Consider the following 72,089-nt stretch of genomic DNA (forward strand, 5'->3'; position numbering starts at 1 on the left):
GACAATGATCAAAAATATTCCCGAATGCAAACTGGGTTATGGAGTCCCGTACAGTTCTCCATCACATCATCAGCATGTTACCCTGCTGCTGCTCTATTTTTACTACCACAAAAACATGACCCTAATTTTAACTAGCTTATATCACTGGTGCAGTGCCGGTTGTAAGCCTGCCTGTGTGAAATCGGTTTTCTTGTTCTGCTTCAACGCACCAGAGCTACTTTCCTTCTTTAAACTGTTCTACAATACACTGTCACTTTTTGTTTTGAAGTTTGTTCGCTGGACGTTCTGTGCAGAGCTTTTTTATAAACAATCAATGGTGCAGAGTGAAGTTAGAAAACGTGTTCATCCTACCTGGTTTATCTAAAGTGAAGATTCTATAGTCTAATTGTCGTAACTGATCAATGAAACAGATTTGTTCTTTGTCATCGTCCACTGTAATAACTGCTGTTATATTTTAGACATTGCATGTTGGCGATTTCACATGTCTGTTATGCAATTGACACAATCTTCTGACCCAAGTCAATGACTTTTCAAAATAAAAGTCCTGTAATTCAGCTCTGTATTAAGCATTCCAGCAACAAAATGGATGTGGTGCTTTTTCTGCTCAGGAGACAGACAGACAAACCATGGCATTAGTAGGAAGATAACAACCTGAATGTGCCTTTACAGTTTTATATAGAATATAAATATTTTTAGGGTGTAAAGCACATATAAGTAAAAAAATATACATTAAAAGACTAAAAAACATTCACAGTTATCTACATTTCTTATTTGAAATGGTCCACTCTCTGTATTACTAATGACAACCTGTCTTTTGAAGTAAACTTAATCACACTGCAGAGAAAATGTTCTTCACGTCATATTAGAAATAATCGTGCCCTTTGCTGAGGAGGCACTTTGTCAAACGCTAAGCTCAGGGGCTGCGAAAGGAAATGAGAACCAAAAGCTTCCCTCAACAAGATTTGGGCCAAGCTTTCATATTTTAGACTCTACGTATGTGACAAGCAGACAGCGTAAGACTCACAATTAACTTCCTGCCTGCGAAATAATCACACTCCTCCTTCCAAACCCCCTGTGTGAGGATTAAGGAAACTAAGCGGCAATAGGTTTTTGGGGTGAAGTGAATGTGTAGTTCTGGCTGATCAACCAGAGAAATGACTGTCTTCCCCTGTGATTTTTATTTTCTGAATAATGTCTGACTTTTATCTAAAGCAATTGGTCAGTCGTGTACAGCTACATCTTGAATCTTGAATCTTGAATCTCTTGATCTTGAATCTTGACAAGTGACAATAAATAAACTAAAACTATAAAACGTCAAAACCTGATTTTCTCTTGTGGCCCAGCATCTATGGACAGATACAAGTTGAGCCGGTCCCTGGTGGAGACAGCACCGGGACCTTGACACTGCACTCACACCTTGACACCCTAGTGAACAAACCCACACTATCACACCTTGTCTCCCATCTCTCCACTCTCTGTGATTGCGAGCTACAGTATAAAAGCATGATCAATACGAGTTGAGTCTGATGGATGAGGCGCTCCTGCTATCAACTTGTCATGACCAAGAACAGGTCGCTGAAGACAAAAAAAATCCACAGGTCCCTGGACTTGGTGAGGAGTGACAACATTCACACCGCCCCCCCCCCAGCCATAGTGTTGCACGCTGTTGGGTGGCTGATTTGAGGCAGCTGCACCGCCAGTGGTGCTGCAGCAATAGCCACGACACGCACTATACACAGATCTACCATTTGCAGCTGCTGCGAAGCTGAAAGTTCACTTTAGACAACTTCCCCACGCTGTCCACTGGAGAATCAGGGGGAACATCACACATCAGGACATGGGTCTCATTGGAATGACGTGTGGCAGCCGGTTCCTCGTGTGGTTTGTGGTGTGAAGACATTAGCACAGCCTCAAAGTGTGCACTGACTACAGAGAAAGAAGTGAAGTCACGTTATCTCCAAGTGTATCTAACCACACACACGTCTCCAGGCGGAGAAAATTCATGCCTGTGACGATGCAGTGTGGGTAGTATTCAGCCGTGTGTGCACTGCTGTTGAGTTGTGGATGACTTTGGGGTCCTGGGAGTCTTGTGACTCGTCTTCACCAACGCCTGACATTATTTTCACCTCCATGACTCAGCGCAGGCTGCTGGTGCCCTGCTTGACATTCTGATGTGGAACAAACAGCCAGCGGCCTACTGGTTCACCCTCATCAGCAGGAGCTGTTTCTGTCCATCTATCTTTCCCTCCCTCCCACTTGCATCCATCCTGTCTTTGTTGTTATTAATTTGATTGCTTTAGTCTGCCACCCTGCCGCTCCACAAGGGAAGGTTGTGCAGCTTAGTGCAAGTATAACATGCACAGTGCAGGGGTAGATGCCACTAGATACACATGAGAGGTGGTGGACTAGTGGCAGAAACTTGGACTATGGGCAGAAAAGGTCTCTGGTTCGTCTCTGGTTCGACTCCACGGAGAAACAACAAAAAGACGAACCTGGATTGATCTGTCCAAAAATCCAAGAGGATTCTCCCTACCCTGTCTAGTGCCCCTGAGCAAGGCACCTTACTCCCCCAACATCTGCTCCCCGGGCGCCGTACATGGCTGCTCACTGCTCTGTGTGTCCTGTACCAGATGGGTTAAAAGCAGAGGTTAAATTTCCCGCCTTGCATGAGTGTGCTTGTGCATGTCTGTGCATGTGTTTCGGACAAATAAATGTATCTTAATATTAAATGTAATGTTTAAAACATTGTTGTGAGTTGTACTTCAGTTTTTTTCACAGTGAAATTGATTGATAAATGTCAGGTCAGATGCTGCCTGTCTGCAACCAATGATGTGAAGATAAGAGAACAGTGATGCTTTAGACATCACTCTGTAACTTTGACTCATAGAGACACAAAACATCTCCATAAAATGACTCCCAACCTCTCATGCTTAAAAGTCCCGTCACTGTCGGCTCTGATATGTGTGTGTACACACATAAAAGTCTTAACATCCGCATGTTCACACACATGTTCACTGTGTGTGAACATGACCCACATATCAGCGTCATTTTATGGTGTTGATTTGCACTTTACTTTACAACATAAAAACCAGGACTCTCTATTAGTCAAAGTTACAGAGTGAGGTCTGAAGCATCACTGTTGTCTTTGTTATGTGTGTACACATATAAAAGTCTTTACATCCGCATGTTCACACACATGTTTACTGTGTGTCACATAAAACAGAAAGGTTTTGTTCAAGTTATACATCAAACAGGTTTATGAGCCATTCTGCATAACTGGTTCAAAGACAGACTTGGCAATATTGTGAAATAAGTATTTTTGTCTAAACTCTTTATGTATTTAATTATATAATATCCTTTATAGTAGAACTATATAATGATTTCAATGTACACCATCCCCCACGAACAAATTCTTCCATTGAACAATAAAATATGCTAATTCCTTAAAAGCATCAATGTTCTGTTCTATAGTTGAATGAGCTTAGATTCATTTGTTTCCCTCAGCTATTCTTTGTGGCTGACGGGAGGTTCACGCTTTGACTTGTCTCTGAGCTCAGTAAGCATCACTCTCTATTTACCACAGTGCACCACATTTACCCTGGGCCATTTTAATTCAGTGTCTGACTTCTGACTGTCGAATTCGCACACTATATAACACCCTTTACAAACAAGGTACTGCCTATCCTCAGTGGCATAAAAACTTCTGCTGACAAACCCACCACGCCATGTCCCACACTTTGCAGATTCAGAACTTAATGGTGCGACACCACAGCAGTGATGTGTCAGACGTTTCAGTTTGCTGCTCGCTTCAGGGTGATGCACCGTGTGTCTAATTTAAAGGGAAATGAGTCGGAGTAAACAAGGGAATGATTTCAGACACAGCCCTTGTTTCTCATTCTGTGTGGGACAGCGAGCTTCCACTCTCCATGAGAAGTTGTGAGTCAAGTAGCTTTCAGTGTACGGGCTGGTTTTATGTCTTTTGGCTCATGTTCAACTGAATAATTCCGTCACTCTTTGACCGTGTCTATTTATAAAAGCTGTGCACCTTGTGAAATGACCTCCGCTGATCCCTTGAGTAATAGGACATTAAAATGTTTGCGATCTTGTCGTGCACTCACATTAAAATATCTCAGGGTTTAAAAATGTTCTTGTAGGTGTCATGTGAACATCTAATTCTAAGAGAGAGAGGAGGAAACACCGTGCTTGCGTAACAAATACTAAATTAAACAGGACACAGAATTGCTGAAGATTTTTATGTTGTTTTATTTTGTATGCAACTGGTAATGTACTGCAACAAAATGACCCCTCACTGAGGGTAACACACACATCTCTGTTAGTTCAAACAGAAACAGACATGAGTCCACCCTGAGGTTAAAAGGGAGCTGTTAGAATACAGTGTTCCTGATGACTGACCTATAGTCTGTAATGGACCAACATAGTCCAGTTTGTCTCTCCAATTTCTTTATTAAATAAAAACATTTTTTTTAATAATTTTGCATAATTACATATAAGGTTCCCTCACTAAGTGTTTTATGCCATTTCTTCCTCCGCGAATTGTGTGGAATGTCCTTTGCCTCACTCTTACTCTCTTTCACTTATTTCCACTGCCGCTAACCCTAACCCTCTCTGGGAGCACTGGGAGAAATACCGCCTCGACAAAATACACATATGTTTTTGCCGTTCACCCAGGCAAGCAGAGCACAACATATTTGAGCTGGAGCTGTGTGTATTCTTGCAACATGCATGCAGTCCACATGTTTAACGCCTGCACTCTCTGTGTACCTTTCACCCCGGCTCTGTTGCAACCGAGATGAGAGCGAACTGCATGTTGGATGAAGTCCCCCACAGATGGCAAACCAGCCCAGATTAGTTCATTTCCTTTGTGGAGAGACAAACATCTTCAAGCCAGAGGCCACTAGTCATGCAAGAGTTTAAATAAAGAACAACCTGAACCTTTTCATGCAGACACAGGGTTGAACTGAGTGACATCGAGGAGATGCAAGAAATTGGTCCTCTGCAAAAATTGGGTTGAGGCCACAAACGGATCAGGTCGCTCACTTGTGTAGAGCAAGGACACTCCTGACACGTGCATGTTCAGTTTCTGCAATGAGGAACAGCATTCCACTTTGTCTCTTGTTCACCACAGTGAACTTCAGGGACCATTTCATGATGGATGATTCCATCATTTTCAGGATAGTCACAAAGGGGTAGAGTGGAACTGGAGGGACATCAGTAGAAGGGACTTGGAACTTTGCTGTGTCCTCTTTTCTCTGCACAGTCTGGCTTCACAGTAATTACGGCTCTGAGTGAGAGGGTTGTGCATGCACTCATGATTGTTTGTACAGTAAGTTTGCAGAGAGAGGGCTGGCAGCCTGAGGCGAGGCCCCTTGGAGAGAGATGTGGGTGGAGGGTCGAGCCCCTACAGAGGGAACCTTTGGAATAAAAGCCACTTCACTGAGAGGGTCCAGGTGAGCACATTACATTTTCATGAAGAGAAACAAATACATATTCCACATCCTAACTATATTTACATTTCACTTTCCTCATTTTAAAGTCAGATTGAATTTGTTCATCCTTGCTTTTAAAGCGCCATTACAGACAATAAGCAGAAAATAGCACGTAGGAATTGATACTGTGTCTACATGTTGGTGTTCAGACCACACAATTATGTAACCAGTTGCCATAATGTATTGTCTGGAGAAGCTCACCTTCTCCAATGTATATTCTGCAGAAATCATTCAGAAATACATTTGAAAATACTTTTTATTCCATGCTCCTCACAGTTCTGCAGACTGCTGTCCTGCTCTTTCAGTTGTAAACGTCTCGTTCCTGTTCGCTCAGAGCTGCTGGGCGGGCACTTCATGCTTGTCCAATCATGTGCTTTTATGCAAACTATGATAAGTGCTTACCCAATTGATTTCCTCAGTAGTGGCGCTGCCCTGACCAATCGCATGAATGTATGCATATTAAGTTCAACTGAAGTTCAGCTAACCTCTTGGTTCAACAGTCAGTGAATATACAGAGGAATACACAACTGGTAGCCGACCATATGTTCAACTTGATAACAGATGCACAGCCTATGTATACGGCCTTGCATAATCAACGCATTTCTGTGGTTTCATATCCAGTCAGGCTTTATGTTGCCTGTAAATAGCACAGTGTGGATCAAGGTCTAAATTCACCAAAAATAAAAGAGGAAAAAAACCTCTTTACGCTCTATTTGTCATTCATCATAATGCAATTTATTGAAAAAACTACTCATATAACAGAGTACATGTAATGCGTCACTACCCACCTCTGCAAAGCATCATTCACTGTCTTTCTCACTAACATATCCTTTAGACTTTAAATAAACAATATACATACGTCACCTGGTAATGGTCTATATTTAGTACTCCTTTGCAATCCTTTTTTATTGTACCACTTGTGCAGTGTAAACATACGGAGCAGCTGATTTTCCTTAAATAGAGTCCTGTTGTACTGATTTCCCATTCAGCATTCTTTGTGTGCATTGTCTTTTGTTTCTTGTTTGCACTATCCATCATCCATTCAACATAATGTTTGCTGTATGTTCGTTTACAATGTAAGGTCCTTGAGAGCATGATTCTGATATAGAGAATTACAAACCTGTTTTTTTCTTTTATTTATTATATACAACAACATTTTACCACAATATGTATATTGTAGCAGTAAGGCTTCACCAGTGCAGAGAAACGAAATTATATCTCTTTTTATTTGAGAGCTAACTACAGTGCCTCGTAAAACCAAGGAGCAAAGATGTCGTACTCCCAAGTTCCCAAGTGACTTCATGAATTAACCATTGATGACTACAGGATGTATTGTGGTTCATATCCACTCAGGCTTTATGTTGCCATGTTAATAGTGGTATGTTGTTGAAGCTCTCAATTCAGGAAAAACCTCCTTACTCTCTTCAGTAGACCCGAAACAATTTGTCAACTAACAGATTAATTTGCAAACATGATGACAACAGACAAATGACTATTTCCCTGCTTCTCTTTGGTTTTATTAAGTTTTGATGGTTGGTTGAACAAATGAACAACACAGCATCATTCCAAGACAAAGTGTGGTTGGAGAATCTGTCACCATCTGTCATTTTTAAAATATACTTTTGCTGAAGTCATTTGTATGTTGTGCATAGAGAAAAGGAACTAAATCTGCCATTTATTGAGAAGGAATAGTTTGAACATTTATTTATCTGCTTGCAGAGACGTATATGAGAATATACGTCTCAATACCAATCTTTCAACTGTGTCTTTGATATGAGGGGTATAGTCAAAAGGCAGTTTAGTATCTTTTGTATGAGACAGCAAAAAGAAGAAAGAGGGAGAACTCATCTCACACAGCTCTTACAATTTCTCCAGTTTGGGCTTTTTGTTACCAAAACAATCGATCTTTGCCCAAACTGTCCCCTGGCTGTCGCTCTGTATTTAATGGACAGACTCAGGCCGATGAGAGATATTGTAACATGCTCATCTGCACCTGAAAGCCAGCTACACAGAAAGGGCAGGTGTTATGTCAACTTCTGTCGACCTGTTGGAAAAAGCACGGCTGTCGCGGGAACACACACAGCTTCTGCCCCCCCTGCTGAGAACGGCATTAAAATGATCGATCTCTTCACTTTACAACAGCCCTCCGACACGGTGAGATTTCTCCCGGTGATGCCGGTGGACAGTCGGGTCAATGTGTTTGTGTGTTCGAGAGCGACAGGGGCTTAGAAAGTGCTCCGTACAGCTCTACAATGATGCATTGGGATAAAACACTTGATATCTTTTATGTTATTATGAGTGTGAAAACATTTTCAGATTAACATGAAACTATGACAGGACGTGGAGATTTTAGAGTGACAGCTATCTTCTCATCTGACTGCAAAAAAGGGAATTGGCTCATTTCATATAATGTTAAATTATTCCTTGAGGCAAACATTATTTAAAAATCCTCACACATCACTTGTATTTACTGTATCGTTCTTGTACAGCTCTGAGAACATCTCTGTTGGTTTTTAATGAAGCTGGCAAAGTCCACATTTCAATTTTCAGAGTAGTTGTGAAAATCTGTGTGGGAACAGGACACGAACACGCTGCCTTCCTTCAGCAACTCCTCACACTGAGCAGGTCGCCGCCAGCCTCAACAGTGCAACTGTCGAGTGGCCGCAAAGAAGAGATGATAGAACAGATGGGAAACGTAATCTATAGACAAAGAAGACCTCCAACACAAGCAGCAGCTGGCATACAACATATTGCATGATTAACAGATACAACTCTATGGTAGTTAAGCTGAATTAAAACTTGGATTGTTGATTTCTGCAGATCTGTCAACATTCCAGAACCTCTACAGCTGTAACCTAAGAGCTTGGATTTGTATTCCCAGTGCTGTTTTTTGTTTTCCTGCATTTGATTTATTTTTTCCTTGTGGTCAGACAAAGGCGGGTGATTTGCACGCAGCAATAAATCCGTCCCCTCCACCCTCCACCTGACTGTCTCTGCTCTCAGGCTGCACTCCACTCGATTCTCCTCGAGGATAGCGAGGAGGTCGGGGAGGGGGGGGAGCAGCGGCATACAAATCAAACATTCACACCTCCGAGATATTTCTTCACGCAGGGTCTCCAGGGTGGGACTATACTCTGGCAGAGAGGATTTTTTAATCTGGTCTCACAGCTCTGCTTACTGTTGCAATTTGCAGCTATATACAGTGGATCCTCTGTGCCGCCTGCAACTCTGTTGACTCATACACGTTAGGTCATTGATGTGCAGTTGGTGCTGTGTGATTTCAGTCACTTTATGGAGAGTTTTGAAGATTCACCTTTGGGAAATACGCAGATGATAAGTGCATTTATATTCTTTGCACTGAGCAGAGCTTAGGCCTACAGTGACATAAATGAAAAAAAGTCTGCTCGTCTCTGCCTTTTTATTTATTTCTGATGAAATACAATTTCCAAATGCTAGAAATTAAATGTCATCATCTGCGGTTCTTTGACAGCACACACATAACAGTATCCACCAGGATAAAATGGTGGATTACCCCAGCTAGGTTAGGAATGAGTTTCTGCCCCAATGGAGGAATTGATTAAATTTAAGAATCATAGAGAAAGGCTTAAATGTGGAGCCGAGATGGAGCGGTGGATTGATGTGGGATTGACATGCTTCACAATGAGCCATTAGAGATGATTCCACATCGGATCAGGATTTCTGCCAGACGCTTTCCTGTGCACTGAAGGAAGACCTGGGTCATTTTCAGTGCAGGGATAATAACACTGCCTATATGCCCTTGGGGATCCCAGAAGAAAAGCTGAATATGCATCATGGGAGAAGGAGACTGGTCTATTGTATGCAACAAAAAATAGAGGGAGGGATAGAATAACAAAATAATAACATTTCACACAAGGGTCGCAGCTGCCTGCACAGTTTTTAGTCTGAATCCCCAACAAAGGTTAGGGAAAGACTGTTGTCTGACCCTATTCTGATCAGACTGTTTATACTCGGGCAGCTGTGCGTAGTCCAACACCATCTGAAGCCAAACTTCAAGGGGAATTTCAGCTTTAGAGCACATCTGGCCTTTTTTCTACTAATAGTGATAACAGCTGTATTTACATAGCACAGCTGTTACAACAGATACAACAATCAGATAAAAACACAGAGCAGATACAAACAATGATACAAAACATCAAAACCTTAAATCAAAACAATACAGTAGCATTTAAAATCAAAAACAAAAAAATGAAATAAATGTAAAAAAAAATGTATATCAAAGACAACAGATAAAATTATATCATTCTGTTATTATATCATTTAAAAGTAACAAAAAGAAAAACAAATTGATAAAGAAACCTAAGTAATATTGTGAAAACAATGTAGTAAAAGCCAATGCACTACCCCAATCTTAAAAATAACCCCATGCAGGGAACGTGAACCTCAATATATATATGAAAAAATTCAGTAAGCATGATCCATACTCATGGATCATGCGGGTGGTGTTGTTGGTTCTGGTGTCTCACAGTGAGAAGGTTCTGGGTTTGAACCTTACGGCTGACTGGTGCCTTTCTGTGCGCTTGTCACTGTGTGTGGGAACTCCAGCGTCCTCCCACAGCACAAGCACAAGTCGGTGAAGATAATTTGAGGGTCCAAAGATTAGATGGGAGTATGAATAGTTGTCTGTATGTCGGCCCTGTGATTGACTGCGGACCTTTTCAGGGAGTACCTTATCTCTCGCTCCAGCCCTTTTGTGACCCTCAAAGGATAAGCAGCAGGCCACATGTGTTCCCTCAAAATCTATCAATATGATGGAATGGGTAAAGGCAACACTCACACTCAAACTCACGTTCAACTTTGAAAATCAGATTTTTACTGATTTAACCTATAATTTCAATTTGTATGGAATTAAAAAAAAAAAAGGTATCTTTATATGGTTTAGTTGACTAATGACACAACTGCTGGGTTTCCAAAACAAAGAGAGAAATAGTGCATAAAATGTGTCTGTGATTAAAAGCTAATCTGTCACCAGATTGGATGTACACTCTTGGACGCTCCTGTCTGTGGCTGCTGATCCTGGACATGTGGGAAGGCAGCATTGAGCTGTGAGAAGAAGATGGATTTGGTGTCAAAAACTCTACTCCTCCAGTTACTGCCTGCGCACCCCAATCATGTTTTCCTATTAGGCCTTGAGACCTCAGCAGAATATTCATGTGTGAGTTTGAATATAATCATTCTTATAAAATGAACAGGACAATTGGCAGCAGGATTTTAAACATCTTTGCGCTCCAGTGTTAACCCTTATCAAGTCATGAAATAACACATAATAAGTTTTTTCAACAGAGACGTTTAGACCCAAAAGGGAGGTATCTTTTGAATACATGATCACTTTGCATTTAAACATGTACGCTCTGTCAGCTGTTGCTCCTACTGGAGGGTGATAAACGCTCACCTTGCTGTTGTTTTCAATCTTTGGCCCCATCTTTTAAAGAAGGCTGAAGTGATTACAGCAGCTCATTGAGTAGCACAGATTATACGCCGCTTTGAATAAGAGCCTTGCTCTATCACTAAGATGTAAATGTGAATTAGCGTCAGTGCTGAGGATCCCAACAAGAGGGACAGAGCTACTTAGAGGGCTTTTCTCTGGAAACCGAACTGACACATTCATGCCTGAAATATTTTACTGCATATTAATCAGTGTTTCTCTAAGAAGCAGGAAATACCCTGTAGAAAGTTTTTGTGATCTCACAGTCAGAAAACTGTGAGAGTAGGTGTCACTTTTTTCATCCGCAGCAGAGGATCGTCTCGTTTTAGAACAAAGCTCTTCGCCTTGCCAGCGCTGTGTACAGAAATACAAGTTTCATAATGTTAAGTGGATGAAGTGGATGGAGTTGACCGCTCACACTCGCACTCATCAGCCCACAAGTGTCCAAACCCTTCTTGTCAACACAGTGGCAACAATACAAATGAGGGCTTTTTTTTTTAAGCTCCATATACCAGGAGAGGTTTGGCTCACAAACATATCTGAATGGCTGTAGCTACATAACCATTACATTGTTATGTGAATGGTCTCCTGTACACAATGATGTTTTCTTTACTGACCCGATGACTTTTATCAATAGCACCAACATCAGAAAAATATCCACTTGTTGTAGAAAACAAACTGTAGCTCATGGCACTGATTTGATATAGCCTGTGTTACTCAACTTCATCACATAACCCTGTTTCCTATTTATTCAATGTATTAACTTTTAATGTATCAACTTTTTTATTGTACCCTCGGCACCATTGTAAATGAGGGTCTTATCCCTCAATGTGTCTTCCGAGGCTTAAATAAATATTCAATCAATCAATCTCCTACAGCTACGTTTATATGCTACTTAGGTAGCTTTTAGGTGCTCATATCCCCAAATGTCCACTGACAGCATGGTATATTTGTTTCCATGAGAATATTGCCTCCTGCAATACAACATCCACTCATTGAAAGTAAACCACAATAACACTTTTTAATGGTTTAGGCACTCAGCGCTCATTTCCAAGGGTTACGGGAAGCTTGTGGTCCTGGTATATCTGTAAATACCCAAAGATTCCCAGCATCTCTCTCTCTGTTTTTCATCATTAACTTGAATTTCCTTTCAAATCTATTTTTAAACCTTCATGCTGTGAGGCAAGAGCACTTTTGAGTAACTGCTAGTTAGTACGTAATCGTAATGTGCTGCATTACAGGCAATACTTTAAACTTTCCTTTTTGAAAAGAAAAGCCTGTGAATGAAAACAGCTTTGTTAGGACTCTGTATTAAAATAATATATGTGAGCACAGAGAGTTATAGAGAAGCACACAGATAAGGAAGCTGCTGACACTATGGCACTTTATAACCACCATGAGATGATGCCATAGCCTAACCTATTGTGTTTTGTAGCAATAATTATCATCTTTTTGAGACTTTATTCTTTCTATTGAAAGTAGGTTCCAAAACATTTTTTGTCTTAAATTTCACACACTGATCACTTCAGTGCATATTTGAAAGCATTATTTTATTTTTATATCCAGTATTTTGTCATTTGGAGGACTTCTCACTAGTCTAGCTGCATAATCTACTTGTCCAAAAACACAATGTCTAACACAGCTTTGAAGAGCAAATAGTACAACACAAACAATGTTTAGAAAGTAGTGGCTGAGTGGAGGCCTTAAAAGTGATGTCAGTGGCTGACATTTATTATATCACTTTGTTATGCAGGAGAGCTTTCTGTTATGAATCAAGCCTGAACCCAAAAGAATACACTTATTCAGCATCAGTATAACCATTGGCCTTAATAGCCGACCTTTCATTCCTTTCTTCCTTTCTGGGCGTACAACAGACACAAAATAATGTTTGTAGAAAATCCAAAACAAGATATCCACTCAGGCCTAATTTCTCATACGACCTGAAAATATTTGTGAAGATCAAACCTTCTACAGATATGAATTGTTTTATTATGTAGGTTTCATGGGAGTCACATAGTACAAACTTCATCAACATTCACACTCGCTTGCTGGGAATTCACCAGGCAATGGCCTGCTCTGTACACACACGGGCTCAGTCAGACATTACACAGACGTTCTACGTGAGGTGACCGGAGTGAAGTCTGTTTATTGTCCGGTTCATCTTATTCGGACATTTACCTTGTTTTACAGCTCTCCTGGGTAAAGAATAGATACATTTGGGGCGGTAATGCATTAATAAAAGCAAGATTTCAAACCCTGTATTAACTTCTTGCAACTTGTTTTCATGAGATTAGAGTTTTCGTGGTGCTATTGAATTCATATCAAGGGATCGCTTTGTGTCATGAGTCATGTCCAGTGTTAACAGCTTTGTTTTCAATATTCTCCTCCCCTCATTTACTTGACCATTTCTGTTTTTTAATATTCTGCTTCTTATATGCTCTGCTGTGGGTGCATTTTCGTTCCCTGCCGATGGCTTTAACTTCTGCCTGGAGATGCTTTGTCTAATTTCACTCTTCAGATACGGAGGACCTGAAAGGGAGCAGCAGTCGCATGCACACACCAAAAAGCACACTGTGAGGACTCTGTGATACTTTCAAATCATGCAACAGCAAAGTGTGAAAACTGGGGGTGTCAAACAGCGTGGTGTTATCTTTTTTCATGCAATTGTGTGAGTCATCCTCTTGAGCATTTTTACACCACTCCTTATCAGCGGCAGCAGAATCAGTGCGTTGTCGTAGTAGTGAGAGATCAAGGTTTATCGCAGCTTTCTTCAGACTGATACATTTTCCAAGTTTTGTATGTTTCTTATAAATAAATGTCATAATCCCCCGTCTATATGATTCAGTAGTGAGTCAGCCTGTGACTTATCAAAGTGAGCTACTTATTCAAGTGAAAAACTTCTAATGTATTCACAAAGTCAGCAACAGCAAATAAGTAGAAGGAATTGATATAAACTGATCAGGCACAACCTTCGGAACTGGTTTTAATGGTGTGACTGATTGTGTATGGTGTGCATCATACACAACATATTGACAAGGTTTGGTAGAGAAATGGTTGTCATGGAAAATAACCTTTTGCAAAAACAACACATTTTTTATCACTTTCTTGAATTGAATTTCACACATTTTATAATAATTTCAGAAATCTCTGTCTATCTGTCCTTCACTATGTGAAATGCATATTACAGAACTGATGGTTTAATCAGCTTTACAATTGCGATGTGTATCGTTGAGGGCCGAAGGAAGTGGAGTGTCGAATTATGTGTGATTTGGACGTGCGATACTTAGATGACCAGCCCTCTGTAGCAACAACATTGTTGATCAGGACAACAAGTGTCACAACAACGAGAGTTAAAGCTGATTCTCCGGTTCAGGGTTCTGAGTAGAGTTTCAATGAACTTTGAATCAACAGCTCTTTGTGCAGCAGCGGTGGCTTCAGGGTTCTGTAGACTGAGTTACAGAAAGGAAAGCTGCAACCAGTATTACCACAGCCCATTACAGACTGGTTTAGGACAGCCACTGCACTCCTTTGCTTCTGATTTTATGTTTGTACAAAGCTGAAGTTCTTTTCTGTCAGATATATCAGTTTTAATGGTGACAAGTCTGCAGGGGATCGTGTCATTGTTGCTGATGATCTATCTGACTTCTACTTGGGCAGAATAGAAGGGTTAAACTCTCAAACTGAATATCTTCACTGACACCTCAATGTGTATTTAAATAACACAAATCAATGCTCTTTAATGCCAAGAGTGACACAGTGATTGTGATACATAGCAGAGAGATGTGTGACGCACAGTTATGCGCTGATTAAACAGTGTGAATGCACTGCATATGATATATCTATATCACATTATTATCTAGACTTCCAAAAACTCATGTCAGGTTTTTGAGTTCACTTTTGACATGTTGTGTCTGTTACAAACTGGCAGAGATATTTCCGACAATGAAGCACAGTCAAGCGAAGGGTGGTCCATCACGCTGCTCGGCACAGGGATGCCATTCAATAATTGAAATGTTAAGCCTTAAAAAGTAATATGTCTCGTTATCACAATGCAGCAAAGGGGTTCTTTTCTCTGCAGAATACAAAATGCATTCGTCTTTCTAAACATAGTTATACTTGATCCCATCCAGCTCGTCATGATGCAACTCAAACTTGTCCAAACATTTCAGCTGCTCTCTGTCATTCCATCAAGAGATGAGGATCTCTTCACCAAGCTGCTGTTGGTGTTTTGTTGCTGCTCTGTAGTTGAGTGTCTCTGTGGAGAGTTGAAAGCAAAGAGAAAGACCATCAATATAATAATGTGTCTCATTTTTATTCATATAAGCTGTGTCCTGATTCACGGTCTGCATCTTTCAGAGCACTCATGGCGTTGGTTGACTGAATTGAAATGAGACGTTCTGGTCTGCAAATGATTTCACATTTGCGTCATCCATTTGTCCTGCCCATTAGGGCTTTCAGCTTTTTTTATAATTTGAACATTTATTCAAATGTGGGGTAATTCAAAGTGACCCTTTTGAAATTTAAAATATAGAGTCTAGAAGACAACGATAATGGAGGACACTGGCAACAAAGATGTCCTGAGCTAACAATTACGACACCGGACGGACAGAAGAACAATGGATGCCATGTGTAATAGGTATATTATCAGGCAGTCTTGTATATCTTTAGTCCGGGATCAGCTGTCACCATGATCGGGTGCCGCCGTAATCCACAATCCATTGTCATGATCAAATGATACTATTCGGATCCATCGTCATGGTCCATGAACGCTGCCAACACGATGTGGGATTATACATACGATCAGTTGAGGTCGAGATCCGGAGGAAGTGATGAATATTCTGCTGAAGACCGGAGGAGAAGGGTTATGTGTGTCACATTATGACGGCTGACTGCAAAAGAGAAGAGAAGGGATTTGTAAAGTATGACAGCTGCTGAATGATTGGCTGAAAGAGCCCGTGGCAGACCTGATTGGACATTTAGGAACGCCAACAAACAGCTGATCAATATCCAGGTTAATTCTTCCTGACAGAACTTATGCTAAGCTTCATTAAGACTCATCTGTTATGGTTGCACCCAAGTGAGGCAGCAGATGAGTCAACATGCCAGGCTATGTGCAGGTTTAAGGGTTAGCCCAGTGTGGCATACAATCTGTTGTTACTGCACTCAACGTAGGTAGGTCGCTAACTCAACTAACCCTAGCCCTGGGATAGTTTGGCGCGAGAAGGATCCAACTGCTGGATCCTTCATTGCTCAGGAAAGGGAAGGATGCATTTGTCAGCCGCATTTGAAGGAGCCTTTGGAATGGGACAGCCTAGTCACTCCACTGTGACATAATCAGTCCTCAGATGTAGCTCTCTGAAGGATCAGCCTGTAAATTGGGACGCAGCTATAGTCAACAATCCTTATCAGTCAGTCAGTGGGAGTCCTCAGATATTCTTTCAGGGGCTTTTCAGCCTGTGAAACACATTGAGTTGCACTGAGATCATGTGCCTGACTTCTATTGTTTGTCTTTTTTTCAAATCAATATCCTGTTTCATTTTGAAACATGAACAAAGGACAATGAAATATCAGGGCAGAATATTTGCAATGTCACAAATTTCAATAAATCTTATCTGGCAGAGAACAGAGCACTGTGGACTGGCTTGTACAGAGTCAGAGTATCCGTGTTCTTGCTCTCTTCAAGATAACAAGCAGATAAAAAGTGACATGAATTTGTGTCACACTTCATACTGTATCTTTCAGTGCCTGACCTTTGGCCTCAAGCAATCAGTACCCTACTTCCCTGGCTTGTGTGTGCTGTGACAACAAACAAAGACTGAGTGACTTCCACACTGAGCAGGAACTCCCTGGTCTCTTATCGGTTTCTACTTCGCCAACTGAAAATATTTGCTTTATCATTCCAAGAGGAATTTTACAGCCAAGTGTGTTGGCTTAGTGAAACTTGAGATCATAAAAAAATTAAATGTAGCCCTGTTTCCATCTACTATACTATTTGTTCTGAAAAAAATATGTAGGACTGTCTTATTGCACAAACATCCTCTTACTTTGAATCCCTCTAGAGTCCCGTGACCACACAGCTGGATTTGTAGCATCAGCTGTCACTGTAACTGAAGATATGGCAGTCACGATATGGGGCTTATTTTTTAATCAGAGCCTACAGTACTCTCTTAATTCTTGATTTCACATGGATGAGCTAATAGAGTAAACTCACCCAAATTAAAGCAATTAAATCAAAGTCAAACTCAAAAAGAGACATTTTTGTATCCATCATAGTCCCATGAGACCCTTGTGATGTTATGTGGTACTTGGAGACAGAAGTGGGAGAGGAGAGTCAGGAGCAGCCATCCATCCTGTTTTCACTTTATTACTTGACCACCCTTTTTACTGCACTGTGACCTGACAAGCAGAAGCCACAACACTTTCTCCAACCCTGAGAATCTGATCTCTGGTCTGTGCAGTCAGCTGACATCTGTGCAAGTTGAAAGGAGCGATTAAAAAAGACCTCAGACCACAGCTCTAATAGTAAGTGTTAGGTGACCGGGTTCATGTCTTCAGACAGTATATACATTGGCTACCGGTTGTCATAGTAACAGTGCAGACAGGTGCTGAGTAACTGGGAGCATGAACCCTGTCCAACACCTTTGGATGAGGCTTCAAGTCAATAAAAGTTTGGTTGTTGCTGTAAAAGAAGTCGAACCAAAATGAGTAAAGCAGCTTTCAAGTGAATCTGTGTTAGAAAAAGAGAGAAAGACTTTAAAGATGTCACTGTTTGGTTTAGATATTTCAAGATTTCAAATTTTTCAGATGGATGAAATTAAAAGCTCATTGGATTATCTTGTAAAAATCAATGTCACGAAGCTAATACAGGGCTCATCAGCTTCAGCTTATGTCACGAGAGTGACACCATGCAGGTTGTCCCTCTGCAAACATCACATTTCTTTTCAGATGATGTCAAATAAGATATAAACTTTTGAATAAATCAGCATCACAGTAAGGTAGGTGTCTAAAGGTTTAAATTGCCTGCCCACCACTGGAATAATTTTTGATAGGATTGTTAAGTGTTTGAATGTACCATTATCTATTAGAGACCTTAATTAATATTTTGGGACAGGTTTATTTCAGTCAAGAGCAGATAAGGTTACAATCCAGTAAAAAGCATGAATGTGGTTACTTCAATTGTTTACCCCCACTAAGGAAGTTATATTTTCAGTGCTGCCTGTCTGGCACTCTGTCCGTCCGACGGTCTGTCAGTAGGATTACTTAAAAACCTCTTAGTCAATTTCCATGACATTTTCTCAAGGGCTGGGGCACAACCTAAGGAAAAAGCCATTAAAGTTTGGAGCGGATCTGGATAAACAGACGGATGCAGAAATTCATTTTCACATAGGGTCTTAGCCTTGGCAGAAGTATGCACTCATCCATCTAAGTTAGCATTTAAATTGATACCTTTTATTGTTTTTCAGATTTATGCATTAAAGCTCTTTTGTGTTTCCCACGTCTTTCCATTTTATATGTTGTGTACGTGAGTGTACAACTTATTATGTATCAAGTATATTTTGCAATTATGTTATTTACAAAACCACGGATTTGGGACTTAAATCGAAAAAGTTTTGTTGGAGGAAGAAAAGACCATGATATAAAATAAGAGTGATGGATAGTGGTATCCATGGTATCTGTGTTTTATTCCTCCCACTTAACAGCATGACCATTGGTTGATTTTAGAGCACTGATGTCTATTAAATATGCACATGTCAGCTGGTCTATTCAAGCAGTGCCGTGCTGTCCTTTGGAGGGTGAGTAATGCAAGCTGAGCGATCAGCAGAGAGAATCTCAACGAAATCTGCTCTCCCACTCTCGCCTCTTGCATGCAGACAAGGTCACAAGTGGAGACGACTCCATCCAAAATAAATGCTGATTGCAAAATGCTCGTCAAGGACTCCGGACTTCTTAGTATGTGCAGTAACCTTGACCAAAATAAGAGTCGTCTCCATTGTCCGAGCCAGGTGGCGCTCACTTCTGATGTTATCATGGGTAATGGATGTGGACAATTCCACCGCACCCTCACCAGGTTCGGGAAAGTGGGAAGTGAAACAGTTTTTAATGAACAGACGGCAGCCCTGATGGAGAACATGATTCATTTGCAAAGAGGATTTGTTTATGTTGGTGCTTCTGAAAAACGTAATTAAGTGTTGAACTGGAGAGATGTGTGGGTTAAAAATAATACTAGTACTATAACTAATTCTGTGAAATTAGTAAGTAATAATAAGCTGACAAGGAACTTTTATCCTCAAAAAGTGAAAGTGTTGTTTTCAGGAAAATGTATTAATTTGCTTTTAGTAAATCTGGTACAATTTGTACATGTGCAGTGTGACGACCCTCTCACTCTACCTGCCTGTGTGCCTTACATAAGTTCACCACATCTGTTAAGGCTAAAAATACTATTGGATTATACATTCATGGTCCCCAGAGGATGAATCCTATTGACTCTGGTAATCCCCTGACATTTTTCCCTTTTATCACCAGCAGCTCAAGGTTTGCACTTTTCCAGTGAAATATCAATCTGCTGCATCGATTGAGTGTCTGCTTTCGTTCTTGTTCATGTTCATGTTCATGTTCAGAGCATATGGCCGAACCAGTATTAATAAATATTTTGATGGGCACCTGTAGTGCTTTATTATTATGATAAGTATTATTACAATTATCATAATAATATTTAGTATGATAATTGTTATAATTCATTGCTTCTGACCCAGAGTACAGATTTTTTATTGATATAACAGAGAAAAAGGCTTCACAATTAAAAAATATTAATTATACAGTATTACTCTGTCTTACCCTGTATTGTTGATAATATACAGTATAGGCTTCAGATCTCTGGATTCAGAGACTACGTCTGGGTGTAAATTGCCGTCACCTTGCAGGTTATGTCGATGCACTAAACTGAAGAGGCGGTCACACTGTGTGCACGCAGCCTTATGTGTCTCTAATTCTCTATCGAGCAAAACAGTCTATGGTAAACTCTGAATCCCGTTCATCACGATGATTGTATCTGTTCCTCCATGCTTTCAGATCAATAATAAAAGACCAGTTTACTCATGAGGGTCTGAAACCAGAGGGACCAGTAGCTTGTGTGAGTGAGCATTGAGATCTCAAGATGAAAGCAGTAAACAACCGACGCTGTCCTTTAAGGCTTGTGTTTTGAAGGTCATTCAGGCTGCATGAGATGTGCTCAGCCTTTGTAAAGCAGCGCTGCCCACACAAAGGTCATACATGCTATACAAATGACACAAAACCAATGTGTCATCACTGGTATCATGCAGGGAATATACCATATAGTGCCCTGGAAATCAGTATAAATGTATAGAATGACACATCTGATCAGGGAGACACAATTAGAAATTCCACACATTTTTTAAAGTTAATTTCAGTTTTAGGAGCAACACATCCTTTGGAATGAACTTTACACCATCACTTATTGCCACTTATTGAGTCAACTTTACATGGATGGCCCTTCTTCCTCTTTAGCTGTGGTGGCAGTACATTGTTCCCAAGTCATGTAAGCGAAGCAGCTCTAGAGCTGGCAATGTCGGTCACTCCCTCGGTCAATCTGCTACTGTGGTCCAGTCTGAAATATCTCAACAAGGTAAGGATTGGTTATGACATTTCAATTAAGATATGTGAGATCCCCAGACACATAATATCTTTAATGATCCCCTGAGTTCATATATGGCCTTTTCATTGCCCATTAACAATTGGTGACATACATGGTGCTAAATATTAGCATGCTTCTCTTCTCTTCTCATGTTCCAGCTTCTAAAATGGTGGGGGACAGATATGCTTCTATTTTAATTCACAGTGTGTAACCACAACCTGATGAGAATTATATTTTTTTCTTCGGTTTTTACTATTGTGTTTGTATTTGGGATCTGAGCGCTGTAAACCACAGGTGACCTGAACTCAATTATTAGCCTAAACTCATCCTGTGTGGCATCTTATACAGGACTGATCTCCTGCTGCTCTACTAACGTGCTGCTTTGGCTGTGAGAGCCATGTAGATACTGCACTGGTAAGCCTCACTGCTTCAATCTACTTATTGTGTTACAATGTTGTCATAAATTAAAGAAGCAAATAGGTTTGTAATTCTCTAATCAGAATCATGCTCTCAATTAACTTATATTATAAAGGAACATACAGCAAACATTATGTTAAGACTACTGGAAACAAATTTACAATATGTATATATATGTATACAAAGAATGTTAACAAACGACAATACAAACAAGAATGCTGAATGGGAAATCAGTACAACACAACTCTAGTGAGGGAAAATCAGCTGCTTCGTATTTTAACACTGTACAAGTATTACAATAAAAAAAGGTATCGTAAAGAAATAATAAATCTAAGTAGTTACCAGGTGACATATGTATATTTTTTATTAGTACAGGATACGTATGTGAGAACGAATAGGAATGATGGTTTTTGGTTTCTATGCTTTAAAGACAGCAGCTCTGTTGAATAGCATCTTGTTGACACTAAAAACCCTGACACAACATGCTATGTGCATGTCGATACTATTTCCCTAATGGTGCTGAAGACAATGTAAAAATATATGACATTGATTTTAAAGTTGGCATTTTGAGGAGACTGTCAAGAAAAGAAAAGTATATGCAGTATGTTCAAACACAAACAGAGCAGGGCTGATTGTGCGGGGGTGGAGGGGCTATTCATAATAATAATAACTTTATTTGTATAGCACTTATCTAAACAATGTTGCAAAGTGTTTCCCACCAAAGTCCATTGCAAATATTAAGAATCTATTGAAATATATTCTTTTCAGTCTAATTTGAGAGCTAAATCACAACATAATAATGTAGAGACCTTAAGTTTGTTTAGAGAAAAACAAACAGTTAGAACTCTAAACCCTTTCAAATTGCTGCTCCGCTCCTGCATGATTGTGATTCACTGGGTAACAATCAAAAGAAATACTTAAGTTGAAAATGTGACAGATACCTCCATCTTGTCTTATTCCTGCTCCTCATTACAAATTTGATTGACTCACTGTCGGAGTGCCGCACATGTGAGAGCAGTCAGAGAAGGTGAGAAACCCGGCTGAACCCACAGATCAGCAACGATGTGCAGTGACAACAGGCTGGTGCAGACTGACTGCTGCTGTAACTGCCCCAGACAGCACCGGAACACCTGAGTGTAGCAGAGTCAATGCTCTGTACTCACAGACCAACTGCTGTCAGTCCTCACTCAGCACCCTGCTGCACCACCAGAGACTTCACAAAGTGACTCGGGCAAGCTGAGCAATTTAGTTGCCACTTCACCCACACTTCACCACTAACGTCTCAGGCCACAAACACACTCACAAACACACACAAACACACAGATCAACTCTTTTTCCTGCTCACTTTTTAGATATTTCAACCTTGGTACAAATCCAGTATAAGATTTTGAGTGAATGGCAGTCAGGTTGCTCAAAGCAGAAGTTGCAATCAAACTAAGGTATATAATATAATGTTTAGATATAAAACTGTTCATATGGAACTGTTTACACAAATGGAACTTATGGAGCCTGTAGAGCATGAATGAGGAACCTTTAACTCTTGTATTATAAAAAAATATTTCAGACCGTATTTTTCCAAAGTTTATGCCTCAGAATTTACATAGTTTAAATAATTGGGAACGATTAACTGTTTACAACACATGTTGTATTCTGCTCCTGACCTCTGCCAACGAGGATATTTTTTCACCCTTGTCCATTTGTTTGTTGGTTTGTATGTTTGTAAGCAAGATTACATAAAAACAACAGATTGCCACAAAACTTGGTGCCGTGTTTTAGGAAAGAATATATACATTTTGGTGTCGATCTTGGTCAGGGGGTGGATCCAGGATTTATTTCCCACTTACTTTAACATTGCGAGATAAGGTATTTCTTGATGTATTCAGCAATTTCCCAGAAAATAAATGAAATGATATAAATCTTACTGATGAGTGTGTACAATTTGGTTAATGATGCCATTACTGAATTTAAGAGGAATGTCTGGCCTTGGTGAAGGTTTAAGCTTGAATAGGTACCGTTCCAGTTTAGATCCTGAGCACACTTTACTTCAAAGCTTTTTGAGTGATGTAAGATGCAAACTCTGCCTGACACTATCAAGGGTCATTTCAATTTTCACATCTTTTCATATTTGAAGTTTTAAGGCCCGACCTAAATTATGAAATGTATCACATATATATGTATGTATATAAACAGGCAATGACTGAACCTGATTCTCTCTGGAGAGCCATCTGATGGCAGTGATGATGATGATACACTCAAATGGTGGTCTGGGGTCAGTCAGTTCTTAGACATAAACAAAGATGGTGACATTCAAGACAAGGTCAAGACAGAAAAAGCAACAATCACTCATTTCTGGGTGGTATGTCAGACCCATAAATCAGAATTGTTGTGAAAACGGCGAGTTTACTTCCTTCGCTTTGTCAAAGTGGTTTTGCCATTTCTGATGTGAGGACGTGTCCACTGAGCCTGTTGAGGACTACTACCCGACCTTTATGTGAGTATTGGCTCTTGTGTCCGTGTCACGTTAATTTTAAGGATGCAGTAAACGCAAGGCAGTCATGATGCGTAAGCATGGTTGAAAGCAAGTATTCCTCCAGCCCTTTAGGGGAACTGAGTCTTTGTGAGAGTCAGTTTTTTAAGGAACTGCTCAGAGTTGCAGTTTGTCCCAAACATAGAAGCAAACTTCAGTGCGTGTCTCCTCAACATGGTGAAACCCTCAGGACAGAGCAGAGGGATGTTGTCTTACCTTCTGTAGCTCTGAGCTTTTTGTTACTTTGCAGCTCAATGATTTTGGGTTGTATGTTGTCAGGCACATCAGCTGGTTCCACATAAACGGCCTAACAAATATGTTCCTTTTGTTTCGTTTTCATGTTGCAAAACCTCTCGCCAAATGCTTGGAGGAGCGTAGCAAACCCAACAGCGTATTCAGATGTCACATCAGGTGTTTGTTCTTGCAGAGTAGGAAAACGCACATTGTTTGCACACAATGCTGAGTTTTACTCTGGTTTTGTGAAAGCTGCTTGTTGAGCACCCAAACCTAAAGGTATAACATGTAGGTTCAATGCATTGTGATGTGGGCAGGATGACTCTTCATCACTGCAGAGGCCGAACATAATCGATTCATGTTTTCCACTAGGTTTTTTTCTTTAATGATGTCCCCCCCGCTGCTTATTTATAACAACCGGTGCTTCAACATCAGGACAAACACACATTAAAGGTCCACTAGTAATTTTGTCTGAGTGTCCTCCTTACACTCTCCCTCTGCCCTGCGCTAACAATAAACACAAATAAGATGTTATTAGGCCCTGAATAGTACTGACGTTTACTTTGTGTTGTTGATTAACTTTAGAGTTTACAGGCACCATGCGCACGGTCATGTGCTACACACAACCTGAGACTGTCCAGCCAAGGACATCAGGGTTAAGGTGATCGAAACAACTATCACACAACCCAGACTTAATTTAAACTTCTTTGTTGCAGAATAAGCAACGCCATGCTTATCTGGCAACATGAATGAATTCAACAGTTTTTTATAAAGATCAGCTCTATGTGCCATGTGATTAGGATTAGTCTCGAGGGAAATCTGTGAGAATTTGTAGTACAATCATTTCAGTAAAAGAATCAAGAGAAGATGAGGGTGTTTGGCCATTCAATAATCATAATTTAAATATGGATCAAGCTGCACAAAGGCAGATCATATACAAATCTTTTCCAGTATGAAATAAAAAACCAAACTGGAAATATTAGTACTTTTGACTCTCTCTTCAGCTGCAGTGAGCACAAATAATTGCCATTGTTCACAAACCATCAAGTGAAATGAATGTCAAAGCCACTGTGTGCCATTTTGAATTTCAAATTCGTCTGAAATATCCAGCAGTCACACATAATAACACATGATGGCTTTAACTGTTGGTGAATGTTTTGTACATTATTATCTCCAGACTAAAAAGGCTTCTTTGTCCCTCAGCATGACAAATGCTGTTCCATTTTCAATATGTGCCTGGCAGACAAATACGGACAAAGAATTAGGTAACCTGTTTTTTACACTGTTGTTTCAAAAGACGGCTGCTGGGAGCAAAAGGCAGCCCATTATCCTCAATCTCAGCAAACTGCTATTTTCTTTCACGGTTCTCAAAGGACACAAAAGACACAAAAGACACAATCAAGGTGGAAGAGTAGATAGCAAGCATCTGGCCTGCCCTGGTGACAGTGTGTCGGGTGAACGGACAAAATGATGGCCCTCCTCTGTCCACTGCACACAAGGCTAGAGTCAGCCTGACTAGAGCAAACACAAAATCCAGCAAATAAGATCTGTCATTTTGAATCAGGAACGTTATTGATGTTTGTTTCAGGCAGAGGTATTTCTGTAGTAATATGCTCCAGATAATATTTAAAGCAACCTCCCCAATTTTTTGGAGCCGTGCGGTTCCATCAAGTGGGCGTTTTAATGTCCGGAAAATCTAACAGCAGGAGCTTATTATAGATCAGTCGGAAAAATCAGCTTCGCAAGATGTTCTACGCTCCACATTTATTGACTGCAGCATATTTTTTATGAAAAGGGAAGGGGTTTTTTCAAGATTCCAGTTACTGTAAATGTTAAATTAAGGAAAATGACGCAAACTAAAAAAAAAGTGCATGTGGACGTGTGTTTTAACAGCAGTGCTTGGGAACTATTGACAGAGTTCATGAGATACCTGACAAAGGATGATTTAGAAAAATGCATCTTAAACATATTAAGGCAATATGGAGCCGTATTAAAGCATATGGGCGGCTTTCAAGCCCACACACACACACGCACACGCACACACATAGATCTGTATCACGGATGAATTAGGCACAATAGACAGACTGATTCCGTGCTCATCGTGTAGGAGGGCTCTAATTCTTGGCAGTCTACAGTGTGAATGTGTGAGAATACAAGGTAATGAGACAACGCTCAAATACTCCACAGCTCGAGTGAAACGCAACATACATGGCGGCACAACCAATAAAGCACACGCAGAGATACATCTGGGGTGTGTTCACTTTGAAGTGAACAGGGGCGGGTTCCCTCACATACAGTCGCTTTGATGCTGGCACCCTTAAAAAGCATGCATTTACCTCCTAGCACCATGACAGAACCTAATTACAGGAAGCTGCCTGCAGAAAATAGAGGAACGGAACTTTTTTGGGCTGTCACTTTGACACTTTGCAGATAACTTCCCCGCATGTTAATTTCCTGGAGGCCCATCTCCGCAGGAAGTGGCAAAGGCTAATATCAACCTCCCTCGCCGTGATTGGCCGCTGGAGGTGACCGTGGGAGGAAGTTGATATTTCGGGACACACCACGTAAACCGGATTAACACATAATTGACATGTTTACTTGGATATTTATAGCTTCAATTTGATTGCAATGTGGGGAACAAGGCTACATTCATGGTCCAATTACATTTGAGGATGTAACTGCTGGGTACACATGGGCCCACACTACCTTACAAATCTGATTTACATCGCTCTGCGCTTGCAATTAATTGAAAGTGACCTTGCTAAAGGAGTAGGTAATTGAAATCTTCTTGCAGTTATGGTTAGATGAAAGACCACTTTCATGCTTAATGTAAAAAAAAAAGTGACATTGAAAAATAATAGAATAGAATCATGCAAAAAAGACTTGAGACATATTGATTGATTTACGTAGAACTTTTCCAATCTTATTGATCTGAGTGCTTTACAGTACAAGTCGTACCAATTCACTTAATTATGGACAAATTCATACAGCGCTCCCATAGCCAGTGCCTTTTCTATTTCACACCAGTCACACATGGATCTTGGCTCAGGATCTTGCCCAAGATCACTTTCTAGGGATCAAACCTTCGTCCTTCTAGTTAGTGGACGACCCGCTGTATGTCCTGAGCCACAACTGCCCCAGCCACAGCAGTGTTGTGTTAGCAGTGTTGTGTCTCTTTATTTGCCAGTCACAGTTTTGACTGAGGCTACCAATGACAGAAAGAGAAAGAGAGTGGAAGGAAGGAAGGAAGGAAGGAAGGAAGGAAAAAAAAACGTTATGGGTTGGCCAATGGCTAGCTAGCCTGTCAGTTACATATCCAAAGGGGCTGCCAAGCAAAGACGACAGCTCGTCCTGTGAAAAGCCGAGCTCGCCGAGTGTGTATCTCACTACTGAGTGTGATAAGGAAAAGGCCTGCCAACCTCTCATCTACCACAGAACAGCCTATCAGTGAGTGAATCCGTTCCCAGGCTGGACACAGACACGTGCACCTCCGATTTCTCTGCTGTCTGAATTTTGGCACCAGTAGCAGCACTGAGGGGCATTTTTTTTCTGCTTGGTTGCATGCAAACACGTATACACAGGCTAGCACAGGGTCACCGTGTCACATTTCTCATTCCATTTCAGTTTATATTGGTGGCTTGGAAATATACTGTAGGCATAAACAATGAGGATTCCAATATAATTCCAAAAATGTGTGTTTGCAATGGAAAGAAGGAAATGCGGTCAACATATTTCTTAACAGTCATAGATACACAAAGGCACGTTAAATTTAATATTTTGTTGATTTTGTAGAGAATGCCACACAAGAAGCTTGACATCTCATTTATCATCTTGTCATGTATTTGTTTAGAAAACTAAAAAAAGAATTCAAATTTTCCTTCTGAGAAAAGTTATTTTTCTTATTGCCATATAAAACATTTACATGTGTTTTTTGTGTTATATACAACACATATAGGAGACTGTAAGTTTGCTTTACAAAAAAGTGTACATTTTAATTACAATTCATCATATATGACAAGAGAGAACATTGTGTGTTCATTGGCCAACGATATGAATTTGATATGTTAAAGCCTCTATGGGCAGATAGTTTCACTCCTGCACTGCCCTCTGTAAGGCAGCAGTAGAGATTAGTAGTTGTTTGCATAAAAATATTGAAAATATAATGTTTATCACTGGTAACTATTATCTTTATCCCTGGTAACCAAGTCTATTTGCTGCAGGAGCTGTCAAACAAAGGTTCTCTCCTAATCACGGAGTGTTTACATACGGGAGCGTGAGGGACACACAGCAAGATAGTAAAGAGCAGAGTGCTTCAGATCTCTTTCCCCATGTTTAATCAAAGCTTAAATCCACTTAATTACTGGGGCAGATTAAAAATAGCAAAGTGAGAGTGTGTGTTCCCCCTGTCAACCCCCACAGCCTGTGAGAGAGCTGGCAACTGAGCCTGTGGGCAACATATGTGAAAGACTCATCTGCTACTATCCATTTTCCTTCTGATGAATTTTACTACATCACACGTAAATGTTTCACCCTCATCTCCCGATATAGTGGATCGTGATGGCACACATCAGCGCAAGAGGCGAGAGGCGCTGCCTGAGAGCTCCGGCGCGCTGCTGCTCACTCCCCGAGAGTAACGCCTGTTGACATGGCTGCTGGGAGACTGGAGATCTTGGGGGAGCCACATAAAACCCACTATGGGGCTGCTTGCTATTTCATGTGCTAAAACAAATGTCAACATGCTGGCTGAGGCCATGATTCTGCTCTTTACTGCAGGGAGACTCGAACATTTTGATGTCACTGCAGTGCCTCGGATAAACTAACTTTTGGCCACAAAACCACATCCAGACAGATTTTGTTCCCGAAGACTCTGATGTGAGCTTTTGTTGTTGTTGCAGGAGAACTGAATTATGTAACAGTGTTCAGTGGACTTGGAGAGATGCTCATTATGAGCATGAGAAGTATAATTAGAAAAGTCCTTCTGCTCTAATTGGGAACTGTCCCACCAAATCATATGGCACACGGCAACACGCAGTCACTGGCCAAGTGTACCAACCCAAACAAGTAGATGAATTTTGGAATATAATGTGTTTAGTTATCACAAATATTAAAACAGCTTTGGAAATGTGAACTGGACCCGTGCAGGAGGCAGCAGCGCACAAAACACGTTCAGAAATGTCTCTTTTATCTGGGGCACATACATATACAGATGTTTAATGAGGGAAACCATCAGATCCACATTAGTCAGCAACAGCACAGGTGTCTGCTGAACTGCTTGGGAATTGCTTGAGGACACATGCAGCCACCTCTGATGGTTTCATATGATAACAGTAGTGGATTGTAACTAAATACATTTACTGTATCTGCACTTTCCTTCAGAAGTAAGATTTATTTTAGGGTACTTGTCATTTTACTCCAATACATATATCAGCCAATATCTGTTCCTGCTTTACTATATGTATAGCTTTACCAATTCAATTTGTTTAAAAAGTAATCAACAATTTAAATTGAATCCTGATCCAATCAGAGCAGGCAGGTAACCTTATACTGCAGCAGCAGCATCACTGGTGGAGAAGAAACACTTGATATGGATTTGGAAAAGATTACCGTTGAGACTCAGCCATTAATTAATAAGTGTTCTCAGTACCATCATCTGCAGCATGCTTTATTTACATGATAAATCCTGTATTATATACGTTAAGAATATAAATAATTCCTGTACTGAACAGAATGTACAGTGATATATATAGTGAGCTGAGCGTAAGTTTCATTCGACTTTCTCTACGTCACATTCATTCACAATTATCTATCACTGTTGCCACCTTTTCTAATCTGTTTACGGAAATCCAATCAGATTTTGCTCTCAATCTGCCTCCTCTCTCTTGCTGTCAGCTGTGATTCCAGTGATTCCCTGCGACCCCCCAGTCAGCACCAGTCTCCATATCCCACTCATCATTTCATTCAGATCCTCTCTTATCTCTCCATCCCATCAAACACCACCAGTGATCCTCTACTGTGCACAGGCTCACCCCCTTTCCACCATGATGATATATGATCACATTTTCTCTAACTGCACGGCAATACATTTTTTAATTTTTTTAATGAATCCTGACATCATGGTCCAATAGTGACCTTTTATTTCCGCCACTAAAGCTGAAAACGTGGGCTTCAATTTAGTGAAAATGCACCGAAATGCACCTTTACCATATGTTTAGATTGTTAAAGTCAAGCCCTATTTTTTCTACTACAAAAATTAACAATAACAGCTGACTGCTACTTACAATGATATTTTTCTTCTTTTTGAGGTTATGTGCATCTCATCCTCCACCAGTTTGAATATCTGCAGTGCACACCTTCTGACCACGAGACACGAAACACCGCAGATGTCGGCCTCTGCCTCATCCTTGTGCCTCTACAGGACAGCTTCAGTCATGAAAGCGAGCAGACAGCTGTCACCCAGACTCTGAATAAAAGATTTAGCTTCGAGCAGACAGAGAATAAAGGCGTCTTTTTTGGGTCACCATCCTCAGACATGTCTCCAGAGTCCTCGCAGCAGCACGACGGCATTGGTGTTAATTCTAATGCCATCAATGTTTCAAACGCTTCCAGAGATGCCTCAAGGTGCATCTTTGTTCCTTGTGATAGACCCATCAATCTAGTCAGCGAGGATGATGAATTTTGTACAGCAAACTGTGCACGTCGGGCTTTTGATGAGGATGTGCTCTGTGGAGCTAGAGAGCGAAGGGGACTTGTGCAAGATTTGAAAAATGCTTGGAACCTTAACCGACATTACTGGTGTGTAGACCATACAATGGCATATTAACCAAGTGTTTCTTTATTTACAAAGTGTGAAACGCTTTGCCACTCCCCCGACTAGTTTCTGAAGGTAATGACAAAGCCCTTATACAGAGCAAACACAGAGTAACCGTAGAGGCAGATCGATCTTACACAATATAAAATTGCAGTTAATTACAAAATGGTGAAGACACCGGTACATCTGTCTGGATTCAACACACAGTTCGCTCAAAAAAATCGAGGTAGAAAAAGCAACACACTGCTCGACTGACGACATTTGACACAGATTCTTACGGGTCACCAGAGAGTTCAAGTGGGAGTGTATAGCCAGGAGGGAAGTGACCACATTCTAATTTCGAAAAGGGACAAAATTGAAACACTGTCACAACCAGTCGAGTGAAAGAGTCTAAGAAACATGTAAATTTATAAACTCAAACGGCCGAGTTCAACAGGTGATGTTCGCCGCATCGACCACGAAGGTCAGTAGCCAAATGTGTGACGAGATGGTTCCAGTGCAAAAGTCCACATGCTTTTTTAAAACACACACACACTGACTTCATATTATAATGTGGACTTTGCAATTTGGGTGGAACATTGGACAACATTTCTGCTCTGCTGTCAATGATTGTTCAGAATCTCTTATGATTAATGTGTACAGTGTCATGTAAGACAAATTTGATTCATGCAGACACAAAACTATCTACTTTCATTTTCTTTGTATGGCAACAGGCAAATACATTTCATGAATGGAAAAGCTTCCCCTCATGGCGCGTTCCAACACCATTTTCCACCCACCTCCCCTCACCTGGCATCACCACTGTTTAAACATTTGTGAAACAAGTGCTCCCGTTAACTTTAATGAGAAACCTCTTGACTGGAGATGAAGTTATATTAAATAATATCTTGGCACAAATCACAATACACATCAACGTGTTTGAAATTAATCTGGGACGTGTGATGGAGATGCTCAGAAGTCATTGTGCACAAACATGGTTTATACGTATCAAACACCAATTTTGTTATTATACAGCAATCTATTTGCTTCTGTCCTTTTCAAAAGCCCTCGGATGATTGATTGTGTTTACATGTCACTTCATTTGTCACAACATTATCCCACCATAAATCCAGGGCCAGGACAGAACTGTGGCATATGCACAATAGCAGTGTCGGCTTGTGGAGCCCATCAAGTACGCTTTGTGATTTTCGGCTCCAAAGTCGGTTGACTAAGTCACACACACGCTGAAGTGATGTCACCGAGCCCCACTCGAGATATCAAGCTGAAGTTCCCGGCTTTAAACCTTGAGTGCCTCGTGTACGCCGACGGCAGACAGTCGACGGTTGATGTTGCGATAACGACAGCGGAGAAGGTCACGATAAGTGGAGCGCAGGTCTCGATTGAAGAAGGCGTAGATGAAGGGGTTCATTAGGGAGTTAGCGTAGCCTAACCAGAGCAGCGTGCGCTCCAGCCAGATGGGCACGCAGCTACACTCCACTCCACAGATAAAGGGCCTGGCAGTGGACAGGATGAAGAAGGGCAGCCAACACACGGTGAACACCCCCACGATTACCCCCAGTGTTGTGGCTGCTTTCTGCTCTCTCTTAAAGATGGATATGTTTCTGCGCTCACGGTTCAGCAGGCGGGACAAGGCGGCGCACTCCTCCATCACACCGGGCGGCTTCAGGCCCTGCATGCGGAGCGCCTCATTAGCCACTGTTTCAAGGCGTTCGCGGCGCGAGAGGTCGGTGAAACGGTGCTTGGCGCCACTCTTGCGAGCTGCCCTGAAGATCTTGTAGTACATGAACAGCATGACCAGCATGGGAATATAAAAGGCTACAGCTGTGGAATAGATGGTGTAGCCAATGTCTTGGCTAATGAGGCACACGCCGGCTGTGTGGACGTTTTTGGCCCAGCCACAGAAAGGGGGCAGGGTGATGGACGCCGACACCAGCCACACTCCCAGGATCATCTTTGCCATCAGCTGACCGTTCTGCCGCGCTGGGTAGGTGAGAGGCCGCGTAATCCCCAGGTACCTGGAAAAAAAGAAAACGAAAGAAGTGTCACCAATGCTTCCCAGGCAGATTTTTATCATAAGATGAGGAAGCAGTTGAAGGAACCTCTGGGTTTTTTCTCAAATACTTTAAGATTAAGATTAAGATACATTTATTTATCCCACACACATGCACAGACATGCACAGGCACACTCATGGAAGGGGAAATTTAACCTCTGCTTTTAACCCATCTGGTGCAGGACACACAGGGCAGTGAGCAGCCATGTACGGAGCCCGGGGAGCAGATGTTAGGGGAGTAAGGTGCCTTGCTCAGGGGCACTAGACAGGGTAGGGAGAATCCTCTTGGATTTTTGGACAGATCAATCCAGGTTCGTCTTTTTGTTGTTTCTCCGTGGAGAACCTTGTCCAGTACAATAGTTATTTCACCTTAAATTCAAAGATGGTGATTCACTTATCACATATAATGCACCCGGACACCCCGGTTGACGCACAGAAATCTGCTGCCTGTCTTCATTAAGATGGAAGTACAGTGCAATAGCAGGACATTCGTCTCTGCTCATTTCAAAGACAGACATTTCAACGAGAGGTCAATAGCTCCGTCGTTGCCTAGCGGGCAATTAGACGCTTTTCCTTAGGCTTTGGAGGAGCTTAGCGAGTGGGGAGGGAGCTCTCAATCAAACAGGCAGCTCGGTGGTTTCAAACAGAGACAGGCGGTGTCAGAAAAATAGAAAAAAGATAAAGTGAGGTGTGAAAGGCTGGGATTTGAACAAACCAGGGAAGATAGCTACAATTCTTTCAAAATGAAAAATCTGTGTGTACATCTCTGCGTGTTTTGGCTGAATGCCCACAGCCCTCATCCGCATCAAAAGCGTCATTGATGAAAGCTGTGTATTAGAGTCTGCAGGCTGTTTTTCTTTCTGGTTTCCACTCGATAGTTAATCACAAGATAAAAAGCTTTGGGGAGTGCTGGCCAATTCTCCTCATCGTCCACTAGTGATGATATCAGCAGTGTGGAAATCAAATTCAGCTCAGTCAACATGGGCCGGATTCTGCACCTACTTCCCTGCTCTTTAAGTGTTGAAATGCTCCACGCGTTTGGTCTGAAAATGTAATTGTATGTTATTATGTTGGCTTTAATGTTTTCACACTAAAGTTTTGTGTGGGTTGTGAGGCCAACCAGAGTGTAAGGAATGCGCATTAAATATTCTGATAGATTCAGAATAAGTCATTAGCACTCACTTGGATGACTCTGATATCCATTCCAGTGCTTTTAATACTTTCCTGACACAAAGTGGAGCAACATATATATATATAAAATAGTAGATCCAGCTATAAGCGCTGGTTATAGAAAATAGTGAAGTGTAGTCTGGCATACTCTGCTGCACAGCACTCAGCGCAAGTAGCATTGAAGTGGTTTCCAGTATGGCTGGTGGTACAGAGCAGTGGCTCCCTCGGTAGAGGTGGGGACCCCTGAAGGGGGTCGCGAGATAATTTCCAGTAATCCTATAAAGTTTTTGAAAATGCACTACTAGTGGAGTACTTGTTCTTAACCTGTCTGCTTGTAAAGTTGTATTGGCCCATGGTGATGCTCTGGAGCTATTTCAGAATTATGGTGCAGATTGAAGTTTTGAAGTTAGAAAACTACAATACTTTGTTCATGCTATCTGTTTTTTCTGTCAATATTTATTCAATGGGTTTCCATAGCATTAAAATGAATTTGCTTTATTACCATTCCCGCCTGTGGCTTGTATATTCATTTAAAATTATTAAATTTACTGAACCGCTGCTATTTTTCATACATACATGTCGGCTATTTTGGAGGTCTGTTCAGCAATAAACACAATCCTCAGACCCAAGTTCACAACTTATCAAAATAAAAGCTCTGCAAGTGAGCTCTATATACAGCATTAAAGCAGCAAAATAAACGTTGAATGAAGAAAACTTGCTAAAGAGGAGATGATTCAATGAATATCTTAGACTTGACGGAGATCTGCACCAGTGACCCCCGCAAATGTCTGTCAGTCAGATATGTTGAACTAAAACTAACTAAATTATCAAAATCATGAGTTGGTCTAGACTTGAGGTTAGACCCAGCTGGCAACCAATGCTGTAGTTTATTCAAGGATATAGAAGAAGACAGGTTCAACTCGGTCCACAGACTGAAGGCACATTGTCCTGCCCCCACTGACTATGACAAAATATGTCCTTTGCCTTCTGATTTCTTCAGGTTCCATATAAGTCAGTTTACAGCACCACAGAGCACACAACAAATATTAATATCATTTTGGTTGTCTAGCTCCAGTCAATATTCTTTGTATGCTTCAATCAAGGTGGGGGTGGCAAGTGTCTGGCGGCGTTATTTTGGAGGTCGGGGTTTTAAAAAGTTTGGGAACACCTAGTATACAGGAGCATGGGAATGGAACGTCCTAATTTCTCATATTTGTTGTTTCATTAGTGTTAAGTAAAAATCTCTCCCGGGAAATCTCATTTCATAAGCCAAGACATTAACTTTCTGGTTCCCATATAAATTCACTTGCCACACTCCATTACCATGTCCTTCTTCAACACCCCTCAGCTCAGGGTAGTTGTGCTCAGTGAATATTACATAATAACTGCTTATTCAACTCCAATCCCCCAAACCACTACTCGGCCAAGCTAACAACTCTCACTTAAAATGCATTTAAGCTTTACAGAGGGGCACTGAACACATCCAGGCGAGCGATGTCAAATAGATACAAGGCAGATCCTGAGATGGGTACACTACATGCTGTGGGAATTCTCAATAATGAATAGCAGTAATGCAGTACTCGTCTCCGAATGCATTCTTCAGTAATAAGGAAGGTGGTTCTGCTGCTTATTTGGGAGGTTATTGTGAGTGTGTGTGCTGTGTGGAGGGAACTTTTCCACAACCTATGACTCATCCCTTTAGAAAACAGGTTTTGTTTTTTTTCAGATGCATCCTCGTTGAGTACAAAATCCTTTCACCATGCGGTTGGAGACAAACAACTGCCAGGTTGGATAACATACCACACATTTGAACGCCTCATTACACAGGTTCCTGTCTGTGTTTTAGCAGGACGAGCTGATGAGAGCGTCTGAGGGACCTCGGATGGTTTTATCTTGTGTGTTTTGACACGACAAGATTAAGCTTTACTGATCCTTGTCAGGCAATAACATGATACAGCAGAAATGAAAGGTAGGTTTATACGGACATACATGGACCCCAAGTACAGCACTACAGTCTACTGAGTCTACCAATTACTAGAATTACACTCACTAGAGCACATAACCCCGCCGAGGCCCAACAGTCCCCTTAAATTAAAACCAGCTTAATAACTAAGGCTGCATTTAAGTCTACTAGATCCAGTTTAGATCCGCACAAAAATAAACACACTCATTGATACCAGCCCCCCCACACCATGTCTTAGTTATTCTAATCAAGATTCATTGATGGTTCTTCAAGAAGTAAAATAAAATGTGGAATAAGTAGAAAACAATTCCTGGTTCTGCCTGCTGATCCAGATCCACAACAAGATTTAATGGATTCTTCACTGACCCATACCAGTCATGATCCTGGCCTGACCCTGAGCTCTGGAGGTCTAATTTACTACTGTATTGTGTACCCCTTCTGTACAGATATGTTTTGATTATGGACTTTTTGCTTGTGTTTGTATGGTTGTTCTCTCTGAGTTCCCAGTTTCCTGTTCTATTTTGTCCTGTTTCCCACCCTGGTGATCGTATGCACCTGTTCCCCATGTGTTTCACCTGTGTTCAGTCATCCTGTCTCCCTTGTTTATTTAAGTCTCTGTGCTTCTTTTTATCAATTCGTCATCATTCACAAGTCATTGTCTGTCCCTGCACATCGTATTTCCTTAGTTCATCTTGTCATCCTGTCGCCTTGTTTATTCAGTTTAGCTTTTGGGGTTATTTTTCTGGTTTCCAGTGTTTTTCTGTTTTGTGGACTTTCTTTTTTGAACCCTGTGTTGTTTGCTGTAGTAACTTTGCCATAATTAAAGACACACTTCATCATCCTTGCTTCTGCATTTTGGATCCACATGCACACCTCACCCTGACACGCCGGGTTTGTGTGTTATGCTGCTAACTAGCAGACAGACAGACAAACTAACATGAATGAAAAAATAAACGGATTGTTGGAGGGGAAAGTACAGATAACATAAGAATACACAAAAATAATGCAAAACAAATCAGTTTTGGCTTATTTGAACAAAAGAAAAGCTGTAAGAACAACAATGACCTATAATCCCCTTGAAAGTATTCATGACAAAAAACAGTCAGCAACAAGTTTAACTATTTTACACAAACATTTACATATTCAGCCGATTGAGGAACATTAGCTTTTATTTGGAGACACATTTCTATCCATCTGATGAAAGTCCAATATTCTCATTGCGCTTAACTCAGTTTTACATCCCCCAAATCCTAAAAGATGTATCAGCCTTTTTATTAATAGCTTAATGTACTATTACATACACAAGCTATTTCTAACTGTGTCTGCTGTTTGGTTCAGGGCAGGAAATGTGCACTTTGCTTATGGAGCAATTTTAGCTGAAAATTGCTGCGGCAGTGAATGTGAGAGTGAACCATAAGAATACATTTTCAGATTATAAAACCAAGGCAACAAGCCTAAAGATCTGAAAACGAAGGTCATAACTTTCTGTAGATTTATCAATGTAGGTGACATTTCTCATAGTCATTTGATTAATTCGTTATTAAAAAAAATAGAGTATATCATAATTAAAATCTGGCATAAATATTACAGTATCTGCAATATTTAGTTTATTGTAGACAAATGGATAATCAGTGAAATTGCAGTATATTATGTGAAATGCAGAACATATTTAATTCCACATTGGATACGTCAGAGGCTCATAATCAAGCTTCAAGACCAGTGGTGAATGATTATAATCACCTCTCATAAAACAGTATGCGCTTAACAGAAACAGTGACACACACACACAGAGTTTAGATTTGGTTTTCATATCTCTGGAGGATTTAGGACACATCCACAGCCACAGCAGGCCTCAGGGATTATTGTGCATCAGACAAACACTGTGCCCGAGCTAATGGAGGATTCCATTTCTTCCACTCGGCTAGTATAGGGCTGTGTAAAGTGAAGTATTTTCTCTTTTGAAAAACGGTAACTGGCCCTGGTGTGCAAGTGAAACTTTTTTATGTTTGAGAATGGATACACAGTGAAATATTTACGAGGATGCACTGCATACGGGTGGTACGGTGATAAATATAGAGCAAGTTCTCCTCCAAAAAAGTAACAGGGGAGGGCGGAAGTCTGTCAAATTACGTTATTTTCCCCGAAACTTTCCACTGGAGAATCCTCCCTCATTCATCTCACTACTGAGACATTTATAATTCCTCTGTCATTGCGCTGCAGGGAAATCCAAAATTAGCTTCATAAGTGAAGCGTTGCCCATCGCGAGGAAAACATCTTTGAGAATATTTTTGTGGCAGTCAATCTGTGTGAGTGAAACGGGAACAGAGATGCAGACGCTGCCTGAAATCAGGCCGTTTATGTTGAACTGTCTCTTCAAGAACGTAGAAGTGTCTGCTTTTTATCCAACAGTCAGCAGTGTCACTGCTTTCATGCTTGGTTTGTTTAACAAATTAGGAGTGCTGAAAAATAGTCAGAAATCACCACAGTCCTTGATCAATCTATAGAGAAAAAGCTTGTTGTAAATCAGACATCTTCAGAATTTATGAAAGAAAAGCTTGTTTCCTCTGATTCTAAAGTGTTTTTTCCACTGGTCAAAAAAAACCTAGTTCTTTTCTGCCACGGGAATGGATACAATCAACATATTACTCCTGGGTCAAATGACTCTGAAGCAGCCACAGGTTTTTATCAGCTCCGGCTCGGCAGTGAAGAAAACGAAACACCCGGGTGAACGTGCTAATTTGTGGTAGTGAGGTGAGAGCGTCTTGGTTTATAGTGCGTTTGTGATGTCGACTGTGACGCACACAGAGAGGAAAACTCAATGGGAAAGGAGTTAATTTCTTTTTTACTCCAGTTTACTGGCGTTTGAATACCAGTGTATTCCTGCAAATTTTGCCATAAAAGAGGTATAAGGCTTTGATTTTCTTCAAGTGACAAATAAATGAATGTAATCGTGATTATTCATTCCTAAAAATATCATCACATACTATCTTAAACGGCCCTAGACTGTCTAGCGAGAGTGCCAGGATGTTTCCAACATCAGACAACAGCCTCACTCCTTTAGGAATCCTTCAGCTCTCCAAGGAACCTCTGTAAGACAGAAACTGAGCCACTTCTTGCACAACATGAGCTGATCTGTGATTTCCTCCCCAACAGGGAAAGAAGCAGCACTCCAATCCGTGTCAGACCTTACGGAGAAACCAGCCTCACTCTTTTTTAGCTCAGATGAACTTGCAGCAGTTCAGGTCAGGCTCTGTTATGCTCTCCTTCTTCTGCTCAGGTGACGGGTTAGAATGAGTGAGTAAAATAGCAGCAGCGCTTTTCTTTTTTTGACCCTCATTTAGACTCTTACATAAATCCAGACTGACTCATCCTTGGACAGACGCACTTCTTCCCTCAGATATGTTGGAGAGACAGCTGGCTTTGGTCAGACAGTCTGAGAATAACTCCTGGTATTTATTGTGTTGGGCGTTGTGGCAAATCTATAAATATCCAAATAATGAGGAAGTGACTCACGATATTGACCAGGTGACTGTACCTGCCTGTATCGATCATAATTTTCAGGGTCACTTACAGGATCACTTAAATCCCACCATGACTTATAAACTATATAAACAGAAAGTACTTTTTAGCCAGGCTAGCAGCATCAAACCAGGGATGGCAATGTTAGTAAGTCGGTCGGCTTTGTACACAGTGAAATATCTTTTTTGATGGATTGCAATGAAATGTTTTGCAGACATTCATGTCCCAACAGGAACTGTAATGATCACTTAACTTTTCATCGAAGGTCAGTCTTACGGTGATGAACAAATCTTGACATTCCCATCAGCCTCTGCAGAACTCTGTGTTTAATGCTGATTATCTGATCTAACACCCTAAATGGAGATTATCAAACTGCTTAAAATCAGCATATTAGCATATTTTACTGAGCATGTTAAAAGGTTGATAGTAGCCTTTAGCTCAAAGCATACCGCCATGGCACACACATCTGTGTGGTAAATGGACTGTATTTATATAGCACTTTCCCAGTCTTATTAACCACTCAAAGCACTTTACTGTAAAAGTCAATTTCACCTATGCACACACTCATTTTTTTCTCCATCCATAAACTGTCAGGGGCAATTTCAAGTACAAGGTCTTGCCCAAGGAAACTTCAGATTGCAGACTGCAGGAGCCGGGAAATCACTTAAAAGAGGGTTGGTGGTTTGAACCTTCTGGATGGAATACATCACATAGACAAATGGGACAACACTACCCCTTCATGGCCATGTGCAAAACAAAATGGTAGGGCCAAGTGGTAGGGCAGAGAGGTGAATTGGGACAGGGCCTACGAGTGTGAGCCAAAGGTCAACATACTCCTCTGTCTCATTTTCAGCCAATGTTGCTGAAAACAAGGAATTATTTCTGTATCCATGAGGAATAGAGAAATTCTTAAATTATTTTATGGAAATTTCTACTCAACAGCAAATGAACACAGAAATTACGCTATTTGTGTTTTTCTCCAAAATGTTTCCTTTTCATCCTGGATATTTGAATATGAAAATACTATCCCCTTCCCACAGCTCCATAACTTTTCTTGGCCCCAATCCATCATCAAACAACGCACAGCTTGAGCCTGGCAAAATCAAAAACACTAATACCAAAGCAAAAAGCAGTTTAATAAATGTAATGAGAGGCATCATACAGATGTCGCCAGACCGAGGAAAACACATGGTATCAACTATTGGCACAACCACAAACACAGAATCGGCCGAGAATACAGGGTGAGCTACATATTCTTTTACATACATTACAAGACAATGTTTGGAAATAATCTCTGGGGTTGGGGTGGAGGAGGGTTTAAAAAAATGAGTGGTTAAAATAAGTGGGTCAAAGACTGACACACATTATCTGTAATCCTGAATCATGACTCAGGACCTCGGACCAGCTGCAGGCTTCACATTAAAGGCCGCGCTTCAATCGCCTCAGATGATGCCCCTGACAAAACTGTTGTGCTTTGCCTAATACTGCTAATTATGTTTTTATTTTTTGTGAGCTATTTTTAGAATTTATTGTGTACTTGGAAGACAGTGTGAAAGACACAGTGCATCCCCACATGCAACTTTGGCTCCTAGCGCCTTTATGATGTCTCTTTTACTTCCTTCTAATCGCTGTAACACATAGTCTGGATATTTTATGGCCTTTCCGGCACAGCGCACCACCTGTCCCTATTGCTGGTTTACTGTCTATCACAGCAATAGCGGTGATAGGCAGCTATTAGTGTTGCACTGATAAATGGATTCCACCTCCAATAGTCAGCGTGTCAACCGGCCGGGTGTCCTTGGACCACAAAGCAAATACCCTGCAGGCTCTATACACAATAGATGAGAGCAGAAGAGTTTATAGAGATGACTCAATTAAACAAGCATAAATAAACTCTGCAACACAAAACCAAGCTAACTCAGTAACACAGCAGACGATGACTGTGAATTTCAGTCACAGGCAACTGTAAGAGCTGTTGAACATCAGCTTTGATGAGCAGCAAGCACCAGGAAAAAAAAAAACGGTAAGGTGATTTAAGGGCGGCTTTACTTACAATAAGTATATTGAATAATATGGAATTTAACAATGTCTGAAAGTAAAGATTCAATTGTTTTAGAGGGTGGTTTGAAAAGGGTGTCGGACGGTACCACAGCCAAATGGTCGACGTGACAGCTCGCCAAAAGTGAGGCCAAAATTGGGCTGCAAACACACGGTCAGAAATTAGATGGTTTACAAAGGATTTCCGGTGTTGGCATCACCAGCTGGTTCCACCCTTACTGCTGTCGCCTAGCAACAGAGCTGCAGTTGGTAACATTGGAAAGTTTTAATGACCCTTTTGTTTTTTTAAACGTTTACCGTTAGCTGTTCGGCTCTGGCATGATACTCATTTGTTGGCCGCATTCAAAGGAGCTTTGAACATAGAACAGACTAGTTGCACCGCTGTGATTCAATCAGTCTTCAAATGCAGCCTCTGAATTGAGACACATTAAAATAATCGTGATCGCCTCCTGGTGGCTGGCTGCAGTAGAGGTCATAAATCTTGCCTCCCCTAGGATTAGTTAGAATAATTTGATGGATGGAAACTGAAAAAGGCCAACACATCAAATAAAGACGGTTTCATTTTTATTTTTTTTATCACATTGACGATGTTCAAGTTTGGTTTTCTGGTTAGATTGATTTAATTGTTGTTAATCAGCTGACAGACTCATGATTGGTCAAACAAATCAACAAGACCAAGCTGCCACAGTTCGATCCCAGATATTTTTGATTATTTTCTTATTATAGGATATGGAGATGCGCTGTGTATCTTTTAAGTTAATCACAATAGAGGTACTCACAGCATTAGTATACTGTAGATGGGACTGATGGTGGACACTCTTTGACCATGTTTAATAGAAGGCACAGAGCTGGATTCCTTGGTACATTTACAAAGTGCATTTTTTTTGTAAGAAATGTTTAAAAAAGAGATTTTCGTACCTTGTTTTTTTTCTCATCTGCACACATCTGACTAGTCACTAAAATTGCTCTGCATTCTGGGAAATACACTCTCGCCGCATTCATTCCTGTATGTTTTATATGAGGCTAAAGCCAGCCGCGGGTTAGCTTAGCATTAGGACAGGAAACCTCTCTTTCCAAAGTTAAAAAAAACTAACAGAATCTCTAAACTCTAAACCTCTAACAAACTAATTATATCTTTAAATCATACAACAAACTGAAGCCTCAAAACAACACCCTCTGGAGTTATAGTATGGCCACTCTGCCAAGAAAATGTGTGGCACCTGTAAAACCATGTGTTGTTTTACGATACAATTTGGTGCAGGATAGTTTACAATGTCTCTTTAAAAAAAGAAACTATAATATTTCCTAGCTTTATACTAAAGCACATTTTCGTCAAACCTTTATTTTTTCCCTTTACTCACCAGGACAGAATTCCCTGTGGCACTTGAAAAGCTAAAACACATTGCTGACATCCCTTATCTATAAATGACTAAAGCTGACTATAGGAAGCGCCTTTCATTATAAGAAATAAAAATAAAATTCAGCAATTCCCACCACACACATAATTTAACATTGTTCTCTTCAGCTCCCTCCACGGTCACCCTGTCCCAGCGGGCTCTGCAAACATCATCTGGCTCTGATCCTTGGCTGGTGTTTTTAGCCTCTTCACTGTGGTAATTGCAGCGTCTGAGAGCTTTTCTCAGCTCCTCTCCTACTCAAGACTTGAAGAGCACTCACACATATTTCTTGATCGGTGAGCCACAGCTCTTTGGTTAATCTATCACACACTGGACAGTAGTGCTGTTGCAGCGTTGGCTCAACTCATCCCATTGCTGAAGTGTTTTTATGGCCCAAGTGTGATTTGGAGTGGAAGTTGCAAATTGAACCGAATCATCAAACTAAATTTTCCAAAATAACGTGTCTGACAAAGAATTTGGTAAATTTTTGGCTACGGTTAAGCGACTAGGCCTTTTATACTGTATGTACATACTCTCTATTTCTTTGTAATTAACTCTGCTGTTGGTTGGTTTGATTGCCAGTAGGATCACGCAAAAACCCCAGAACAGATTTCCATGAAACTTAGTTGAAGGAAGTGGGCCAAGCAGAAAAACAATACAATTTTGATCATTTTTTATTTGGATTGAAAAAGGAATGTTTAGGGGACTGGAATCTATAAGTGTGTGAAATTTGTCTGCAGTTCAGTTTCTACTAAATTTAAAACAAGACAAATACCAACCACAGATATATTATATTATCCAGTTGGTTGCTCCTGGTAGAGGACAGATTGCTGTTAGTTTTTATTTAGTCAACTTTCACAAATTGCAGATTATCCTGTTTCTTGTAATTAATATTCTGCAGCAGAAGCTAAGAACCATAATTTTCATGGCATCACCTATAAATAAATATCTGCACAAAGTAATGAGGGTAACACAACATTTACATATGCATAACAACACCTAGGCTTTATAATTTTGAGCACGGGGAGGAAACAAGCTAAAAAAACAAGTCTTCTTTGTCACCAGGGTCCACATTAGTGAAATTGAATCTTCATCACTACACCACTTACTCTCACTTTCTGAATGGATTTTTTTGGCTGTCTGTTAAGCATCTAGCCGTTTTCTGCTTCATGTCAATTCTTTAACGGAGTTCTATTACGGTGACAGCCGGGTCGACCAGGTTTGTGATGCAGCCACAAAGCTTTTATAGATATTTCTCTCTGCTGAGAAAATGACTTTTGCAAGAGTCCATGCCTGTTACTGCCTCAGTTAAAAAGTGTCTTTAATTTGTGAGAAAAGCAGTCGTAGAAAGTAACTATTTACATGTACTCAAGTACTTAGAGGTAGTGTTGGTTATTGGTGATATATCCTCTTCACGTCCCATAAAATCATCAGTAAGGGTTATCAGGGTTACCAAGACTAGCTTTAAGTTGGATTTTAAGATATTTTCCTTGTGTTTTATTATAATAATATTTATTATTATTATTATTATTATTAATATGCCCATTTCCTAAAAAATTATAATCTACTTTCTACTCCAGTAAATTATTTAGAAAACTATACTAATCGTGTTTAAGATGAAGATTTTACACAATGGATGACACAACAAGCTTTTAAAATACGACACAATGTCATGGATTATAACAGTGGTATAACAGGATTCTGACTTCTAATGCAGTACTGTGGCCCTGCTGTATTGGTACTTTCACTAAACGATCCGGATACTTCTTCCACCACCTTTATTTTGCCATGTTTAACGTTATTATTGACCACAACTACGACCCAGTAACAGCCACAAATCTGCAAAACCATTTAGCAAGATCCCAAGAAGCTCTTTCAAATATAAATGTGCATCTTAACGCTCTTTCATTATTATACAATGACTCAAGTCTGTTAGAGGACGATGAATAAGTGGCAGCGAGTGTGTCTCCCTCTCCTTTTCCTGTCATGACGATGTGCTAGAACGAGTGTGAAGACACGAGTCCCTCCATCTTTGTCACCTTCCCTTTGGTTCTGTCACTGAGTGCAGTCGCGCTCTCAAAGGACACCTAGGAACTAAATAAGCTTAGAGGAAGTCTCAGATGTGGGGGAGGAATCTTATTCTCCACTTGCTCCGGTTTCACTCACGACCTTTAAAAAAAAGGGAACAATTTTAGTTACCAAGGATACCACAGACAGCTCCTCTTTTGAACCAACTCACTTTCTTCCAATTTGGCATGTAGCCGGCTTTAGTCTAACTGAAGTGGCTGCACAGCCCATTTTATGTCATCATTTCATGGCTAGGCAAATGGAAGAGGACAGTGAGGAGGAGTTGTATCTCTCTTGTTCTCTGAGTCAGTAGACACCACCATGTAACATAAAGGCAGTGGTTGAGGACAGTGCTTTTTTCCACCTCCTATTCTCTTGCTGACCTTTTGTTTGGGGACATGAAAAACATCACAGACCTTCTACTAAAAACCTACCCCTGTCGAAGAGAGATCTCTGAAGTTTGCCATTCTTTCCCCAGAATTCATCAATATGAGCCTTAATGACGCAGTTCTGATGCATTCGGTATATGTTTTTAAATGTTTAACTATCTAAGAATAGATGATATAAAAAAATGTCATATTTCAAACTTATCAATTAACATAACAATTCAAAAAAAACTGACTAAAAACCCAAATTCTTCTTATTCATGTTCATATCAGCACAGCGGGACATATGACTAACAACAAAATTAGAAGTGAATGAAACCTTCTTTGGCTTCACTTCACTAGGTAAAGGGACGTGGCACGCTCTTTATGGTGGACCATATCACAAAAGAATAGGCCGGCTGAGCAATCACAGCAAACTGGGCAGAGCTAAAACTGAGGGTTTCAGACAGAGGGTGAGAAGAGGCACTGAAGCAGTGACTCACATATGAGATATGTCACATGTATTTTGAACATAACAGTATGATAATGTACACATCCTCTGGCACAATAACTGTCTGCCCTCTTATAAAATTCCCTCCATCCTTTAGCTACACCACTAATCCTTTGAGGGTCAAGGGGAGAGCCAATCCCAATTGACATTGGGGCGAGAGATGGTTTACACCGTGGACAGGATGTCAATCTATTGCAGGGTCAACATAGAGACAAACAACCATTCATATTCACACCAAGGCCAATTTAGAGTCTCTATTCTACCTCACCCAAATGTGCATGTCTTTGGACTATGGCAGCAAACTGGAGAAAACCCACACAAACTCAGAGAGAAAATGCACACTTCACACACAGATGACTAATTTAATGAAATAAAAGTATCAGTGCAAAGCCTATCTTCTGAGCCACTCTTCAAAAGCCAGGTACAACGTGACAGTATGAGTAATACTGACAAAAATAATAGACTCAAATTCCATAGAATTAAAATGGTATTCATCTGCCTCAATCATGACACAAATCATTAACATTTTCCGTTATCCATTTTCTCTATTTCTGTTCACGCCTCACATAAAGACATTTGAATTGCCTTGTTGTTGAAGGTTGATGCACAAATACACTCTGATGCCTTTCCTCACAGTGGCCCTGGGAGCTCACACTAAAAACACGGAGGACAGCTGAGAACATCTAAATGATTTGATTTGGTCTACACGTTGGATGCATCCTTCTGATGGAAAATATTCAACCTATAAATCAATCAAGCAGCACAACAAGAACGCCAGAATAATAATTCAACTAAATAGCAATAATAGCAGCTGCATTGCTTTCATTAGCAAGACAGATACCATACCATTCCCCAGAAGACAATAAATTTAATGCAATTTGACTTTGTAAATCAGAACAACAGATATGGAGGTGGAATCTATGCTCCTGTACAGAGCAGTGAGGCCCAACCAGACGAAAACAATGACTGATGACAGTAATAATTATTACAAGAGCCATTTCACTGCTGCTTATGTCGCCTGAGCTGTGGGAGAGAGAAATTAATTCAAAATTATTCAGCGTCTTTCTAGTGGAAAAGAACAGATTTGAAGGCACTGTACTACATTTATTTGCAAAAATGCAGGCTAATTTGAAAGCTAGACAGCTAGACAAACAAATGCTGCTATAAGAGAGCAAACACAGCTGTAACCACACTGTCATGGGACTGATAATAATACTCAGTAAAATAAAGATCACCTTTGTGTTGTCGAATCAGTGCATGAAATTATGATTTAGTAACAGTCAATGTAGACATGATGCTGAACAGAGCAATCAGCTTCAAATGTACAAAAGAAATGCTGGTGAATTATTTTTGAACAGTTTATTTAGTGTACTGGACTAACGTATGATTATTCGAGTGGTCATTAAAATAGAACAGAACCATTCATCTGTGTTTATACACCAGTGTTTTGGGGAGATTAAAACCCTGTCCAAACTAATGTGGACATTTTGAAAACAAACTTTTCCATCTGCGTTTGGGCCTCTCGTCCAAATAAATCGTTATTAAGTCACTAAAAAACTAATTTTAACGAACGCCTTTGAACAAGCAGCTTTTCAAAAACTCTGGTTTCATTAAATGCGATTGGGGAACATTGACACCACATCAGGCCCACTGTTGCTCTGTGAAATGAGCATGCGCCAGAAACAACCACAACAATAACAACACCAACAATTGCACCTTTGTACTGGTTTCCTTACGTTCAGTTAGCACTGCTAGGTCTAAATACAAGTTTGCAGCTAAATGAAGCATCAATGCACTACATTAGCAGCATTCCACAGGAATCTCTCTCTCGCCCAGTACCTGATTCTCAATTCAGGGACTGCATCCTCTGGAAGCTGCATTTTATGAGCGCCACAGCGGACTACAACGTCCCATTTTGATGGCTCCTTTAAATCCAGCCGACAAATGTGTCCGACAAATGTGTCCTTCCATGTGTCCTTCCATCCCCGAGACACCAAGGCTCCAAAGAGTCGATCCTTCATGGCCCAACCCATCCCAGGATTAATTGCGCTTCTGTGTCGAACTGAAGATGTAATGGCACAGGGAAGCAACAAGACTTTCAATGCTTAAGTATCACACTTTAACCGACAACTACACCAAAAAATCAAGGGGCATTCACTGTCTTGTTGTGTCCAGCTTATTGGACCATTGTGTTCTTCACTGGTCCTTGTTGGATCGTTTCTTTAGACTTTAGACTATCAACACTGACCGGAATTCCTTGTTTCGGTGTTTGCTGTTGTTTTTGTATTCTCGTCTGGACATGGTAACATTTCACAAGTGAGACTTAAACTATCTGATTTGGCCTCTCAGATCAATGATCCAAGTTCACATGCACAACAGCATGTTGAGTAACTCAAACGGACAACAAGGAGTTCGGGCTGGGGGATATGGAATCAGTTGATATCGATATATATCTGGATATAAATAAAAAAACTATTTCCATCATTTCAGCTTCAGAGGATAAAAAAGAGTAGTGGTATTACCTGTCTTTGTGGGAAGATGCTTTCGACACAATTTTAAGTACTACTCTACTTCTTGTCGACAATAAAGAGACAAAATTCCTCAGACCCTTATTTTCAACAATGTCCTTGTCTTTTGAGCCTTGGGCTGTGTCCATTGGAGTTTTCTTCTTCTACAACGCTGTCGCTCTTTTTCTCTTTTATGTCGCTCCCACTCCTGACGTACTGATGTACACGGCTGCAGTGGCCCAAACATTAATACGTGTGCTGCTGCCGCCTGATGCTCCTACACTCTGCGCTGTGGATGTCAACCTAAATTGACATGGCTGTAACTCTATTCCAGCCACATAATTGGTTAATATTCTCATCATCATTGGCTGTTCGTGTTGTCCGTCAAAACATTCATGGAATGACTTCTGTAGACGTCGTATCGACCAATGTCTTATATCTCTATCGAGGAAAAGTTATTTGGCGATAATTAATTTAATCGTTTGATCGCCCAGCCCTATAGGGGTTTACCAGAGATAAATCCCTATGGCATGATGAGACAGTAAGATATTAATAACTTTCATGCCAATTCACTAAGGTGACATTCAGACTAATAGACACATTTCTATTTACAGAGACATGAGAAAAAAAAGGAGAACGACTGGAGGAATATAAAACAAAGAGCAGGATTTCCTCTTCAGTCGACAGTCTGAGCTCAACACAAACATGCACTTGAGGTTGAACTTTGAGGTGGCATAGGGCAACAGTAAATAGACACACCCACACATCCCAACACTGCCATGTCCTACTTTAAGTTTATGTTGCCTGCTCAACATGTATTGTGTTCTACTGTGCTGTTTAATAGGTAAACTGAGCTGAGAGATCTTTTGCAAAAGTGATTGAAGGATGCGTCTACAACTGAAAAAAACAAGCTCACCGCAAATTCTGTCTTCTAATTGTGGTGGTTGTCATGGATTCGTAGACGTTATTTTCCTTTTTTCTGAGCACTTCAAGTGTAATACGTTAAAAGGCTGGAGAACGGCTACTAATGGATCTTGTGTCGAGACGATGTCTTGTGTGTTTTTGTCATCTGTTTCTTCCAAGGTCAGACTGATCTGCCACTCTCAACTGTTTCTACAACGTTAATGCACCAGATTGAATTTGATGCTGGAGTTTTATTATTCCCTGTGTGCCACATACACAGACACATGCATTTCAAAAAGTACACGGCTGCAAACAGTGCAATGACCTAGTTAGTAGGCAGTTCTGGGGTTTGGTATCTTGCTCAAGGGCAGTGATGGGGGGCCATAACTCAATTTGCTGTTTCACAGCAGGAATACAAACTTGGCTCAGTCCCGAGGGTCAAATCACCAACTTCTGAGCATCAGTATTCAGCAACAATGTCCCACTGAACGTGTCCATCATGCAAAGCTCTTGGACAGTAAGTCTAGAAGTAACTTACAACAACAATAGAACAAGTGGTCTCAGACTTTCTGACCATACACTGACAACATGACAGCTCGCCAAGAGTGACACTAAAGCTTCTTGATCGTCGCCTAGTGGCTGACTGCAGTATAGGTCCTAATTCCTGCCTCTTCCATGTCAGTGGATGGGAGATGGACCAAACTAAAAAGTACATGTTAGATCCATTTTTGTCATTTGAGGTCATACTTATTCTTACATTACGTTATGATCATATGTAGAGGGCATTCTTACACTGTGTTCACGTGTTCATGTTTCCTGTAAATTTGGTTTTACAAGCACTTTGATTAAATAAAAGTTCGGTGAAACATCATGATTGACAGCTGTGTCTGACTCATGATTTGTCACGCACATGAATTCACCGTACCCCAATACGACGCCTCCACCCCTTGATCCCTATTGCACAGACTTCAAGTGTGAAATATAGCAGCGTTCATATCTGGGATATTGTGGCTTCACTTCTGGATAGTGGGAGGAAGTTATGATATGTTCATTCGATGATTTGGACACTACAGTATATGAAAGGTGATGTGACTGTGAGAGAAATATCAGACAATTAATTGATAAATAAAAGCTGCTGCCTTCAGGAGCAGTTTCAATAAGGGACACCAAACTAAACATGAATAAACGTGAAAGCACAACATCTCTCACTGGTCTTAAATGTTAGCTTCTTGTTAATGGGAACATTCATACACTCCAGTATTTTTAATGGACCACATAAATATTCTGTCCACATGTGCAGATGATTCGAATGCCAAAACTTGAGTTGCATAGTTATTGGGCAACAGCAGCAATATGCTAACGTTCAAGACATATTATCTACAATCCGCAGCGTGGTGTGTGTCTGTTTGTTTGCAGTCTCTCAGCTCCATCAACAGGAAACCCATTATCTCACCGCTTGCTAAATGTTCGGTGGTCCTTTGTTCAATCTTGATGAATAATGGACCCCACCTTTGTTATGCCAAACACAAAGCATGATTTATGCCACAGTAAAGGTACGCAGCACTTTGCCCTTTTCTACTTCCTGTCCCTGGTGACTGCAAGGTAAAAAGGGTGACAAGCTGGGAATGACAAAATAAAACTTGCATCTCTGTCTACGGAGTGGTTACTCATCCATCATCGCCCATGTCAAATCCAGTGCAACATGCCCATACTGCTGCTGACGTGATGACTAATGGGTGTACCCAACTTTTCAGGAATCAAGGGTTTCAAACTCTTTTCTACAATAAAACAGAAACATCAAATTGGGGTCAGCTGGTTTTTACCCAACAAGAGTTACATAATTATTCAGAACATCAGCAGAACAGAACAGAACATCCTCCTTCATACCCTCATCTTTATCTGTGAAAGTACTTCTTTCTGGATATGACAGCCACTACTCAGATATGATGCAGAGTTGCATCTGATTCTGTGTAAAAGTGTTAGTTGCCTAGGCTAGTCTGATTTAAGTGTCTCCCAACAAAGACGGCCAATAATTACATTAAATCGCAGAGCATGTGATCGGTCAGTTAAACATGGATCTATGTGCTGTTCAAACATATGTTGCAGTTTTCAATGTTAATATTCTCTAAGGTGAATAATACCAGCCTCTCTGCAGATGCCTGTGACACACTTCTGCCCCTGAACCGTTGCCCTCACTTTGGAGTGTCCCTCCAAACCTCTCCACAGAGGTGTGAGGGACAATGGTAAAAGAAAAACAAAGCGACAACGCTGGGATATAGGAGATTTGGTGTGCAGGGTTATCATTAGTCATGTCAGTTGTGTCGCTCTGGGGTTGACAGTCTCACCCAATCCACCACTTTGGTCCAGACTGAAATATCTCAACAACTATTAAATCCAGCCAAACATCAGCACGTTGCTTTGTCATTGTGACAAAGTAACGTTTGCACGCTGGCTAAAATCCCTTCTTAAAGTGGAACCTTGCAGGGCTGTTAGCGTGACTGGAGACTATTTTATCCTCTTCTTCTTGTTTCCTTTATGAAGTCACGTTTGGTTTACACTTGCATTTCTGCCCTTTACTGAATATCCATTTTTCTGTGAAATTAAGGACACCACTTCCCTAAAGAAAAAAATGATAATGTGACTAGAAGAGGAAGGACAGGTGAAGTAAAGGCAAATGGAAAATAGGGAATGCATATGAACCACACCATGCACAGTGTGCTCAAGGGTTCAAGTGACCTTTGCCTCTCGCGTGGTAAAAAATATGATCTACTAGATAGTAGGATCTTGTGATGATGGTACATTTTTGGACATTTAGTTTATGACTAGTACTGTACTTTCTATAGTACTTATTTTTTCTAATTTAGGATTTTGTCAAGTGGCAACCCATCATGGCATCTCCCATTGGATTGTGAACTTCTGTTTTGAAGCCTCGAGGTCTGCATTTACGCCGGGGCCATCTTTTGTTTATTTTTATTTTATTTCAGAAGTAACCATATTTGGAAGAGCAAGGGCTGGAGCCTGTCTCAGAAAATGAGAATACTGCACGCTCAGGGACCTGCACCCATTTATCTGTCAATCACAAGATATCTATCACAAATATTGTGCATATCTGATGTTAGTCGCACTGAATCTGCTAAATATGGATACACATGCTGTGAATGCATTATGATGGGTCCAAGCTGCACCTGCTGTAGCTGCTACAGATTTAGTAACAAGCCAGAGCTAAATATGTTTGTTTTTCCAAGGGAACACGTAGAAGGGCTTAAACAATGGCTGCCTACTCCGTAACAATAGCCCAATAAAGTAGGGGAATCACAGAGTCAACAGACAAACAACAAGGAGCTTCAATCATGTTGCTCTCCTCCTTTTAATTTTCTCTTCTCAAACATCTCAACCTTCCCACAGAAACACACACACACCACCCGATCACATGATCAGTGGACAATCTCTCTTCATGTGCCTCTGTGATAAAAGTCAAACAGGAAAGAAACAGAAGTGCGGTTGATAGTACAAGCAGCACGTATCAATGATTAACTTGCCAAATGCATTCTCACGGCATTTTTATTTAATGGGGCTCTGAAATATTTTGACAGCAGTTTTGCTCTGGAAGAGGGGCTTGTTTACATGACACAGGCAGTGATAGGGGTTTAAAATTAGATGCATGTTTCCTCTGTGAAGATGGGTTGCTGCAGAGGTTTGTAACATTAAACGTGTCCCTCGTGGTTTCTAAAAGATCTAGAACCCAGCACTCTGTAAACTGTTTGTGATCCCGGGATTTAAGAACTCAGTGTAAAATCCCATTAAGCACTGAAACACACTCTCCGTCCTGATCTTGCATTCCTTTACAAGCGCGGTCTGCTTTGATCTCATCGCACTAGGCTGGCAGGATACGTCCAATCCTCCACATTTCGGCGAGGTGGCCGACGAGTGGGAAGCGAACAGCGCCTGTGAGAGTAGAACTTGGGCGTCACATCAAATTACCTGAGGATGCGTCAGCCAGGTCAAGTCATCTGTGTCTGCTGCAGCGGGTGGATGTTGTCTCTCCCGGGACGACCTTTACGCACTGACCTCACAAAATTATGATCATATGTAGAGGGCAGGTCGATACGGGAGCTGTGTGGGAACTTGGCTAATCAATGACACATCAGTTGGCAGAAGGGATGCGAAGGCAGTGGCTAATCCTGCTGTCATCTGTGGGTCCTGTAGCCTCGGTGATTTCCTCCCTCAAATCCCCGGCAGGAGCTGACGGCTGTGATCACACCTACACTCGTGTTTTCGTTCGTCTGATCCTTGCTGAAAAAGTTTACTTTTCAGCAGTTGTGTTTTTTTCTCTTGACCTACATCCCACCAACCAACCACAAGTTCACATACAGTTAAACCCGCTCCTATTTGATTTTCAAATGGAACTAGCGTCAGTCTTTTGCTGTTGCAGGCTTCTCACTCCTCCTCCTTTTCTTAGAGGTCTGAGGAGCTGGAGAAAAGGAGAACCCTTCCTTCCCACTGTCTTGAATAAATCATTCATATTTGACTTTTGAATTATTGAACATACAACATATTACTCTCAGTGAAGCTAAGACCCAACTGCAGCCAAAATAGATACTAACTTTTTTTGCTGGAAGTGGGCACGAAAGCGGTTACGCTGAAAGTGCAAGCCAGGATAACTTATGAAAAAAAGGCAATTCTACCTACATTAGTTTAGACTGGAGGCCTTGGGAACATAACTTCTCTTTTATCCACTTGACAACACTCAGACTGGACCTTTATGATGGCACTGGTTCAGCGCTGTGCTGTGTTAGCTTCAATTTGCAGTGTTCTGCAATCTCCACTTAAAGAGGCTGGAGGTGATGAATGGGTACTGATGCGTAAGAATGGTTTTCACAGCACTTCCACATACAGTATGAAATCAATAGCATCACCACCATTCTGCAGTCATTATTACATGACCTAGGCATGATCCCATTAGCTTGCTGATATTTTTCGAGAAAAGTTACTCAACCAAGTTTTATAAGGGGAGTTGCTGCTGTGGTAGATGAGTTTTGAAGCATTTTGAAGGGGGAAAGAGGCTCGGGTTGGACTTTCACACTGAAATGGAAAGCAGGTACTTTTTACGTCCATTACATTTATAATACACAAATTAGTATATAGTTGTAGTAAATAGTAAATAGTTTTTTGAGTCCATTGTGGGAAATACTGCAAATAAATGAGGAATTTTAGATTTTTCTATGATTCTTGTATTAATGTGATAAAGTACTTTGGTTATTGAGGTATTATATTTTCTAGAAAATGTAAATGGTAAATGGACTTTATTTATACTAAGCTTTAAACTATCTATATATAGCACTTTGGACTGTATTTATTTAGTGCTTTGTCAGTCTTATTGACCACTTTACATTACAATTCACATTCACCCATTCACACACGCATTCATACAGCGCTTCTATACACGCACTTTTCTCTATTACACACAATCATATATTGTCAACACAGCCACCGGGGGTAATTTGGGGAGCTGTGTCTTGCTCAATGACACTTTGAAAGGCAGATTATCAAGCCACGGATCTAATCACTGATCCTCTTTGGTGGAAAACCCGCCTCCACCGCAATATCTTGTTAATGATGTAAACTTGCATAAAACACAGTTCAGAATTATTTTCACATTGCCAACATCTAATGTCTAAATTACAGATGGTATTGACTGCCTCAATCTGGATGGTTGTATATGTTAATGTGAGAAGATTAAAAACTGCTTCAGACCTCTCAACCACACTTAGAATATGACGCACCTTTTTACAACATAATGTGCTGTTTTACTCAATAGAGTGTGTATATTCATTCAAAAAATATCTGTGGTCTTTGATTAGACTTGTGTCAACATGGATGGTGAATATCAGAGATACTCTGTTCCTGAAGGATTACAGCAGTCACTCTAGGAACATCTGTGTCAAGCCATGCAAGTCTCCGCTGGGTCATAAATCCTTTGCCCACACACACTGGGGACCACTCCTCTAGTACCAGATTGCCCATATTGGCATAAACTGCAAAGTAGAGCACCTCCCCTGGAACCCTAAAGGAGCTCCCCGAGACAATCAGCTTCTCTCTGCAGTAACGCACCTTCCCTCCAGGGACTGTTTCACCTCCAAAAACCCGCCTGCTCAATCCTGAGCCTCATTTGCGGCACTCCTCACATTTCAGCTTCGCTTTGCATTGCACGTCCTTGGGAACCCGAGATGACACCAACACAGCCCTAATCAAAGCTAATCGTGTGCCTAATTGGCAATTCCCATCCAGATGAATTATCTCTATGATTCCCATTGTGAATCATCTGCCAAAGACTCTCTGCGCTGTTGAATTTAAAACAAATCTGATTGCACAGCGATCACTGAAAACAGCTCACAGAACTGTCTGTGCAGCTTGCGTGGGGATAAAAATAATCCCAAACTGACATCACATTATTTTAAATTCTTGTGTCTGGCAAAAAGGCAAAGGGGATCGGAGATGCTCTGCTCGAGTGCCGTCTGTATGTGTGTGTGTGTGTGTGTGTGTGTGTGTGTGTGTGTGTGTGTGTGTGTGTGTGCGTGTGTGTGTGTGTGTGTGAGCACTTTGATCTCACAGTAACACATTCAATCATCCACTCTATCGTTTCAGGCATGCTCACTCACAGATGGGTCCATTTCTTCTTTCTGATTATATACTATGAACAACTCTCCTCTCTAATCACAGACGATGGCACCTGACGGTTTGCAGCACTTTCACTCAGCCTCCACGAGAAAACAAAAGGAGTCCTGCTCTACAAACACTGACATTGTTTATTTCCACTCAGCTTTTGTATATTTGCTGAGGTTAAGATGGGAAAAACATTTTATTCTACAGGAGGATGTCACAGAATGACGAGTGACTGGTTTCACGGTAGCCACCTCATGACCTGACTGAGGAATGAGTGGCTACAGATCACACACAAATCCCAGTCCCCGCCGATCCATCTTCAGTTATCACTGTGATCATGGTGACCTCTAACCTAACCTCTGAGGAAAGGTCTCTCTCTACACAACTGATCTCGTTACCTCCCACCTAAGCACAGCCATAGCTCTGTCAGTGTCACTGCATGCTGACTGGAGCCATCACACTGTATCACAGCATGATCTCTACGATCCATTTCCTCCCATAATATCATTATCCCAGCGCGTGTACGGGCATGAAACACATCATTCTGGGTGTAATGCATAGAGATAATAACGCCTGATTGGCAATAGGAGAAGGAAATAATCAGATCATCGATGCCACAATGTGCCTTTGTCTTCATTAAGGTTACAGTTGCAGAGCAGTGACATCGAGTACTTGACTTTTATTTCATTGTGGGATGTAGTGGGAGCATTGGACATGTCTCATTTGTCTCAAGCTATCAGGATTGACTCTGCCTTTGTGAGCACAGTCTCCCCTGAGCCGTGAGCAGAGTGGGGACCCTGGTTGGTTGGGGATGGATGTTCAGGGTTGAAATGTGAGGCATCTATGTGGGCTGTATTTAATTCACTTTCATGAATAATTTTGGAACATTATGCTGATGCCAAACACCATGAATGGTAATGCTCATATGCAGGTATAGTGAGTCAGAAACACAGCATTTGGAATTGAGTCATCTGCTGCTGCTGTACCATGTAAAGGGAATTCCAGCTGCTTTTGCTTTTCCTTTATTTTAATGGTCGCGTAATAATAAAGAACGTGGGTCTTGCTGTGCGCCCTAGACAGAAATGCAGGACCATTTCAAATCATGTATCACAGTGTCTTGGCAACCAGGTGCATGAGTCCTGATCGTATGCGTAATGAGCCAACAGGAAAATATGCCCATGGTCAAGCAGATTAATGAATCGTGCTATAAATGAATCACAGTCTGCGTACAGTCATTTTCTGCATCAGAGGCTTGAAACGCACAGAGCAGCTGATGTGGAATGAGGCATTTAAGAGCCATCATCTGGTGTATAAACGCCCATTTGTTTCATGCGTCTCGTTTACAATTCATTACTTCATTTGACACTTGAACTGTTACCCACCCTCAGTGCACTAAAGTGGTTTGGAAGCAGCCAATAAAAACACATATTTGGCGTTTAAAACCGCAAGACGCACCGAATGCGTAATTTCGGTGCCGATGCAAAAACTGACGCGCTCCAAAGCAGCATGCTGTCCAGCTGCAGCCAACTTTGTAAAACTCACCTGTCCACGCTGATCACACACAGGGTCATGATGGAGGCAGTGCAGCACATTACATCCATGCCGATGAAGATGTTGCAGAACACCTCCCCAAAAAGCCACTTGCCCCCGGTGAGGTCCGTCACTATTACGAAGGGCATCACCACTATGGCCACGGACAGGTCCGCCACTGCCAGGGACACCAGCAGGTAGTTCGACGGCTGCCTCAGCTTCTTCACCACACACACCGCGATCACCACCAGGGTGTTCCCCATCACGGTGACCGCCGTGATGATCGCCAGCATCACCCCGATGATGATCTTCTCCGGGCGCCCGAAGTCCAGCAGCTGCTCCCCGCACGACTCGTTCCACATGGCGGTGGGACCCACGGTGACGAGGACGTTGTAGAGAAGCTCCAGGGTTCCATTGATAACTTCGGAAATATCCTCCTTATTGTCAAAAGTGAACTCAATTCCCGAAGTATTGAACATCACGACAGCGATATCCCGGTGGGGGTGCAAGGGACGCCTCGCCAGTGCGCTCCAATTACGCGCATATTTGGATATGGGTATCGTGCTCCCGGCTCCTGTCCAGTGGTCTCAGACTGAGGCTGCTGCAGCTGCCCTTCATCAGATCTGCCAACAAGTCACAGGAGTTCTTGACTGGTTTCTGTTTAGGAATCATCCGTCAGAGGAAGAGCTATGTGGTGGATGAGTGCTCCATCCCTAGAGGGCGTCAAAAGGAAACTTCTGCTCCAAAACTATGAAAAGAAAAAAAGTTACAGACTCTAAATGTGGCTGCTCAAGAAGCACTTGTTTCTCAAGACACTGCTCCGAGAAAAATGGTCTGGTTGGAGAGCTGCGCTGCGCATACCGCACCTAGTGACGCATCACTGGAGGCGCACAGACAGCCAGCTGAGCACATACAGGGCAGAAGAGACACAGCAGCCCAGACCCTTTGGTTTCAGAGAGAGAAAAATCATCTGCTCATCATCATCATTATCATCATCATTGCGTTTTCTCCTATAGTGGACACTCTTCTTCTCTTCTGGTATTAAGATTAAGATTAAGATACATTTATTTGTCCCACACACATGCACAGACATGCACAAGCACACTCATGCAAGGAGGGAAATGTAACCTCTGCTTTTAACCCATCTGGTGCAGGACACACAGAGCAGTGGGCAGCCACGTACAGCGCCCGGGGAGCAGATGTTGGGGGAGTAAGGTGCCTTGCTCAGTGGCACTAGACAGGGTAGGGAGAATCCTCTTGGATTTTTGGACAGGTCAATCCAGGTTCGTCTTTTTGTTGTTTCTCCGTGGAGTCGAGCCAGAGACAAACCAGAAACCTTTTCTGCCCATAGTCCAAGTTTCTGCCACTAGTCCACCGCCTCTCCCTAATCCTAATTCCTAATCATCATCATCATTATTATTATTGCGTTTTCTCCTGTAGTGGACACTATTCTTCTCTTCTGGTATGTTACGTTGCTTCTCTTGGTTCCTTGGTTCAAGATTAAGATTAAGATACATTTATTAAGTTACATTTATTTGTCTAAAACACATGCACACTCATGCAAGGAGGGAAATGTAACCTCTGCTTTTAACCCATCTGGTGCAGGACACACAGAGCAGTGGGCAGCCACGTACAGCGCCCGGGGAGCAGATGTTGGGGGAGTAAGGTGCCTTGCTCAGTGGCACTAGACAGGGTAGGGAGAATCCTCTTGGATTTTTGGACAGGTCAATCCAGGTTCGTCTTTTTGTTGTTTCTCCGTGGAGTCGAGCCAGAGACAAACCAGAAACCTTTTCTGCCCATAGTCCAAGTTTCTGCCACTAGTCCACCGCCTCTCCCTAATCCTAATTCCTAATCATCATCATCATTATTATTATTGCGTTTTCTCCTGTAGTGGACACTATTCTTCTCTTCTGGTATGTTACGTTGCTTCTCTTGGTTCCTTGGTTCAAGATTAAGATTAAGATACATTTATTAAGTTACATTTATTTGTCTAAAACACATGCACACTGATGCAAGGAGGGAAATGTAACCTCTGCTTTTAACCCATCTGGTGCCAGACACACAGAGCAGTGGGCAGCCATGTACGGCGCCCGGGGAGCAGATGTTGGGGGAGTAAGGTGCCTTGCTCAGGGGCACTAGACAGGGTAGGGAGAATCCTCTTTGGACATATCAATCTAGGTTCGTCTTTATGTTGTTTCTCCGTGGAGTCGAACCAGAGACCTTTTCTGCCCATAGTCCAAGTTTCTGCCACTAGTCCACAGCCTCTCCCTAACCCTAATTCCTAATCATCATCATCATCATTATTATTATTGCGTTTTCTCCTGTAGTGGAAACTATTCTTCTCTTCTGGTATGTGACGTTGCTTCTCTTGGTTCCTTGGATTAAGATTAAGATTAAGATACATTTATTAAGTTACATTTATTTGTCTAAAACACATGCACACTGATGCAAGGAGGGAAATGTAACCTCTGCTTTTAACCCATCTGGTGCAGGACACACAGAGCAGTGGGCAGCCATGTACGGCGCCCGGGGAGCAGATGTTGGGGGAGTAAGGTGCCTTGCTCAGGGGCACTAGACAGGGTAGGGAGAATCCTCTTGGATTTTTGGGCAGATCAATCCAGGTTTGTCTTTTTGTTGTTTCTCCGTGGAGTCGAACCAGAGACGAACCAGAGACCTTTTCTGCCCATAGTCCAAGTTTCTGCCACTAGTCCACAGCCTCTCCCTAATCCTAATTCCTAATCATCATCATCATCATCATCATCATCATCATCATTATTATTATTGCGTTTTCTCCTGTAATGGACACTATTCTTCTCTTCTGGTATGTGACGTTGCTTCTCTTGGTTCCTTGGATTAAGATTAAGATTAAGATACATTTATTAAGTTACATTTATTTGTCCAAAACACATGCACACTGATGCAAGGAGGGAAATTTAACCTCTGCTTTTAACCCATCTGGTGCCAGACACACAGAGCAGTGGGCAGCCATGTACGGCGCCCGGGGAGCAGATGTTGGGGGAGTAAGGGGCACTAGACAGGGTAGGGAGAATCCTCTTGGATTTTTGGACAGATCATCCAGGTTGGTCTTTTTGTTGTTTCTCTGTGGAGTCGAACCAGAGACCTTTTCTGCCCATAGTCCAAGTTTCTGCCACTGGTCCACCGCCTCTCTGGACACTATTCTTCTCTTCTGGTATGTGACGTTGCTTCTCTTGGTTCCCTCGGCCCCTCACATTTGAACACTGGAAATCAGAGCAGTAGATCCAGCAGCTCTGATGATGCAGGGAGACAGCGAGGACATATGGGAAAGCTTCCCAGGACTCTGGCCACTAGCATCATCGTCCAGGCAGCAACAGCTGTGGTGTGTTTGTCCCCCCAGGCTCTGATGGGGCCAGTGCTGTTTCCCACACACACTGTTTCCTCCTGCTTTGTCATATAGCTGCTCCTCCCCCCTCAGATGCAGGCCATCATAGCCTTGGTCTTTTACTCACTATACCTAGATACTACTCAGAAACGACTCAGCCTGACAGACAGGTCGGTAATGAATGTCGCATCAGATTAACGCCACTGACCACTGGCAGTTTCTGCTAGACCTCCTTCTGTCAAGGACAAATTTTGTCCATTTATTCCAAGGATATTACCGATGCATGTCAGTGGAGATGGGTCAGGTTTCCAGGGTGGAAAGCCTCAGAGAGGAGCTCTGTGGGCTTATGCAAAGCAACCTGTCAGCTTCTCAGTGGCACTTTCAGCCCACTGTGGGTCTGGTAATGAGAGGGGTTAAACAGATATGGATTGCACGTGAAAGATGTTTAGGAAAAAGCACGGCAAGAGAATTTTGGATAAGCAAATTTTAGTTAATGGAGTTGTCCCGTCTTTGTGGAAGCAACCAGGCAAGGATACAATGGGCCCCTCAGAAAACACATGTGAAAGGGAAAGCACTATAAATCTAGGGCATTATACTCATTCATTTGTTGACAGGCGCCCTTGGATGAAACCAGGCCTTGAGCAGCTGAAAATGCAGATCCCTGTTTTTCCTTTAACAAGTCTGTGGTGTGGTGTGGTGTAGATCAGAAGCGAAAGTGAATTTAAATCAATTGCAAGAAATTACCTCAGAATTTAAAGCTTGTTCTAATCCCCCACCATTGCCACGGTCCTCTGCGGCCTGTTTGGATGTCCTGTTACTCAGACTCTGTCCAATAAACAAGCCCCTTGTGAGTGAGTCCATGTGATTTGTGCCCACGAGCGCAGGCCCTCTAATTAGGTAGTAAGAGCCTTTAATGAAACCAAAACACTGAGTAAACATGTCCTGACACAGGAATGATGCATGCTGCCATCAAGCTTCACATTTTTGAACTGTAATTACACCAACACGTCAATCTTTTCTTGACGTTTGTAAATGTCAGAACAAACCGCCAAAAGCAGTCCTTCAGGTCTCATCCAGGCGTGCCAAATTAGACATGACAGGTGACGCCACTGACTATGTCGGCTTGGAGCCCATCTGTGGCTCTGACATGGAGTGGCATATAATGGAATCACTCAGTCACTGGAAGTCAAATGTTTGTTCTTTAGACGTAGATTACAGCTGAAGGCAGACAGGCGGAGATTGTCCCTACTTCGCAGTTTAGAGACATTGTTTAATTTCCTTTCTTTGGCAGCAAATTGAAGATTTGCAAACGTGACCTTAATAAACAGACTTAATCAGGCAGAGGGCAGGAGCCGTCATTTCATCACAGCAACAATATGTAAGCGAGGAGTGGAAGAACTGTTGTTTTATCAGAGGTACAGAATAAAATATTATAAAGCTTGTGTCCACTAACAGTTATTTCACAGAAAGCAAGAATGTGTTTTTTTAAATACATGTTTCAGAACAAGAAAGAAAATGGTCATGGCATTTTTTTAAACACCATAGTAGCATGAAGGCAAAAAATATGTATACTAACTCTGTTGGAAAGAAAAAAGTTTAAAAATAAATTTAATGCTCAGTAGCTCATGATGTGGATTGATTGAAAAAAAGGGCAAAGTTACAAAATGTACATTAGAAAGAAGCTAACACGACGGCAACATTCTCACACCAACAAACCACCAAATCTCTGCTGTTGACCACTTGAACAATACGTGTTAACATGCCTTGTTCCAAAACACGACATATGATGCATGACCAGGATCCAGTCAAAGGGGCCTAACACCTCCAACTCTGAGAAGTTTATTTCCAGTGAACACATGAATCTGAAACAAGAATTGCTCTAATCCCAGGTTTACATTTATGTTTTGCTGAGACACTTAATAAGAGTCACACAGAGTGTGTGCAGTGAGTAGTAAGTTAACAAGTTGAAATTGCCATAACAACACAGAATTTGGAGAGTTCTGCTCTCGCTTGTTCCTCACGCTGATAGTGTTTACATTCATTACAGAAGGTTAATTTGATTTCCCCGTCTGTTACAGTTTGCTCATCGTAACAGACGTGGAAAAAGCAAATTCATTTTCAAGCCTCATCTGGTTCCCTTTTTGGTTTTGCTTTTAATTTCATGTTGTCCCTGACACCAAATATGAACTGGAGTCTGTTGAAGACTGACTTTTAAACATTAAATAGAAAGAACATTGTAATGATTAAAAAAATGAACATAATAAGTGTTTTCCATTTAGTTTTTAAAGGTGGACTCCAGGAGTGTTACAGACCTCCCCATCTGGCATTTCCCCAAAAAAAGCCTATAGTTAATATAAAAGAAGCAGGGGAATGGCTTCCGACTAAGACAAAATTGAATTTGTCTGCGCAAAGAGCAGGTGCCAGCGCAAAGTCATCACCTCGATACTTCTGGGACCGTTTGTGATTATTCCAAAAGCGTTTCAGGCTAATTGCCAATATGCCTGACCAGTGACCCGAAAACTAAAGCTGTGTGGGTTTTGATTCTTTTAAGAATGTTTGACCATCTCCACTGACATTCATAACATTTTTATGTATAACAAAGAGACAGAAAGCTATGATCACTTCAATCGACTGCTTCTCTTCATCATTTATATTTTTTTGTTTTGCCTTTTAGGAAAGACTTAATAGCTCATGATAGTTCCAAAAGACTAAAACTATATCAGCATAGATCACATGTTTGTGTCCATTTTTGCAGTGATCACACACTCACAACTTTTAGCATTGCCTCAAGTATTTTTTTTAAATATGACGGATAACTTATGTGTACGGCAGAGTCTTAACCCCTGTTGAACCAGAGAACTGCTCTAAGGGCACATATGAGTTGGCTCATGTAGATGTGTTTGATCAGCGATATAATTGGCTGAATGTGTGACAATTAGTGCACAACTCCAATATCAGTAGATTTGAGATAATGGCACCATATGGTTGAGCTTGTCAAACATCATATTCACCACCAGCAAGCTGCCTAAAAATACACACCATGCCCCTGTGACTATAGCAGTAATTGGCCGCTGCTGAATAGCAGCGTCGGAAAATAAAACTCCTGTGGAAAGATTTTAATGAAAGAAGTTACAGGCAATCTAATGAATATAGATATCTGTGTACACATGATATCATTTTTTTTTACGAGTATATTAATCTGCTGTCTTGTTGTGATTGTGTTTTACGAAGATGTTATTTATAATTTAATAACTCCGCTCCATATACACTTATTTCACATCATATGTGATATGTGTTCATATAAACCATATTGGTATTATATATCATTTTATACAATAATATTGTCTTTTGCACACTCATATTCTTACACTCATAGTATATTATATTATCTATTGTATAGTCAAATACTTATATGTATACCTCTACTATATATCATATATTATATCATACTCTCTGTATATTTTGTATATATAAGTCTATATACACATATTTATACATGTGTACATGTTATAATTATAATTATTATTATTATATTACTACTATTATTATTATATATACTGTTGCTGCCATTATTACTATATACTGCTATTATATTGGTATAATTACTATCATATATAAATATATATTGTGTTGTATTATATACTATATATTGTACTATTTTTATATACTGTCTAACAATAACATTACCATCATATCATCAGTACTATTACCATCATCTTGCCACTGCACCTTATCTACCTATTTATCTTGTGTTTCTATTTTTTTTTTAATTCTTTCTACCTCAATATTTTTATTTTTTATTTTATTGTATTGTATTTTATTTTATTGTATTCAATTATACCGGCTCCTATGACGACTTAATTTCCCTTCGGGGATGAATAAAGTACTATCTATCTATCTATCTATCTATCTATCTATCTATCTATCTATCTATCTATCTATCTATCTATCTATCTATCTATCTATCTATCTATCTATCTATCTATCTATCTATCTATCTATCTATCTATCTATCTATCTATCTATCTATCTATCTATCTATCTATCTATCTATCTATCTATCTATCTATCTATCTATCTATCTATCTATCTATCTATCTATCTATCTATCTATCTATCTAATTTGACCTTGTTTAGTGACTCCACGGGGTGCAGCCTGCAGACGTCACCAGCAGAGGGCGATGAAGCGGTTCCCCTGTGAAAAGATTGACAGGTGCAGGAAACCAATGCCTCAGTGCACTCGCTTGATTGATTATCCAATCAGATCATTGGGGGTGGGGTGGGGGTCGGGGCGGCAGATTCCCCCGGTCAACCTGTGGGGTCGGTGCCAGGCAGCAGCTCGGAGTGGGCCCCGTCTATTTCCTGGAGACACACACACCTGTCGACTACATGTAAGCTCCTCTGTCGAGACTCTTTTATAAACATTATTTTGTTGTTCGCTGAAAACTCTCCGAGAGTCGGTTCTGCTCTATTTTATTCTTAATTCGTGTTTGTCCGCGTCCGCTCGGTCATTGTCAGCAACACATGTGTAGCCCCCCCGCTTAGCTAGCTCATGCTAATGCTTAGCTAGCTCATGCTAATGCTTGGTAGGAAAAACGGTTTAGTCCAATAGCACATGTGGCGCATTGACACTATTGCATAGAGTTAGTTCAGTTAGTTAACTAGTTGATCGATGGACAATTAGCGTCACCTGGGTGTTGGTGACATTTATCGAGCATCTCTCAAGATGGAGGTCGCGCTGTTACCGTCGTGTCTGGTTTATGCAATGACTGCAAATGGCGGCAGAATCTCCCCTATTAACATATATATCTTATTTAGTATTAAAAATTCACTTGGTACAGTTATGAGTGCTTACTAAATGTACTGACAGCAATTGAGAAGCTAATTTATGCATTAGTTGATGAAGTTAGAGCCTCGTGTGGATATGGACACGACAGTCCAGCACCACACATTATAAAATACATTTGATGGAGATTTGACAAATTTAAGAAAAAAAAAAATTTTAAACATATATTTATTGGTTTTATATAGTTTTATACATTTACATCAATTTACATACACACAAGACTCTTCCCCAACCTGAACATATGGCAGCATAAATGGAAATAAATATTACAAAAGTCACAGAAATTGCTAAGATATGATTACAACATAAATTCAAATACAAAACATTACAATGAAACTACTAATTTCTTTAAACTAAATTAAAACAAAATGGAATATGTAAAATAGATTACAGTCACTAACAAGAAACAAAGCAAAGCACACATTCCTCACACCAGATTAGTCACTTCACATTTCCAATGCCTCTTCAATGTCACCATTCTTAACAATGTCCAAAAACATCTCCCAGATACTGTAAAATTGAGAAGCTTTCTTCCTAACTACATATGCTAAATTTAAGAAAATCTTATATATTTTTGGGCAATTCAACATTAACTTTTATGAACAATGCTGTAATTGTTGTTTTTTTTAGGCTAGAATACTGATCAAATAAATATGTTGCTCTCAATCTTATGAGAACATTTCTCTGTCTTTGACTTTTCTAAAGGGCGGTATGACCAGTAGTGGGGGAGATTGGACAAATATATGATCTCTCTGCAACTGAGTATCAGTTTTTGTTTTTGGTCCCTATATTACTGTGCAACATAATGGTCTGGAGAATGTGTCCTCGAGAATCAATTCTCTCTTCCTCTGTGTCTCTTATGTATCCACAGTATCAGCACTGATGACCACATAATGATTAAAGCTTTTCTTCAATGATTCAAATCTTCATAGCTGCCCACATTCATTCACTCACTCAGACCCACCTGCCCGGCCTGTTCTCGCTTCTCTCTCTCTACCTCCTTCCACCGCTCAATCTCTCTCTCCCACCCAAACACATCGTCATTGGACACATCTGTATCAGACTGGATGGAAACAACATCTTCTTGGTCTTTTAAAACAAGTGACACTCTTCATTATTTGCACATAGAGTGGGGAACATTTGTGACATAACAGTCTTCTGTTTGTTCTTTTCGTGTTTGCAAAGACAACAATTTACTTCACCTAGGTCCTTCAATCTGCCGGTTGTGTCCAATTTAGAACCTAAATATGAGAATCCCACACTAACCTTTTTATCCAATGGGTTGTTTCCTCTAGTTAATCCCTTGTTGGTGGGATCAGAAGTTGAGAGAATGGATCCAAACAAGCCGGACTTTCATGGTATGACGGGTGTTCCTTGGCTGGGGCGTGGAAGAGGACTACAGCCAGAGGAGCTGCTTCTGGGACGTAGCAGAGGACTGCTGCTCCCAACAGAAGTTCCTGGTGCAGGACGAGCCCGAGGCTTCCTCATTCCACAAGGACGAGGCGTAAATATACCCATTACTGAACCTGTGCTTGGCAGAGCAAGGGGACTGCTGGTGCAGTCTGATGATGGAGGATTTGGACGAGCCAGAGGCCTGCTCCTCCCACCAGCTGAACCCAAGGTAGGGCTGGCGAGAGGTGCCATCCTGTCTAGTCTGCAGCCACAGCATGGACCAACACCTCCAACATCGCCAGGCCTCATAGAAGAGACCCTGGCTTTGCGAGCAAAAGAGGTGGGAACACGCATAGGTCTGCACTCGTATACTTTTGCTTGTTTTAATTTCCTCAATATTATTATACAACCCTTTGTAATTATTTGTCTGCTTACAGGTCGACATGCCCACCCATGGTCAAGGAGCATTGATCTCCATGTTTAGAGGAATGGGCATTGAGCCCCCCCTGACTGGATGGGGAAGAGGAACAGTACCAGTTGTTGGTATTTAAAACTTGGATTTTTTATATATTAGGCATTGGTTTATTGATAAATATTGTTAACTACTGTCCAGTGCTTTTCACAGAATTGAGTCTATGCCAGTAGCATGGGTCTACCTCAGTTTGCTGTTAACAGAGCCTGAGTGACTAGAGAGTGAAGTCAAATACTAGCATGTGATAGAACTTCATTAAATGCAATGGTAAACAATTCTCTTACACCCCTGGTCATTGGATGTGCTGAAGAACAATAATTGATTTGTTAAATTTAATTGTAGGAAGAGGAGCAACCGGATATGTGGAAGAGTTGAAGCTGCACGATGCTCCAGCTGGTCTCAGTAGCCCAGAGAGTGGTGGCCAACCTGAAGAGGTGATTGGAAGAGGACAAAGGTAGGAAATGATTGCCTGGTTAACAGGATTATTTTCTAGGTCTTTACTCCAAACAACTGATTATGTTATGAAGAAAAGATTTGGGGAAATTATTGAATCCTCTATATTAAAGTCTGCTGTCATCAGGTTGACAGATACAGTGCTTACATTGTAGGTTTGGCAGTGACATGCTTATTTCCCTCTGTAGCTTTTGTAGACAAGGTCATTCAAATTGAAAGAGTGCTGTCGTATGTGGGAAACATTTGTTTGTGTGAGATCAGCTTCAGACTCCTCAAGGTGACAGATATTTAAGTTATGCATAGTTTTTTAGAGAATCTCTCTGAAATATTTACTGTAAAATCAATCAAATCTGATCTGTCTTCGCATAAATGTAGCCTGTACCAATACTTTGAATTGTTGCAATTATTTTCAATATAAATTGTGATGTGTAACCCTGGGTTCTGTGTTATTTGACCTATTACAGTTTCCTTGGACGAGATTTGCCGCCACACACTATGGTTGGGCTTGGAAGAGCAGCGATGCCCCAGCTTGGAGTAGGAAGAGGACTCCCCTTACTTCCTTCTTTCCCTCCAGGTCGTGTCGAGTCGGATTCTTTTGCCTCTGAACCACCACCAGCCGTACTCTCTCAGCCTTCCCATGCAGGTAGGGAAACTTTAAAAAATTATTCTGCCTATACAGGGACATTCTTTCTTTAATATGGGTTAAAGTGGATATTTATGGTTCGTGAATTATAATGGGAAAGTAGTTAAAAACGGCAAGAAAGTTCAATCTGCAGCTTCTTTTCAACTTTTCCCATGCATGAGCTAATGATTTAAGTAAAAATGTGAACTCCATCAATACATTTTCTAACGACAGATAAATCATGTGAACCAGCCATGCCCCCTGTGCCCACCACCCAAGAGGTCCTTGAGGTTTCTTCTCACGCACCAGCAACAAAAGAGCTGAAAATGGAGGCAGTCCCGTGAGTATACTATCTGTCCTTCTCATTTACCTCCCAAAGAACCTGAAACACCAAGCTGAACTCCAGGCAGGTGGTTGAGAGACGGAATGCAAACTTATCACCTTTCTGTGAAAAAAACTCTTAACTCCTAAACAATTAATTTATGCAATTAATGTTGATCTGATGAGTTTTTTGCATTTGATCAGTTGGCCCTGTTTGTGAATGTCCATTATTTTCAGTGAGCCACTAATTAAGGCTGGAACAAAAGGATCTCCAATAGCAATTGGCTCAAACCACATCTCAATTCGCTGCAGGAATGAAGCTGTTTATCAGTACCACGTCACATTCACGTAAGTATCATGTGATTGATTTAGATTTTTTTTCCCCCAACAGAATATGGTTGAATGTTGATGAATTCAATTTTGAAACAAAATGTGAAACAAAAGCAAAACTGTTAACAAACAGGAGTCGTGCTTAGCGCCACAATGCTCAAATCAGAATTGAGGAAGTCAGTTCATACTTAATGAATTTATTCTTTGAAGTCGTGCATTTCTGATCATGTATTTTCAGTCCGAATGTTGAATCAATGGGAATGCGTTTCGCCATGATGAAAGATCACCGCCCAACCACAGGAGACGTAGTGGCTTTTGATGGCTCCATACTGTACCTGCCCCTAAAGATGGATAACGTGGGTATCATAGTGATTCATTTTGTGTTTGTTTGACTAATGTTAATTGAAGATTTATACATTTTAGTTGACTTAAATTGTTAATGTACGCATTCTGAACCTTTTTGAAGTGTGTGACAGATTTTCTCTTCACTGTTAATGTGAAATCAATCACAATGCTAGATCTAACACAGATTACCTGTTTGTTTGGTATTTCGGTATACAGGTGGTTGTCCTTAAGAGTGTGAGACGGACTGATGACGAGGAGATACAAATACAAGTCAAGATGACGAAGATTCTGCCTCCCAACTCAGATCTATGCATCCCTTTCTACAATGTGGTGCTCAGGAGGTATTTCAAAAAATAAATATTGATATATATAAACATAAATTATCACTTTGAAATACATGTTGATCAGTGTGCAATTGTATTTAGGATATTGGTTTCTTATTTAAGGATAATTTTCCTGCATTCAGCTGTGTTCATTGCTGTAAATGTGCTGTTTGTTCTTTGTATGTCTAATCCAATTTAACGATTCAGATTTATGCAAATACCTCTGTGCAAATTCCATATTTTACTGAGAGAAACTTCTAAAGCAAGCAGCCATTAAAAAGCGAGAATTTATTCAAATTGCAATTTTCTATGACTTCTTATTTTATGAACTTTAAACAGAAATAAACTATTTATAGCATGTGCAAAGGTTTTGGCTAATGCAGTTCTTAAAAGCAGTTTTTCTTTAAAGCTTTCCATAACATTTTTGGTGATTGTTGTCAAGGAGCTCGGTTTAAACTGGCATTTCTTTGTGGCATTTTGGTAAGCATGTGTTGAGCTGCATCTTGAAACCCTCTTGTACGTCTTCTCTGATGCGGTGGTCAGAATAAAACATGAAAGATTCAGTGTGAATTTAAAATGTCTTTATTTCACAAATTGCAATTTTAAGCGTTGAGAACTTTTTATAGCCTCCCCCGCTTAAGTTTCATTTTCATATCCAAAGTCAAGTTTTTTTTGCGAGCCCATAGTTAGTGTTACCACAATGTTTGAAGTGTTAGATATGATCAGCTCTGGTCATAAGCTGACTATTAGAAATGAACGACTCAACGAGGAACCAGTAGTAATATCATACAAGTCCTAACGATTCAATTAAGACCTAAATTGTTACTGAACTTCTAAGTGTTTTAAACACATTATAGTTTGGAGCCAAACTTTTTGACATACCTCAATAACTTTTTCCTTTCTTGTTTCCAGTTTGAGAAATTAATAGATTAACATTTCTAGAAAGTGACCTGAAAAAATCAGAAAACCACAGGTGTCCAAACATCTGAATACAGCTGTTTTCTACTGATCTGTCTCACACACAACCAGACTGCTGCTGAAAATGTAATACTTTTCTGTATATAAAAGCCCTTAAATGAAATAATCTTACCATCAGAACCTTCTTACTCATGTTACTAGTTGGACGGTTTGATGACTGCACATGACCCTGTTTTGTTCTTGTTTTCTAAGGGTAATGAAAATCGTTGGACTGAAGTTGGTGGGCCGAAATCATTACGATCCAGAGAGCGCAGTCATTCTCCCCAAACATCGGTTAGTAATGAGTTGAGTTTAACCCACTAGGGCAGACACCACTGATATCATGACCTATTCAGTCATTACATCATCTATTTGTTTGTTTATTTAGGCTTCAAGTGTGGCCAGGCTATTCAACATGCATCAAGCAGACCGACGGAGGCCTGTACCTGTGTGTGGATGTGTCTCACAAAGTCTTGCGGAATGACTCTGTGCTGGATGTCATGTGAGTTCACACAACAAATCTAAAACAGATAAGTTCAGATTTGCAAGTCGAGCATTTTGCTGTCAAAATAAGTGCAAGCTTTTATCTAAAAGTTTAATTGAGTAATTTTTCAGAATATATTTGTTACACACATTAACTTTTTCTTAAGAATCACAATTTGTCTTTTCATTGCAAATAATCTGCTAGCTGGGAGGAAGTCTACTGATCTGAAAAAAAATCCTATTGGATACCAATATAAAATGAGCGCAGAATCTTTGACTATGAGATCTTTTATAAGGGTACTCGTACATGCTCATGCATGTTTCAACATTGAAAATACCATCACCACACAAGCTATATAAATGTCATATACTGTAATGTAGTCATACATATTTAAAAACTAGGTTTGACATTCTTGTCCTCAGAGACAGAACTGTGAAAACCTTGACTACTATAACGCTACCCTCTCTGAGTGTGTGCGGATGAAGGGGTGAGTCAAAGGGCAGCGACTCGACTAATGCAACAGGCTTCTTTTTTTCTATAGATTATTTATGAACAGCAATAACCTTGTCATGGCTATGGCTGCTCTGTTTGAAAAGAAAAGGTCAAAGACAAGGAACTGGGCCTTGTATTAAAAAGGGGAAAACTGACTTGTGGCCCTTGCTTTCTGCCAGGAACGTGTTGTACCAACAGAGCAGGGAGAACTTCCGAGACGAATGCACCAAAGAACTGATCGGCAGCATTGTCATCACCCGCTACAACAACCGCACCTACCGCATTGATGACATTGAGTGGAGCAAGTCGCCTAAAGATACATTCACTTTGATGGATGGCACAAAAACCACGTTTGTGGAATACTACAGGTGAGACTGC

General features: G+C 40.9%; 2 protein-coding genes across 2 annotated transcripts in view; one reads left to right on the forward strand and one right to left on the reverse strand.

The window, feature by feature from the left end:
* Nucleotides 1-31,885: 31,885 nt before the first annotated feature.
* On the reverse strand, nt 31,886-57,855 carry htr7c (5-hydroxytryptamine (serotonin) receptor 7c). The gene is made up of 2 exons (XM_061072157.1): nt 57,326-57,855; nt 31,886-32,624 (listed from the first exon to the last, which is right to left on the reverse strand). The coding sequence occupies exons 1-2, from the start codon at nt 57,790-57,792 to the stop codon at nt 31,886-31,888; spliced, it is 1,206 nt and encodes a 401-aa protein (XP_060928140.1). The 5' UTR covers nt 57,793-57,855.
* Nucleotides 57,856-66,850: 8,995 nt separating this feature from the next.
* piwil2 (piwi-like RNA-mediated gene silencing 2) overlaps nt 66,851-72,089 on the forward strand; it is a 15,816-nt gene continuing 10,577 nt past the window's right edge. The window contains exons 1-11 of the mRNA XM_061071797.1: nt 66,851-67,252; nt 67,350-67,455; nt 67,727-67,838; nt 68,302-68,480; nt 68,712-68,799; nt 69,018-69,128; nt 69,349-69,466; nt 69,672-69,796; nt 70,949-71,029; nt 71,124-71,237; nt 71,891-72,079. Of these exons, the coding sequence (XP_060927780.1) occupies nt 66,851-67,252; nt 67,350-67,455; nt 67,727-67,838; nt 68,302-68,480; nt 68,712-68,799; nt 69,018-69,128; nt 69,349-69,466; nt 69,672-69,796; nt 70,949-71,029; nt 71,124-71,237; nt 71,891-72,079 (1,625 nt within the window). The remainder of the gene's footprint in view (nt 67,253-67,349; nt 67,456-67,726; nt 67,839-68,301; nt 68,481-68,711; nt 68,800-69,017; nt 69,129-69,348; nt 69,467-69,671; nt 69,797-70,948; nt 71,030-71,123; nt 71,238-71,890; nt 72,080-72,089) is intronic.

The sequence above is a fragment of the Limanda limanda genome, chromosome 5 (assembly GCF_963576545.1).
Source record: "Limanda limanda chromosome 5, fLimLim1.1, whole genome shotgun sequence".
In the NCBI taxonomy this organism is placed as follows: Eukaryota; Metazoa; Chordata; class Actinopteri; order Pleuronectiformes; family Pleuronectidae; genus Limanda; species Limanda limanda.

Coding starts and splice junctions, on each gene's coding strand:
- htr7c (XM_061072157.1), bottom strand. CDS start 57,792: ATGTTCAATACTTCGGGAATTGAGTTCACTTTTGACAATAAGGAGGAT. Junction 32,625..57,325: donor TGTGTGATCAGCGTGGACAG/GTGAGTTTTACA, acceptor CTTTTTTTCCAG/GTACCTGGGGATTACGCGGC.